This window comes from Sceloporus occidentalis, unplaced genomic scaffold (assembly GCF_023333645.1).
Source record: "Sceloporus occidentalis isolate IW3139 unplaced genomic scaffold, rSceOcc1.0.p SCAF_17, whole genome shotgun sequence".
Lineage (NCBI taxonomy): Eukaryota > Metazoa > Chordata > Lepidosauria > Squamata > Phrynosomatidae > Sceloporus > Sceloporus occidentalis.
The window spans coordinates 15,114,133-15,175,080 of record NW_028316997.1 but is presented as its reverse complement, the minus strand read 5'-3'; the positions used below and the strand labels follow the sequence as shown (position 1 = coordinate 15,175,080).

General features: G+C 40.4%; 2 protein-coding genes across 5 annotated transcripts in view; one reads left to right on the top strand and one right to left on the bottom strand.

The window, feature by feature from the left end:
* Nucleotides 1–559: 559 nt before the first annotated feature.
* Nucleotides 560–32,335, bottom strand: LOC149302879 (chloride anion exchanger-like). The gene is made up of 20 exons (XM_089482085.1): nt 32,205–32,335; nt 18,899–19,038; nt 17,074–17,184; nt 16,546–16,718; nt 16,114–16,278; nt 14,647–14,799; nt 12,932–13,014; nt 12,658–12,805; nt 12,320–12,433; nt 10,849–10,926; nt 10,230–10,325; nt 8,994–9,100; nt 7,458–7,527; nt 7,278–7,370; nt 6,622–6,717; nt 6,089–6,325; nt 5,509–5,563; nt 4,644–4,789; nt 3,407–3,472; nt 560–583 (listed from the first exon to the last, which is right to left on the bottom strand). Exons 1-20 carry the CDS (start codon nt 32,333–32,335, stop codon nt 560–562), a joined length of 2,286 nt encoding a protein of 761 aa, XP_089338211.1.
* A 22,435-nt stretch (nt 32,336–54,770) lies between these two features.
* LOC149302878 (dihydrolipoyl dehydrogenase, mitochondrial-like) overlaps nt 54,771–60,948 on the top strand; it is an 8,575-nt gene continuing 2,397 nt past the window's right edge. The window contains exons 1-8 of one of the 4 annotated variants that reach the window (XM_089482060.1): nt 54,771–54,845; nt 56,275–56,353; nt 56,483–56,562; nt 56,684–56,752; nt 56,988–57,057; nt 58,791–58,891; nt 59,117–59,260; nt 60,305–60,406. In XM_089482060.1, coding sequence (XP_089338186.1) covers nt 54,807–54,845; nt 56,275–56,353; nt 56,483–56,562; nt 56,684–56,752; nt 56,988–57,057; nt 58,791–58,891; nt 59,117–59,260; nt 60,305–60,406 — 684 coding nt within the window. In that variant the 5' untranslated portion in view covers nt 54,771–54,806. Of the gene's footprint in view, nt 54,846–56,274; nt 56,354–56,479; nt 56,563–56,683; nt 56,753–56,987; nt 57,058–58,790; nt 58,892–59,116; nt 59,261–60,304; nt 60,407–60,948 lie in introns of all 4 variants that reach the window. The other 3 variants (XM_089482057.1, XM_089482058.1, XM_089482059.1) reach the window with 3 other exon arrangements.

Sequence of the window (60,948 nt, the reverse complement as noted above, 5' to 3'; positions counted from 1 at the left end):
TTTGTAAAAACGAATGTACATTTATACATGTACTTCATACAGAAACATACATTTTTATTGTTCTTTATGAAGAAAGAAATATCCTATACAGACAAAAAGCCTAATTTTGATATAGTCTTGAAGAGTTACAAGATAATGTATATAACATTACAAAAAACAAAATAAATAAATTCAAAGCTAGCCTTTTTTGTAGGACTATGGACAAACAAAGTCTGTCATTCAAAATGTAAAATGTTTTCCTTAAGAAAAATGCATTCTATGTATTCCTTAAAAACAAACATATTAAATATTTGCTACCTTTTCAATATACATCTTAACCTTTATTTTTCACAATAAGGAATGATAAAAAATGACAAACTGTTTTTACAATATAACAAAATATGTTGAATTACATATATTTAAGATGTGTCTCTTTGAAACCAACTTTTATATTTTTACACATTGTATCCTTTCCACTACTGCAAAACATGTAATAAAAACTATTGAGAACCCTGCAATTTCTGGATATGGTAAATGCATGACTCTATACATTTCTAGGTGATGAAAATAAAATATATCCTTAGAATCTTGTTTCATTCCCAATCTGAAAAAAATAATAAACATATGGTCAAATGCACATAATAGCATTATTCAGTAGAAAAGATAAATATTTAAGTCACAAAAAGTGAATGCTACTATTTTACACACAGGCAAACAATATCCCATTTCTGAGAGTGCTGACCTAGCCCTGACCCAGAGCAGCTTACACCAGACTTACCTTGCCAAAGAGGACCATTTTCCTTGGCTGCATTTCATATCAGAGCTCTGGTATATGATGTCATATTTCCAGGCAAAAATAAATCTATAAGTCCTACTCAGCATCCGCTCACACCAATTTAAGTACGACAAGCTACTGTAACAAGTAGTAAAGGGTTGGGAGTGGCTATCAATTGAAATGAACAGGATCAAGTTGAAACACTTAGTTGTATATCCTTCAGCAAGCATAGCTTATAGATTTCACTTACTCCTGCATTGTAGTATAAAGATTCATATTTATTTCAATCCATAAAAACGATGCATATTAGACCCCATGTAATAATCAACACCATATACCTCCAGTTCAGCTTACACTGATCAATTTTAGTGCCCAAAGTTCTAACCTTCCCTTAGTAGTGTATACTTAAAGCATGTGATATATCATGCTACTATTCAATATTATGTACTTTATTTGAATATACAATTACTAGCTCAATTCTGCATAAGCACGGTTATATGTGAGATAAACTATAAGGCACTATACGTCAATTTAAGTTAATATACAATATACACAACAATCATACAAGTATATATACAGGACCATACATACTAATTAATTAATTTCAGAGTTTTGTGGACCAATTAAGTTCTCTGTTTATTTTTAAATTTACCTAATACATTGCGTTCCAACATCCAGTATGTTTACTATGTCTATCACCCCCTCATGACTGCACAGGCATTGCTTCCAACCCCCATGAGACAGCATGAGCATGAGACAGAGCTATGTCCTGCCTCATGAAAATGAACATCCATGGCATTCAACTTCTCTTTATCAGTCCTCTCACGAGAGAGACTTTAGAGGAAAAACAAAAGGACATCTCGGAATTAGAATGGAATATGGGGGAATTGGTACTGAAAGAGAAATATACATCTAGTTTGCCGCGAGCCTGTAATGGATTTAAACTAAGAAGAGAGAAAAAAATTTCTAGAGTACAATTGGACTATAAAAATCATATGGTATATAATTGCCAATATGCACCCAGATGGAAAACATATTTCCAGTCTTACTATACTTCCTCATCAGATGAATCTGACACTAATACTATTTTCATTTGGATACCCAAAAAAGAGACACAGGAGAAGGAGAAGCTGTAGGGCAATCAAGTGCATCTGTGTCAAAAGACAACGAGGAGCCAGAATAACCCAGTGTACATACAAGAGTACAATTCAGGATGCATGAAGGGAGAGAGAACTAGGTTTGCCGGACAGTACAGAGCAATGTAATAAACTTTCCAATTGTGTTTTTCGATTTACACGAATGGACATTATAGCAAAAAAGGACCTACAGAGATTCCAAGTTTTTTTCCCATTAGATGAACATGGGTAGCAACCAATAAACACACTTCAGTTCTATAAAGTTTTTTTCCCCCTATCATGTTAGTCCTGCAGTTACCATCTTTGAGAATTTTTTTTTTTTTTATGCATGCATTTATATCACCCGAAAGGATAATTTATGGTCCTGTATATATAATGTCTATGTATGATTGCTGTGTATATTTTCTATTAACTTAAATTGATGTGTAGTCTCTTACAGTGTATCTCATCAGGTCTCATCAGGTGTGACAGGTAGTTCACCAGTCAGTGTATGTTGAAGTGGAGCTATGTGGTGTTATAAATGCATCCTACCTGCTATGCATTGTTTTTTATAGATTGAAACCAATAGTAATCTTAGTATTACAATGGAGGAGTACATGGAATCTATGAGATATAGTTCTTAAAGGATATACAAGTGTGCTTCGTGTGTGTCATTTTAGTGTTGCCATTATTGTGGAAACAATTATTATTATTATTAAGAAAGGACTTGTTCCTGTTGGTGCAATTTATACCCACTCCCAACCTTTTACTACTTGTTACAGAAGATAGTCTTGCACTATCCCGGCACAGTCTTAGCAGGCTCTTTTAGGACAGAAATCTGACATATAACTCCAACAATACAGATGAGGGCAAGAATAGTTGCTCTGAGATTTTACATGACATTAAAGCCAGTCTTTGATTCAGATGTGGTGTCTTTTACGTAAATTCATCTGAAATGCAGCCACTTGGGTACATGAAAACTCCGGGCTTCCTCCATACATGGACTGTAGGTTTGTGACAAAAAACAGAGTTTGTGACACAAGTATTTCATTAGGTAAGTCAGATTTGACTGGAGCAAAGCTGTCTTCCCTAATTCTATTTCTTTCCCTAACCATATAAGCCAGGTACTCAATTATGTATGGGATGGACACAAACATGGTGATGTAATATTTTTTAAGGTCCCTTTGGCAAAAAATGTAAGCAAAAGGCATTCATGAGCACCAGCTAAGGGTGGTTTCTGCTATCAGCATTTGCTTCAGATAGCATTTTAGAGTTCATGGTCTCTTTATTTATCTCACTATATAACTGTGTTACTTGAAGTCCGAAACCTACAGAAACAGAGTCTTAAAAATCCTGTGTGTGAGGGATAATAGATCTCAAGCTTGACCAAGGGATATTGTAATTATTCTATTGTACATGTCTTACATATTTTCTATATTGGGTTTTGACACAGTGATCAGATAATTGAGGTAGAGATTATGTGTTTATTTCTAAAGTATGATTGCATTGCTGAAAATAGAAAATAAATACCACTCACTGAATGATTGTTCTTGTAGATAGTTCCATTAGTGGTTGGACTTGACAACAGAATACTGTCTGTTTCCTTTAAAAATAAGTAACAGAATAAACATACATGGGCAAGAAGAACAATTTAATGTGAAACAGCAGGTTTTTGATATATTCAGCTTTTAAACATTTAGGTATTAATACACGGGATGACAAATTTTAAAATGTACCTAGCTTCATGATGCATACTAGATGATTGTTGGCAATGTAAGGATGATCAGTGACATATCCTGGACTAGGCCAACTAGGCCCCTCGGTACAAAAATTGGTCCGGTTACAAGGAAGATATTTGATCTCCCTAACTGACCTATTTATGCACAGCACAGTCTCCATGGACTTCATTAAGGCGCAGTGCACCTGATTTCTGAAGGCGCACAGGATTCCTGTCAGGATTCGGGTGATGGAGCCATGGAGCAGGGCTCAGCACAAGAGACAAGGTTCGTAGTCCAATAGGCAAACAGAGGTCAGTAGCTGGTAATTCACTGTGGGGGCTAGAGGCAGAGACGTAGTCCAGTAAGCAAGCTGGGCCCAATAGATGGTAACTTACAATAGGGGCCAGAGGCAGATAGCATAGTCCAGAAAAGAAGCCAGGGTTAATATAGTAAGAAGAAAATACAAGCACTGACCTGAGGCGTAGCTAACTGGTGATGCTACCCCAGGTCGGGCTGCCCCAAAGGTGAATACACCACTGAAGATGATTAACTGGGTACCTGGGATAATGGCTGGGTGTGTAGGTGAACACGCCTCTCCTTGAACAATGGACATTGCATATGTAATAGCTTGTCACCTCTCTTCCTTGGGCAGAAAACCTAGACTTACTCGGACATGAAATGTAAGGTGGATATACAAAGTCACTCATATTTTAAGCCCTCAACACTTAATAACCATTCTTTTGCAGCCATACCTAGAAACTCTCTGACCCTTAACCTTTGTCTTCGACTGTGTGTTTCCAGTAGGAAAAAGTATGGGGTGGAGTACTTTAGAGGCAATAAAGAGTGTAATTGAGCTTCTGTTTGGTATGCCTGATGGCCACTCAGTTTTTTGTTGGACATGTTGGACATCTTGTCCTAAAAAAATTACCTACAACCTATATCCTTGCACCATAGTAGTGGTTCAAGAAGTTCATTTTTATTCTTTTACATTTTTGTAGTCAGGTCTGCTTTAGTAAGTATCAAATATATTTGCGGAGGGTAGTATTGGTTGGTTACCTTCATTTGGCCTCTCTGTGTTATGTTTTTCAAACCATTTTTTTCAAGAACATGCAGAACAGCATCATGGACAGTGATGAAAAACATAGATGTTTTTATGTCATCATCAAAAAATTTACTCCTTTTCAATTTCTCTAAAACACCACCTATAGAAGAAAAGTCACAATTAACAAAGGCATCACAATGTCAGTGTATAATTAAGAGAAAAAATAAATTCAAATTAATCACGTATAATATTCTTCTTCTTCTGATTATTGTGTTTCCTGTATGCGGTATGGTTTTAGAGGACCATTAGAGGATAACTCTGGTTATTTCTGCTGGCATACTAATGAACATCATCTATGGAATTTAAGGAAGTAGAATTGTTAGATCAAGCATCTGATCCCATCTGATAATGGACAAAGGCTGCCCCTAAGCCCTTGATCACCCCCCCCCCCACCGAGGGCCTTGCAGTATCTGACTGTGATCTTCTCTCAGTCCTGCCTGTAGCACTATCTCTTGTGATTAGCACCGCTTCTCTTCCTATACCTTGAGAAAGGTAGAAAGGTGGTACCCAAACATCATGTGTCTCTTTCTCAACCAATTTATTAATCCCCTTTACACAATTGTACCTGGATTGCAAGGGTGGTTAATATTGTGGTAGCACACAGGTGTGCCTCTAAAATAATGCAAACAAACTTGTGCTTGCCTGCACAAGTGTATTAAATTAGTAATCCACCAGGGTGCATCCACATGCAACTCTGACAAGGACTTGCATTTTAGACCCAAAGTTGTAAGAAAAAGTTTAATGCACACGGCATTATTTTGTACACGTGTTTGACACACATCTTTAGAATATCTTTATATATTTTAGATGATAACTTACCATCAGCATTAGCAATGTATATATCTACTCCAATCTTTATGAATTCCTTCAAAATCTGTAAAAATATTATTATGCATCATTATTGTCAGTTTGTACATTTAATCAATATTTTGCTGGTACATGTACAGTATACAGTATATCTATATCTATCTATATAAATATATATATATATATATATATATATATATACACATACTGTATATTTTTTCTGGACTTTCATATTCAAACTAAATTTTACTGCTAGGTCGAGGATCGAAATGTAAGGTTCCGCATTTCAATTAAAGTATGTATATTTTACACCTTCCTTGAGCCATCTGTATTTCTTTCAAGATGGCGTTGTCCTAAGAGTTAGGAAAAATTTTGGAGACTCTTCATATCTGCTCCATTTGTGCAATAATATACACATAAAATTGAAGCCCTTTGTCAGTTATTCACTATGAGATATTTTATGTGGTATGAACTATTTTTGAAGATTATCCTGCAAATTCCTAATGCAGGTTATTATTCATTTAACTTTGTCCTACTAAGTGAACATTGATGATTTGTTTGATATATATTTACAAGTACCAATAGTACTTACTCCTTTTAGGGCTTTCATTCCAGACATATCAATAAATGACACTGCTCCAAAATCAATAATCAAACTATGTATGTCAACTTTGGGAACACTGAGGATATCTGGTAGATCATCATTCCAGTTGATGTCAATAGGCAAATCAGCTGTGTTTGTAGGCTGATCTAATTCTTCCAACCTGTTGTTGTCTAATTCTTCATCATCAGACTCTTTGTAGTCATATGACGTGCAGATCAATCCTTTCTGGAGAGTGATAATTTAGAACACATTCTGAATATAACTGATAAAGCATCAAAGGAAAATCACTCTTACTGCTTTTTACTTCACTGAATTATTATTTTATCCTAGGTCAACTTAATAGCTAAATAGGTGTTTTGGAATCACAATTTACATCATGCTCTTCAGTCACCCTAAATGAAGATGATCATGTATATGGCTAGCTGAGCATTAAGTTGCAGATAAAAACTGGAGAACAACGTGTTGGCTTACTACCTTGCCCCCTGCATATTGTTCATTGCATTCTTGTATTGGTTACTTACTGATGTCACATGTAGCTCTCCTTTTTTCAACAGCTTCTTAATTTTCCTCAAAGCCTTATTGCGCTTACGAAGCACCCACAGTGGATTAAAGCCAGCCTTAAAAAGAATACTAAATGATAATAACTTTTACATGCTACAAATTTAAGTGGACCTAACATTCCGCCAATGATCACTTAAAAAGAAGAAATCCCTCTTTATGTTGACCAAAAGTTCAGATCTTGGTTTAAATGGACCATCAGATGCCTATTCATATATCGGCTGTTTTATGGTAGTAATGTTTACATGGTGTATTGGCGTAGTCTGTATCTAACTATATGTGTTTTAATGTTTTAATGTGTAATATTTATATGTATTGTTGCTATATAAGCATGCCTTTCATGTGTTTTTTATATCTGTACATTTTTCATACCTTAATAAAAAATACAATTTCACCAATAATATCTTTGAAGATCATATAAATCAGGTTAGTATATAGTTAAGAAAGATAGATATTATTTTAACTGCACTCAAGCCCAACAACTGGCTTGGCCATGTCTTTAAAATGTGAAGGAGTGGACATTTTTGTCCTTGTTGACAAAGCCTTGCTGTTGTGAGTTCTGTTCTGCTGATGCACCAGTTGGCTCACACTTCTTTAGGTTAATAAAAATATTACTTACAGCAGCTATAAGTTTTTCTTTGAAGAACTCCGAATTAGCAAAAAATATTGGTGATGGGCATCTGAAAATCTTCAGTCCACTTGGCTCATGCATCTATGTAGAATAAATGCATATAATTAATCTTATAAGGTAATGTAGCTCCATGGTATTGTCAGGAAGGAAAGTATACAGTACACTTACATTGTTGTAGTCTTTTTTATTTTTATAGATGTCTGTTTTCAAGATGTTGGCTAGCACCACAAATCTGGGACTGTAAAATATCAGTAATACCAGGAAGTCATGTTAAGGTTAATCATTTTATTACAACACAGTGTTTCATGGGATATATAAGAACACAGTCTTCCTTTTATTATTACTTTTACTTTCTCAGACTATTTTTTGGACTAAGTCATCAAATAAGTAAAGTGTAGTGTATAGTTTATATTTTCCATGACAAAGATCATATTTGCAATGGTAGAAGCACTGGAATTACTGACAATGTAATTTCCCTACTCTTGGGGTCTGTAGGTTAAAACATATAAAAAGCATTTTTTTTGTCTTATTTTAATCGTACATTTGCAAGTGATTTTGCTAGATCTAGAACTGTACAGAATATGATGATGACTGGTTCATCTTAAACTTGATGGTATATAATATGTTGACATAACTGGCAATTATTTTGAACAATGATCTGTTGATCATCTGTTAAACAATGTAATACTTTATTTTCGCCAGCAAATGTGAATACAAAGGTCAAATATGCCTCCTGCCAATAAATATTATCATAACATTTTTTGCTGAGGAAGGTGTCACTAGTCCATAGTGTATGCAACAGTTAAATCAGTGAAAATTATTTGAGTAAATTAGCTTCCTTTAGCATTTGTGCTGGACTTGTATATTGCGTATCGTTAAAATAAGTAAATAAACATTAATATTAATAGATACAGCTATGGGTGAGATCCTGCCACATCAGTTGTGGTGGTTAATTGTTAGGGGTTTTGGGGAACAAATCTGAAAATATGGCCTAAATATTTTCTTGAGGACTTATCTATTGCTCTTATGATTTTTTATATTATCATTTTAATTGAAGGGCCAGCTTACCCATAAGGCAGTCTAGACCCTCTCATCTGGCAGTTTAATACAGATGCATCATATCCTTGCATTGTGATTCATCCACTAGACTACGTTCACAAGAGCAGGGCCCACTTATCCATATGTACCAGAATTTACATTAATCAATGTTATTGTCAATTTTTGTGTATTGTCACTTTTCATATCATTGTTAACTTCTACTCTCCCCTATTGTAATAGCATTTGCTAGATTGGACACAGTCAACATTTCCTCTGTGTATGTGTTGTCATGGGCTTCCTGTACCTAAGTGTGAGGTAAAAGAATGTGAAATTACTGGCACAGACCTTTACACAAATCCTTCCTATCCATCATTTGAAGGATGTCATCTCCCAATGCACTACAAGTAATGCAGCTATAAGGGAGGATGCAGTTATGGAAAGGTCAGGGTTGGTGGTGGCGCAAACCTCCAGCCTATGTTGGCAGTTAAATGGCTCAAGGCACATGTACCATGGGCCCCTAAAAGAGGCCTAAGCCCAGGACAGCTACTCATGTTAAAAACAGGCATGCATTCACCTCAAAACATCTGTGTATATTCATTGGTTTCATGTTTTCCATACTATAATATATATTACAACCATAGCTTAATAATACAAAGCTCTACTTACAACTGTACACGGAAAACCACTGTTAGAAGCTCAATTCCTACACCAACTGCAAGCCCAAGATCCAGCCCAAGAATTACTGAAGCTATAAAAGTCAATATCCAAACAAGCTGCAAAAAGATAATAATTTTTATTAAGATATTGGTACTTTATAAGGATGCAAAATAACAGATATTTAAAATAGAATACAGTAATCTCTATCTCCCTCCAATCCCTCGGAACACTAACCCCACAATCTAGCAACATTTGCTGAAACACACAATCACATTATCATCATACTACATATGTAGTGACACCAAAAAGTACATGCTGACATGCTAACACTATACACTAAAACCCCCACATTGACATGCTGACACCAAACACTAACACACACACTGTAACATCATATGCTGGCACACACTCACACACAAATGCATGCTAACTCTATACACCTACATGCATACACTCTAACCTCATATGCTGACACATAATCTCAAGCAATGATGTGTGATCTCATTCAGGTCTAAAATTTGTTGAATTTGTGTTTATTATTTAAGAATCAACCCACAACTTAGCTTTTGGGGGATTTTATGTGAAGCCTACTCAACCAACCTTAGAGAAGGACTTGATCACTTCATAATGGATTAATGAAAAGGAGCAGAGGAGCTCCCTGCCGGCGACCAGTAGAGTCGCTTGTACAGACAGTTAACTCTTGATGGTGGAAATTTGCCTTTGGAGGTTCCAGGAGTTAAAGGTCTGTACGAGCGACTATTGGTCGCCGGCAGGGAGCTCCTCTGGCATGAACCAATGAAGGAGCTTTCTCCCAGCCATCAATAGATTTGCTTGTATGAACCTTTAACTTAAGATGCCGAAACTAGGCTTCCATGAGTTAAAGGGCCGTGTGAGCAATAGAGTCACAGGCAACCAATAGCATGGACCTTAAACTCCTTGTGCAATCCTATGGATTCCCGCTCCTGTTTACCCCTGCGATGCTGTGTAGACAAGGTAGGCTAGCAGGGGAAGGGACCAGGGAGATTAGTTAGGAGATACTGTACTAACGAAGACGAACACAAAGATTCTTCGTGGTGTGCGTCTTTGTGTATGTTTTGCCGCCGCCATGTTCGTTTCTTTGGAATTCAGGCTGAACAAAGAAAACGCACCCTTCGTGTTCGTTTTCATGTTCACCCAAAAATTAATGCACAAGTTTAGTATTACCCAATTTTAAATGTAATTTATAAGAAAAGTTATTATACTTACACAATCATATTTATCTCTCTGGAACAAAACTGGAATTTCATTAAACTTCATCAGCATTCCCTTTAAATTTATTATAATGATGCCTGCTAGAACTGACTAAAATAAAGAATAATGTTAAATATATACTTGCAACCATTTAGAAACAACAAATTTGTCTTTCTTGTATGATGTTTCCTTTGAACCCCTAGACTACAATAAATATGCCCCTATACTAAAATTATGAAGCAGCATTCATTGACTTTTCCTATCTGAATAAAAAGATTGTTGTAAGCCATTAAGAGTTCTGGGAGCATATTGGCATATTGAGTTAAATCTTTCCACTAACAATGTTCGATTCTCTGCTATTTTGGGTCGCCAATCTTGACTAGCATTAAGCAAATGTGAGTACAAGTCTTTGTTTAACTAAACCACCAGTCCCCACAGACTATAAACTCAACTGAGTTGACCCCCCTCATCTGCTACTCCAGTTCCCTAAACTACTTGTACAATACGTTGTAACACAATGCTGCACAATGTACTCTACCTATGTTGTTCAGACATCTAAGTGCTTAATTTATCTTATTATTACAGAAAACAGAGGTTTTTTCTATACATAGTTACTAAAAGTAAGAAAACATACCTTTGGTAGAGGTTCAAGTAGGTATCCAATAGCCAAAGTCACTATCAAAACAAGTATGGCTGATATAATCCCTGCAACCTGTAGTAACATAATTGAATAGATGTATATTTGAATATAATGTAAATGTATGTTTGCAAGAATTGGATTCCATATTGATATACCGTATTGGCTCGGATATAGGCCGCACCCTAAAAGTTTGGTGCTTTTTTAAAGAAAAGGTTTTGTAATAGATATGCTGCCACTCTGTCCCCCCCACCCCCGAGATATGCTGCCACTCTGTCCCCCCCCGAGATATGCTGCCACTCTGTCCCCCCATATGCTGCCACTCGCCCCCCCCCCACCCCCGAGATATGCTGCCACTCTGCCCCCCCCTCGAAATAGGCTGCCACTCTGTCCCCCCCCCCCCCGACTTACCAGAGCAGACTCCCGGGTGTCTTGCGGGACCGGAGGGGGACATCTACGCAATACGCGTATACAACTCCCGGTGCCGGTAAAATGCATCGTGCGGACGTTCACCGGCTGCGGCGATGCACGCAAACAACCTCCGCTGCCGGCACGTCTGCACGATGTGCTCCCCTCGTGGGAATTCCCGGCAAGGGAGATTGTTAAAGCACATCGTGCAGACGTGCCAGCAGCGGAGGTTGTTTACGCGCGCATCGCTGCAGCAGGTGAACGTCTGCGCGATGCGCTTAGACAATCTCCCGTGCCGGCACTCCCCCCGTGGAAAGTGCCGGCAGCGGAGGCTGTCTGAGCGCATCGGAGAGTAGGATGCAGGTCCCCTGCAACGCTGCGGGGGATCTGTATCCTAACCCTGAAGCCTGCCCGGCGCCCGGAACTGCATGTCCCGGGCGTCGGGCGCTAGACCCCGAATATAGGCCGCACCCCCACTTTAAAGACTTAAAGTGGGGGGAAAAAGTGCGGCCTATTTTTGGGCCAATACGGTATCTGTTTACATAAAAAAGTAACACTAATGTTTTCAATAATATGTTACATTTGTTCACAAGGAAAAAGGCAACAGCATCAAAATTAATCCAATAAATTACCTTGGTAGTTTCCATGTCTACAACATGAACAGATCCTACTGCTTAGTGGTGTTAGCATCAAAAAGCACATAGGTGTGCACTTCATTTGGCTCATGTTTTACGAGAAAACAAATGTTTTGTGAGAAAACAAAAATAATACTTTCCTTTCCTTTGACCGAGTTTACAGCTGCAGCCCTAAAAACACTCTCCACGGAATGTTGAAAAATGATACAAACAAGACTTCTGTCTATGGGCGCTTGTAACCATAGATCTCAATGACTCGGGGGAAAAAAACTAACAAATACGAAATAATAGTGTAATATGTCCTGAAGTTCCAAAGTGTTTGACCATATTACACTATTATTTCGTATTTGATATTTTTTGTTTTTCCGAGTCATTGAGATCGATGGTTACAAGCGCCCCTAGAATAATTACTTATGCAAAGGTACCTGTGTCTTTCCTCCTGTACTTTCTTGTACTGAGGACCTTGATAAAGAAGTGCTGGCTGCAAATCCTCTGAATGAGCCACAAAGTATGTTACTAAGCCCAAATGCTATCAATTCCTGCAAAAGACAACATTTACAACATTTCAGAAACATACTCATTTTACCCCACATACACATATAAAATGTTATATTAATTAAAATAAAGTCCCAGATGCTAATACCAGTAATGGCCTTAAATGGCTTATATTAACTTATGTATATATATATATATATATATATATATACAATGACACAACATAGAACACAGATAATCAGCTGTGCTTATGAATGCAATTACTTACCTGATTGCCATTAACATTATAATTATGCTTGATTGAATACACTTTAGCAACAGAAAAGGCCACAGCAAATCCAACAATAGCAATGGAGAAAGAATTGGCAATAGTGGCTTTGAAAACCGATATACTTGGTGCCATGGGAGCTTGATATCTGTACAAATAAACAACAGTTAGCCAGTATTAATAATCATTTAATTATTCCTAAATTACTGGTATATTATTTAGTCCTTTTTTTAAAATAAAAAAAATACAGAGACAAAACAGTATGAATACATACCCTTTTTGAATAGGACCAACAATATTTACTTTGTATTTTTCTTGGAAATTAAACGCATATGACACTCCAGCTGCAATTATAGTCTGCAAAAATGTAAAAAAAACCAAACATGATAAGTGTTTTGTGTTATTTGAATACATCGACTAATTCAGAGGATAGCATTTTTGGGCAACTGTGAATTTTTTCGATTAAGTAGCACTGCTGGTTCTTGTATAATACTTTTATTTATTATTATTTTTATGGTAGCTTTTTAATATGACACAGATATCCCTGAAAATAATTTACACACATTGGGCTGGAGATAAATATATAACAAGCAGATGTGAGCATAGGATTAGTGGCACACACTCGCTGTATCATCCTATATTAACACATATACACACATACAGACACAATCTGACACCACAACCCACCATACAGTAACACACACCCACATTCACTCTAGCACCGTACATTAACACACACTCATTATATCACCATACATTGACTCACGCTCACTCTAACAAAATGTAATAAAAGACGCACACTCCATCAACTACCTTATGCAGATCTTATCTCGATCACAGTGTTAGCCAAAGTACTACAGCTGCAAGATCATACACATTCTATGACCCTGCTAAGTCCCTCACAACTAAATAACAACCTTACATAGATTTCTATGGAAAACAATAGATTAGAAAAATCATTCAAATAAAATTGACCCATTATCTTAAATCTCATTTTTCATTGTAGTGTAGCAAAGATTGCTATTCAGTTGCTTAATAATAAAATAAATGGGATTCTTTTGGCCCAATGAAGATGGAGTAATCAGTTGAAGATTATATGGTTTTTTGTGCTGGTATAAAAAACAAGTAGAGTTAAAGAAAAGTCCTCTAAGGTCTTGTATAACTGTTTTTGGTGGTCAAACAAAATACTTTTGACTTGCGACTTAGTTACCTTTTAATTTCACAACTGAATCCAGTCAATTTTGAATTGTCTGTTTTGCTATAAGCATTACCTTCTGTACTTAAGATAGTTACATATTTCTAAAATACAGAACAAATATAAAGAGGTGACATTTAAACCAAAAATATATATTGGTTTACAATTAACATTTACTACTGCCTGCTTCTGTTATGTCCATTAAATGTGCTCTTCCACTTAGACACTCATAGGGGTCAATTCACAAAAAGAGTGGAATGATTAAGGATTATCTGACCAGACTCGACTGAGCTTTCATGCCCTTGCATGCTAACACTCACAAATAGGAGAGGGATGGCACTTTCTGGCCTGTGGGGTCAGATAAATCCAGTGCATCCAGCACATGTCACCCTGCCCCTCTTGGTAACTAATACATTCACTAGCACAAGCACACTCACCATAACATATAAACACATATACACACTTAGTACAACACACTTACACATACACACATTTACACAAGCTCACATGAGCACTGAAGCAGTGGGGCATTAGGTAATAAACCCATTTATGCTCTCACCCCAACCACCAACATCAGAGGGATATGGGGTAAAATACACTAAAAGATACACCAACCTCTTGTCCTGCCCTAAGGCATGTAAGTAGCAATGCATTCTACATCAACTGAGTTTCATTATCATTGATGTATAGCTTATACTATGTATACAAAGTCCGTAACTAAATAGTTAATTCATATTAATGTTGTCTTGCTCTATGTATTATGATAAAAAATGTTCAGGCAATAGCTTGCTTACCATTATGATTTCAATAGGTATTGGTACTGGAAGCTTTGACTTGAAACGGTCATTTATTTCTTTGAAAATATATACAAAAACCATCACAATAAGAGCTATTATAAGATCAGCGATATTTGTTTTTGTTATCTGTGAAAAGAGGCTCTCCAGTGACTAAAAAAAAGAATATTTTTAACAACAAATAAATATTTATTTAAATCAATATAAAGATTACTTATTCAGGATCAAATTCTAGTAATCAGAAAACAGTAATCATATTAATGATTGTTGTTAGACATGGTAGCGGCAAAACGTACACAAAGACGAAGACACACAACACAAAGAATCTTCATCTTCGTTAATATCTCCAACTAATCTCCTTGGTACGCAGCATTGCAGGGGTTAATGGGAGCAGAAATTGGTAGGATAGCGCAAGGAGTTAAATGTTCGTACAAGCAACTCTATTGGTTGATGCTAGAGGAGGCCCCTGTCGGCAACCAACAGAGTCGCTCTAATGGACCTTTAACTCTTGTTTCCTCCCCTGGCCAAGTTTTAGCATCAGGAGTTAAAGGTCGGTGCAAGCGACTCTATTGGTTGCCGGGAGGGAGCCTCTCTGGCATCAACCAATGAAGGAGCTCCCTGCCGACTACCAATAGAGTCGCTTGTATGCACCTCTACTTCTGGAGTAGGGATTACAATGGTCTCCCCAGGCCTAGTTTCAGCGTCAGGAGTTAAAGGTCTGTACGAACGACTCTACTGGTCGCTCGTACAGAGCTTTAACTCCTTGAGCAGGGAGACCAATGGAGCTCCTTCATTGGTTGATGCCAGTGGAGCTCCCTGACGGCAACCAATAGATTCACTTGCACGCTCCGCCGTCTTTATTGGTTGCTCATATAGACCTTTAACTCCTGGAGCAGAGAGACCAGTGGTCTCCCCAGGCTGAGGTTCACCGCGCCAGGATTTTAAAAGTCTGTACGAGTGACTTTATTGGTCGCCAGCAGGCGGCTCCTCTGACATCAACCAATGAAGAGCAGGTGCACTGCATTGGTTGATGGCAGAGGAGGCCCCTGCCAGCGACCAATAGAGTTGCTTGTACGGACCTTTAAAATCCTGGTGCCAAAGCTGCTGCATACAGTGTTAACCCCGTATTAACACGAAGAATGTCAACGAATATTCGCCTGAACTGAACACAGGAACCAGCAAATATTCGTGGAATACAAAGATTTTCCCCCCCACAAAGACGAACATGAAGATGAACACGAAGAGCTGTCCGGCACCCAAGTCTAATTGTGATGCTATGCATGTGAATTTAACTTAACTAATTAAAACATAAAAAAATCTGAATAATGCTGCTTAACAGCTTAAGTTAAAAAAACAAACAAAAACAAAGTAACATATAGCAAAGGCCTACTATATTCAGATTTATAGATCTATATAGATTTACATGTAAAAATGAAATGTATATTTATAAAAATACATTTTACTTACATAAAACATAGCTAGTGGTCCACTAAATGAAGGGATCGAAATTCCAAAAACATATTTTAACTGGGAAACCACAACTTCGATAGCTGCAGCTGTTGTGAAGCCATTAATTAATGGTTCTGACAAATATATAACAATGAAGCCAATTCTCAGAAGCCCTAAAGCCAACTAAAAACAAGATACATTTATTATTTCATTTGGAATTGTCACAAATAAATATAATTTGTAGAACACTATGAAATCTAGGAGTTGTTTTAAGTTATAAATGAAACAGGGGTAAGTCAAAGTACTAACAGTATAGGTTAGAGAAAATGATTATACAGTTAAATATGTCAATTAGTAATTTCATTGTCTCTTTCACAATCCTCCTTGATAAATAATCACAATAATATGAAGAAAAGAATAAAATACCCAGACTAAACTCAAGATACTGACCTGAATAATCCCAACAAGGAAGGTTAAAGATGCTGCTACTACTATTCTCTCTTTATTAAGTAAGTCTTCTGCAGTGGCATTGACAGCAGTGGAGTTTCCACTGTCCATACTGTTTTCAGGGACAAGATTAGCCACTACAGAGCCAACCATCAGACTCACAACAGGAAAAGGACCTACAAAAGTATTTGTGAAAGTAGTAACAGGGAGAACATAAACAGAATCTACAAACATAACTGAAATCCATTGCTGCATTTAAACATAATATTGCATTATATGTTAAGCAAAAAAAAAATCTTGACATATTTGTCTTTTTGTCATATCGTCTTTTTTTTTTTAATGTTGAACCGTGTGAGAACAACACAGGCACTCTTAAGAGTGTTTGTATAATGGGCAGATTCAGCAAGAATGATGGCAGTATGCTCTAGGGCAGGAAACATATGTGAAACATATTTAATATATATAAATAAGCCTCATATTTGCATGTGCTACTGTTTTCCTACAATAATAGACAGTACGTAATGGACTTACCCGCAGATATATGTTTGGATGTCCCAAGGAAAAAATACACCACAACCGGAAAAAAAGATGTGTACAGTCCATATCCAGGAGATACATTTGCAAGTAGAGCATATGCTAAACCTAGAAAATATAAGGTAGTTGCATAAGTTTACTGTTCATCCAACACTACCGGTATAGGAAATGCAAGAGTTAAAAAAAATGAAAGAATGGTTTCTGACACATGATAGACCATAATAAGGACACAGTCAGAAAATATAGTAAGGAAAAATATCTAGTCCTTTCTCCTCTGAATAGTAGAGATACACACCCTAGTTGTACAGGTCTTAACTTAACTGTGTTGGAACAAAGTGCCTTCCTACAAATGTCAACTCGACTGCACAGTCCATTGCAACTCACCTCCACTATTTGAGTTGAGGTCCATTTAATCACCATTCGGACCACATTCTAGTCAATAGAGAATAGAAAAAAATCTTCAACCACTTGGGGCTATTTTTGCATGGCACTATATTTATCTGCTCTTCTCACCCATTGGCCATTTTAGAATACGCTGCCATAAGGAACAGAGATAATTTTGTTTGTTCCATTCCATGGGCTGAAGATGAGGACTCAAGTGTGCTGCATGGACCCTTAAAAGATTAGTGAAAATGTATTTTTCCCCCAGGTTGAACAATGCTCTCTATCCCACAGGGAAGGGATGGGGGAGGAAAGAGGCACTTAAACATTCCTACCCATGTACCCAAAGGGCTATTTATTAGACATGTGCAAGTGGGCCAAAAATGATTTCGACTCATTTTTTTGGTTCATTTTTGGCTCATTGGTTTTCATGCGACTAATTATGTTCCCTGTCTATTAGGTTCGGAAAAAATCGGAGGGGGGCATTTGGAAACTAAATCCATTGCTCTGTGCCCACATTCTCATCCACTCTCACTCTTATGTGAGAACGTCACCAGAAGTGCCAACACTTTGGTAGACCAGGTTATGTCCACGGAGATGTGGATAAAGATAGAATATAAAAGAAAGAGAGAAGACAGAAAATGGAGAACCAGAAGTGGAAGCGGAAGTGGTTGACAGAGAAGGTAGAGAAACAATTATAAAGTGTGAGAGAGAGTGTGAGAGAGAGTGAGACTGAAAGGGCCTGCACATTTCTGACAAAAATTCTGAGATTTTTACTCTATTTCTGTGGGGTTTTGGTCTCTTTTTTATGGTTTCATATGAATTTGCCATAATTCTGTAGATTTGCAATTTGTACAAATCCGAATGCACAAGTCTAGTATCGATACCTTTCCAAGGGTTTCTAACTATTTCTACCTCCTCTTTGGTTGATAGAAACTCACAATTTGCAAACATCTCATGAATCAGGAAGCTGCTCACTTTTTTCAGTATACATCAAATCAACTCTCCTGCAGTCAAGTGTATATGAGTACAAAAATAAGAATCAGATCAGTGAATTTGCAAGTTTTGTCTAATTTGGGTGAACTTGCTTGTTTATGGGCCCATTTGTATAACATAAATCTTGGCACAAACAGAACAATTTCTGAATGCTTTTGCAGGCATTTGTTTTCATATCATGTTACCATAAAAGGGGGGGGGGGGCTCTACTTACAATGGCTTTCCAAAAGAATTTTCAAAGGCAAGTTATAACATTGGTAGATATTTTAATAATGATGTTTGTCAATTCCATGTCTATTTGAGGCTACTCTCACTATCAATTAAGCTGTATATAACATATAAACCAAATTTAGTTATATTGTTCCATACATAATTAGGTAATATGTAAATATTAGTTTTGTTTTACAATACAATCCATCACATCTAAGAATGTAAAAATACTCACCTTGCAGTACAGCTACAAGACCTGTTGTCACTCCAGAAATTAAATCATTAAGAATCCACTCCCTAAAACGATAAGCAGGTAGCCAAGAAGCAATGGGGAAGAACGTTAAAGCTATTTTCTTTGCCTTCCCTGGGGAACACCTATAGAATGAAGCAAGAATAATTACTGTTTAGCTTTTGTGTAGAAAATAATAACATTTTATAAACACAATAAAAAAATTAGCTACATATGCCATGCCTAGTATAGCTAAATCATGGGTGAAAATATTTGATAATTCCAAAGGTTAAGCTACTTATATGTAAGAAAAAAAAACTATTAGAAAAGGTGCAAGTTGGAGCAGCTGTGTATATTAACTTAAGAGGAAGTCTAATTAGAAATAAAGTAATGATAATATTTACTGTGTAATATAGACCCATATAGATTAACTTTAAATAAAGTATGTTTCTATAAGACTTAAGCCTTTTATTTTTCTATATGGTAGATGTAGACAAGCTGGCCCTAGTGTCAAAACTCTCATCTGCTCACCCAGCCTCACCCACCAAGCTCCATAAGTACTTGAGCATGTCTGTATAGAGGTGTTTTACCTGGATAGGCTTTGATTCATAATCATTCCTTTTGCAAGCTGACCTTTTACTATATTAGATTTATTTCTATACTAATACCAAAGCCTAGCTAGTTTTATTAAGAAGTCCAGGTAGTCATTTTTAACACATTTATGTTAACAAGAAAATGTGCCAGTACTTTCTTTCAAATATATTTTATTAATGTTTGCAATATACAACAATAATAAAATAAGGGGATTAAACAGAGGACAGAAGGGGAAGGGTACTATAGTCTCCATCCATCAAACATAAGCATTATACATATTAATGATAATACACTACAGTCATTAAATGTAATAACACAGAAGAGTACAGAAGAAAAAATAAGGAGTTAAAAGTATCCATAATATCATCCATGGGGGAGGGGAGAGGGGGGACAGGGGAATATATATATATATATATATATATATATATATATAAATATTTACATAGTTACATAGTTACATAAGCTGAAAAAAGACATGCGTCCATCAAGTTCAGCCTTTCCTATATCTGTTAATTTGTTGCTGTTAATCCAAAAGAAGGCTCTTTCCAATTTTGTCCTAACCAGGGAAAATAATTCCTTCTTGACCCCAAAATGGCAGTCAGATTTCTCCTTGGATCAATAAGCTGTTTCCCCAAAATTAAAGATTATATCCCTGAATATTATATTTCTCCAGGTATCCATCCAGTTGCAGTTTAAACGTCTGTACAGACTCCGATAAAACTACCTCTGCAGGCAGAGAATTCCACATCCTTATTGTCCTTACTGTAAAAATTTTGTAGCCCGCCTCTGCACCCTTTCTAGTGCTATGATATCCTTCTTTAGAATAGGTGCCCAAAATTGCACAGCATAATCAAGGTGCGGCCTTACCATGGATTTATACAGAGGCAAAATTATATCTTTATCCCGCGACTTGATGCCCCTTTTTATACACGACGATACCTTACTGGCCTTAGCAACCGCAGACTGACATTGCACATTGTTGCCTAGTTTGTTGTCTATAACAATTCCCAAATCCTTCTCATTTGTCGTTACCCCTAATTCACTACCGTTTAGGGTGTAGGTTGCTTGTGCATTCGCTACCCCGAAGTTCTTAACTTTACATTTATCTACATTGAATTTCATCTGCCATTTGTGTGCCCAGTCCCCCAGTCTATCTAGATCCCTCTGCAGCACTGTAATATCCTGCTCGCCCTGTATAACTTTACCTAGTTTAGTGTCATCTGCAAACACAGAAACATGACTTTCAACGCCTACTGCCAGGTCATTTATAAATATGTTGAATAAAATTGGTCCCAGAACAGAACCCTGAGGGACACCATTACCACTTTTGACCAGCTTGAAAATTTACCATTTATAACAACTCTCTGTTCTCTATCTCTAAGCCAATGTTCTACCCTATATATATATAAATATGTGTCCAGTTTTGGGGGGGGGGGGTTGCCAGTACTTTCTCAAAGGCTTCTTTCTAAACAAAATGATGCATTTCCATTAAATGCAATTTAAGATATACTTAAACCATTGGTGTTGATTCAATATTCAATAAGTAGTCTTTTGCAGAAAATCAAGATTACACATTAAAATTTTAGGCATCACTCCAGCAAACAATATGTAATTGCTTTAATGTGTGCTGTTACTACATTCAAAGGGTAAACAGTAAATCATAAAAAAATATTTTTTTATTCCTATAGTGTAAAACTAGGTCAGATATGTAGTGCAAATCATCAGCTCTTGAGCAATAAATATTTCACAATACTACTGAATCACATATTCATTTACAGATCTCTGGTCAGACTTCACATAGATTATTGTGTACAGTTCTGGAGACATAATCTCCAGAAAGATATAGGCATTCTAGAGATAGTTCAGAGAAGGTCTAATACAATTGTAAATAGTTTGTTGCATAGCAAAATATCAGGAAAGACTAAGGGATTTCAATATGTATCAGTTTGTCAATTCTAATCCTGTCATACCCCTTGAATATAAGAATTGTAATAAGAACTTCATAAATTGTTGAAGCAATATAAATAAAAGATAATAATAATAATAATAATAATAATGTATAGCTTAGAGGAAAGAAGAAAGGAGGAATGTAATAAAGAGATTGAAATACTTAAAAGGATTTAACAAACTACAGGAGAGATGTTGCTCAGAGGAGCAATATTAGAACAAAAGGTCATAATTTAAAACTGGAGGGTCAGAAGTTTATATGTAATTGTTTATGTATAAATGTTTTACTTTACCGAATATAACACTAGACCAAGGACTGATTAAGGTGAAGAACAATGTGCAAACTAGATGAGTCAAATGGTTCTTATCTGCTGTCAAATGTGTTTACCGTGTAAAATAATTGAACTGCTGGTTCAGTTTGCATGGATGTTAACTATGCTTCTAATATTGAGATGTAGTGAGAAAGGGGGTCAAGGAAAAGGAGAGATAAATAAAAGAGAAAAGGTTGGGAAAAATGGAGAGAGAGAAAGTAGAGAGGAGTTATCCAGAAAAGGGAGAAACAGGATAAAAGATGAGATAAAGAATAAGAGGAGGGGTGATCAAGAGAAAGGGGGAAGATAAAGAGAACAAAGAGAGATACGATGAAAGGGAAGATATGAAGAGAAAGGGAGGAGATATAAAAGACAAATAAAGAGAAAGAGAAGAGATATAGAAAAAAAAAGTGATAAAGGAAAAGGGGAGAGATGAAGAGACATGGGAGAGATAGAGAGAAAATAGAAAGATAAAGGGAAAGTGAGGAGAGATAAAAATACAAAGGTGAGCTGAGATAAAGAGAAATGGAAGACATCCCTGTGGGTACAATCGGAGTGCCAAGTAAGTCCTGTGGATGCAATATGGGCAAATCTGGTGGGGGAAATCTAAATGCTGAGGCAAGTCCTTATGTACGTATTATAGAGTTAAAATGGGATGTCTTAAGCAGATAGACTTGGTTGCATATACTGATCAACCATAACATTATGACCACTGACAGGTGGTGGGATAAATTAGGCAGCAAGTGAACATTCCTCCAAAAGGCTAGGTTTTCGTCTGGGTGGTCACCTGCAAACATTCTGGCTTCTTATGCCGGTCTTGGAGTAGAGGCTCTGTTCTCGCATGACAGTCTTTCACACCATGGTGATGTAGGACTCTCTTAATGGTTGATGTAGATATTTGGTACCTAATGACTCAAACCCCTTCACCATCTTCTTTGTTATTTTCTTTGGTTTCAGTTGAACCTCTCGGACCAAAGTTGTCAGAAATTTTATGATGGAAAACAAGTATTCCATATATATGTATTTTACATGAACACAAAATGGAGTCAAAGCCATTTTATTTTACTTAATCATATAATTATTATTTCTTTCTGTCTTTGTTCCCTCTATAATTGAGAACAAAGAAGTATTCATGTATATAGATGCTTCAGTATATATGATCCAATTAGCGTTATCTTCCATGAGAAAGTTAAGGAGTAGACACTACATATCCTTAGGAATGTAAATTGGAATGGGTGATACGTCGAAAAACCACAAAAACCTAATTTACTACCTAGGAGGCAACATCTGGAGATATGGGTGACTACAAAGACCTGATTTACTATCTAGGAGGTAACATCTAAAGATAAGGGTGACCATGGATAAATTCTAAACGCATAGGTAATGGTCTTAAGTTATTTCTTAGACCAGAGCGTCTCTCGGAGGTAAATTAAGAAATTACAACAGTGTAAATATGAGTAGAAGTCCTAATTATAATGGGTAAAACCCACCGTTATGATTTGATAATTCCAATCAAGAGGTGGAGGCTATGATAATAAGCTCTGTCTTTAAAAGCTTATGTCTTTAATAATTGAAAAAAACACCTAAACCCTGAAACAGACAGACCCTGACGGACTCATTCACCAAATGTAACCCAGAGAATTGGAATCTTAAGATCCTGGCACCATAATTTTACTCTTAGAGTTACTAACCTTTTAGAAAGTTATATTTCTTCCCACTTAATTTCTTGCCACTGAACCTGGATTAATTTCTACAAGGACCAGTTGGACCACAGCAACAAGTGGTAGTCATTATAATTGTTTTATTATTCTGAATAGAGGTGAATTTTGTCTTCTTCATATAGATTTCCCTTTTTCTGGCATTTTTATTTGGCATCATTGTATATGACGGCTTGTGAGACTGCAGCTTATAACCCGTGATGATGACAATAATGTAAAAGGTATTTTTACCTGTAGATGAAGTTTGACATCATTTGCATCTATTAGGAACTTCACTAATACTCTTATTTTGTCATATTAGTAGAACTAATATATAAAGAGACATAGTGATACATTTTAATACTGCCCTGATTATTATCATTTTGGTTGCTGAGTGGAATGGAAATTGTGTGTGTTAGACTCATAAAGTAATAATTCATATTGATAACTAATCGATAATATACTGTATTTGGAACTGATTCAATTTGACATGTTTTAAGAATTTTGTGTTTTATATCATGCACTGTGTGATTCATATATATATATTTTATAAATTGTGTTTACAATAAATAATATTTTTGATTGACTATCGTGGTGAAATATATCTAATTTGAATTATAATTTTCGGCGATCTGAAAGAATTTAGGATCGGAGATAAAATATAGGGTATCTCTTTAAATTAATATTGTGGATGTGGTACTACAATATTTGATAGTGTCGTTATTTTGCGTGTGTGATAAAATATTGGTTTTGCCTATTTTGTCTCATTAATATCCCTAACAAAGTATGTTCAGCCCTGGGAGTTAATTTGTGCCTCCATGATGTAGTGTCTGCATGGTCCTATGCTTTTTATTAGACTTGTGCATTCGTCTTTGGGCGAACATGAAAACGAACACGAAGAGTGCGTTTTCGTGTTCGTTCCGAAGACACGCCGAAGAGAAGACAGCGGCGGTAAAACGTAGGCGAAGACGAAGACACACACCACAAAGATCTTCGTGATCGTCTTCGTCTACCAGTCCCCCCCCCCTTCTAACTTACCTTGGCATCGCGGCAGTTCACAGAAGTGGAAATCTGCAGGTTCGCCGTCACAGGTTACTGGGCAGTGCGAATGAGCCTATTGGTGGCCTACAGGGACCTCCCCTGGCATCAACCAATTGGTTGATGCCAGATATGTAATATTATTGCTTTCAAGAAAAACCCCCAGGCTCCTTTTGGACTCTTTTATTGAGTTTACCATTACCACTTTCTCTGGCAGAGAGTTCCATAATCTCACCGCTCTTTCTGTAAAGAACCCCCGTCTGTGCTGGTGTAGAAACCTTCTTTCCTCCAGCCGTAGAGGATATCCCCTTGTTATAGATACAGTCCTGGGTATAAATAGGTCCTGGGAGTGATCTCTGTACTGCCCCCTTATATATTTATACATAGTTATTAAGTCCCCCCTAAACGGTCTTTTTTCCAAACTAAATAACCCTAATTCTGATAATCTTTCTGGGTACTGTAGTCCTCCAATTCCCCTTATTACTCTGGTTGCCCGTCTTTGAACCCTCTCCAGCTCCACTATATCTTTCTTGTACACTGGTGCCCAGTACTGTACACAGTATTCCATGTGTGGTCTGACTAGTGACTTGTACAGTGGTAGAATAATTTCCTTGTTGTGGGCATCTATGCCCCTTTTGATGCACCCCATGATTTTATTTGCCTTAGCAGCAGCTGCCTGACACTGGTCGCTACAGGTAAATTTACTGTTAACTAAAACTCCTAAGTCCTTTTCCATGTCAGTCGTCCCCAGTGTTTTCCCATTTAATACATATTCCCAGCCTGGATTTTTCTTCCCCATGTGCATAACCTTACATTTATCTGTGTTGAACCTCATCTGCCACATCCCAGCCCAAGCCTCCAACCTATGCAGATCCATTTGTAATCGTGCACTGTCCTCTATTGTGTTAACCACGTTACAGAGCTTAGTATCGTCTGCAAAGATTGATACTTTACTATACAATCCCTTTACAAGGCCATTAATAAATATATTAAAAAGAATAGGACCCAAAACTGACCCCTGTGGTACCCCACTAGTAACAGTCACCCACTCAGAGTATGTACCATTAATAACCACCCTCTGTTTCCTATCACTGAGCCAGTTACTAACTCACATACACACATTCTCCCCCAGCCCAAGCATTCTCATTTTATGTACCAGCCTTTTATGTGGCACCGTATCAAATGCTTTGGAAAAATCAAGATATACGACATCCAGCGATTCACCCCGATCCAGTCTTGAGCTCACCTCCTCATAAAAGCTGATCAGGTTAGTTTGACAGGACCGATCCCTTGTAAACCCATGCTGATATGGAGTCATACATTTATTTTCATTGAGATACTCCAAAATAGCATCTCTTAGGAAACTCTTAAACAGTTTACATACAACAGAAGTTAAACTAACAGGCCTATAATTCCCCGGGTCACTTTTTGTCCTCTTTTTCAATATTGGCACAACATTTGCTATGCGCCAGTCCTGGGGAACAGACCCTGTCACTATAGAGTCCTTGAATATTAGAAATAGGGGTCTGTCTATTACATTACCTAACGCCCTTAGAACGCGGGGGTGAATGCTATCTGGACCTGGTGATTTGTCTATTTTGATTTTTTTTAGGCAGCACTGCAATTCTTCCTGGGTTAGACAGGCAACATGTATTGGGGCATTTATCTCATCCTGCTGTATATTACCTGGCATTTCATTTTCCTCTGTGAATACAGCAGAGAAGAATATATTTAATAGCTTAGCTTTTTCCTGATCCCCGTCTATAACTCCCTCTCCCTCATTACTTTTTAAGGGGCCAACGCTTTCATTTTTAACCTTTTTACTATTTATATAGTTAAATAACATTTTGGGGTTTGTTTTACTCTCTTTGGCAATGGGTCTTTCTGTCTCCACTTTTGCTGCTTTTATCTGATTTTTACATATTTTATTTTTTTCCCGATAGCTTTTTAGTGCTTCCTCACTGCCTTCCTGTTTTAGTAGCTTAAATGCCTTTTGTTGCCATTTATTGCCCCTTTACATTTTTATTTATCCACATTGGTTTTCTCTTGTTCCTGACTCTTTTATTCCCATACGGTATGTACCTTTCACAGTGAGAATTTAAGATATTCTTAAAAATCTCCCATTGAGTGTCTGTACTCTTGTTTTTGAGGACATTTTCCCAATTTACAGTGTCAACGGCTTCTCTTAGTTGATCAAACTTTGCCTTCCTAAAGTTCATAGTTCTTGTGGCTCCTCTAAGAGTTCCCTTATTGAAGGACAAGTTATAATGCATCATATTGTGATCACTATTTCCTAGATGACCCCTGACCTGCACATTAGTTACTCTGTCAGGTCTGTTGGTTAATATTAAGTCCAGTAGGGCGCCCCCTCTGGTTGGGTCCTGTACCATTTGGGACAGATAATTATCCTTACTTATAGTCAGAAACCGGTTTCCTTTATGAGATTCACAGGTCTCGGTTTCCCAGTTCATGTCGGGATAGTTAAAGTCCCCCATAATAACCACCTCATTGTGATTTGCTGCCTTGTTTATTTGCTTTAATAATTGATCTTCTGCTGCTTCCATTATATTTGGTGGCTTATAGCAAACCCCGATCAGTATTTTATTATTTTTCTTTCCATATATTTCTACCCATAATGACTCCACATTATCATTTCTCTCACATATATTCTCCCTTTAGGCTGGACTTTACATAAAGGCAAACTCCTCCCCCTTTTCATTTTTTTTATCCTTCCTGAATAGACTATAACCCTGTATGTTAACCGCCCAGTCATAGCTATCATCCAACCATGTCTCTGTTATACCCACTATGTCATAATTTTCTTCAGACATTATTAACTCCAGTTCGTTAGTTTTATTGGTCAGACTTCTGGCATTAGTAAGCATACAATTTAGAGGTGTATGTTTTTTTTTCCTATGAAGCCTATCCCTATTAACTATTCTAACCCCTCCCTCCGCTCCACCCCCAGGTACATTTATAAGCCCCAGCTCTCTATCTACACTATCTTCCCCTTCTATATTGTAGTTTCCCTCCCCCCTTTCCCTAGTTTAAACACTCCTCCACCCTTCTGGCCATCTTCTCCCCGAGCACAGCTGCACCCTCCCCATTGAGGTGCAGCCCGTCCCTACCGTAGAGCCTGTATCCGACAGAGAAGTCGGCCCAGTTCTCCATGAACCCAAACCCCTCCTTCCTACACCAGCTTCTGAGCCACTTGTTTAGCTCCCTAATCTCCCGCTGCCTCTCTGGTGTGGCACGTGGTACAGGTAATATTTCAGAAAATACTACCTTGGAGGTCCTTGCCTTAAGCTTGCTACCTAAGTCTCTGAAATCATTTTTAAGGACACTCCGCCTACCTCTTACTTTGTCATTGGTGCTAATGTGCACCATGACTGCTGGGTCTTCTCCAGCCCCTCCCAGTAATCTGTCAACCCGATCCGCGATGTGCTGAACTCGAGCGTCAGGCAGACAACACACTGTTCAGCGAACAACACACTGTTCGGCGACAACACACTGTTTGGCGAGTCTATAATGTAGTCTTGTCTTTAAGGAAAAAATCAATACGAGTGTATGTGTTATGTGGCGTCGAATGGAAGGTGTATTCTCGTTCGGTTGTATGTTGACATCTCCAAACATCATGGAGATCAAATTCAGTCAGTAGTTGTTGTAGCTTAGAATGGCGGCTAGGTGTGTGTCTCCTAACACAAGGTGATGTGGACGTAGAAGTGGAGTTCAAGGTCCTATCAATGACCATGTTAAAATCGCCACATATAATAAGTCTACCGTTCCGCACCTTCACGCATCTCCCCAGGCTCTGATTTTTTACTGTTTTGTGTAGTCTTGTCATTAAATTGTATTAGTTATATATAACTAAGTACTGAGTTACAAAAAAGCCTCACTTTTTATTCCAGTGTATTTCTGTTAATAAAGGCACAACAAATAATAATTTTAATTTCATCCACAAGGTATCCCATGGTGGTAGATCTTTACACCAAGTACAACAAAGCTGTCAAGTCCCTATGTGATATCAGTTAAACTGAACTAAATGGGATTGGCTCTAAAGCGACATTAATTTAAATATACTCAGATAACTGTAAATATTTGAAGCATATCATTGGTATATATGTATCAGTGATATATTCTAGATTGGCAACCAGCCCTTAGTATAAATAAGTTACTGTCACGTCCTACCCAGGCTGCGGAGCTGCATATCTCGTTCTTGCTTCAGTTTCCCTGTTTTGCTTCGATCTATTCCTGGATTTCCTTTTGCTCTGTTCTGATCTTCCATTCCTTGCTTCTGCTTCTGCTCTTTGCTTCTGCTCTATTTCCTTTATAAGGTGTGCTCCACCCGTGTGTTCTGTTTGACTCAGTCTGCAGTCTAAAAGTATGTCTCAGTGCTATGTGTTTGGATTTCATGTTTGGTTTGTTTTGTACCTTTGTCAGCAGGGATTAGCGTTAGGACCCACCGTCATTGGAGTACTTTTGCGTAGTGGTGGGCTAAGCATACTATAGCCATAAGATGTGAAGGAATCTCCAATAGTTATCAACCAGTCCTAGGCTAGTTTCTGTATTTATGTGTGTCAGTCTGTCCTGTATCCCAGGCAGCAGGGTGTCCTGTCTTGTTCCCTGTTGTGCCCTGTGTTATGTATATCTTGTCTGGTTATGTTTCGTGCTTGGTCTCCCTGTCCCTTGCTTGTTATGTGTCTGCTATATTTCTCTGCTTAGCTTCCACACTCCCAGCCTGCAGCATCCTGCACATGAGTCTTGTGTAATGTCTCATGCCTGTTCCAGGGAGCCTGCAGGATTTAACTTCGTTCTGGACTACATCCGCTGCTATATCTGGGCGCTGGTGTGTGGCTGCACAACCCTAGATGCTCATCACCCGTGTGAGTGCAGTTGTCCCGCACCAGGCCCTGTCCTGAGACTCCGCTACAGCATACTGAACTCCTGAACTCCATCTTTGGGCGCGCTGGGTCATTACAGTCGTCCGTATGGACCCAGTTTCCTGACATATGGCCGCAGGCTATTACTCATGGCGGGGGTTCGCGGAGTGGAGTCTGCAGCATTCAAGCCCAGCCAGAGGGCTACTTGTCTACCCCACCAAAAGGGGTTTCCTGTCGTGTGCACCCCACCAAGAAGGGTTTCCTGTACCCCACCAAAAGGGGTTCCCTGTCGTGTGCACCCCACCAAGAGGGGGTTTCCTGTCGTGTGTGTCCTTTCCAGAGGGTTTCCTGTTGAGAGTGCCCTTTCCATAGGGCTTCCTACCGAGCGTGCCCTTTCCAGAGGGTTTCCTGATGTGTGTGCCCTTTCCATACGGCTACCTACCGAGCGTGCCCTTTCCAGAGGGTTTCCTGATGTGTGCGTCCTTTCCATACGGCTTCCTACCGAGAGTGCCCTTTCCAGAGGGCTTCCTACCGAGCGTGCCCCACCAAGGGGGGTTTCCTGAGTTGCGGCCAGCCCCACTAGTGGACTCCCAGTATGAGTGCCTGCATCCGGGCTACCCTGGTTGAGTGCTCTGCAAGTGGGCATCCTGCCGTGTACCCTGAAAGGGGGTTTCCTGAGTTGCGGCCAGCACCCCACTAGTGGACTCCCAGTATGAGTGCCTGCATCCGGGCTGCCCTGGTTGAGTGCTCTGCAAGTGGGCAACCTGCCGTGTACCCTGAAAGAGGGTTTCCTGAGTTGCGGCCAGTCCCACTAGTGGACTCCCAGTATGAGTGCCTGCATCCGGGCTACCCTGGTTGAGTGCTCTGCAAGTGGGCAACCTGCCGTGTGCCCTGCAAGTGGGCAACCTGCCGTGTACCCTGAAAGAGGGTTTCCTGAGTTGCGGCCAGCCCCACTAGTGGACTCCCAGTATGAGCGCCTGCATCCGGGCTACCCTGGTTGAGTGCTCTGCAAGTGGGCAACCTGCCGTGTGCCCTGCAAGTGGGCAACCTGTCGTCTGCCCAGCAAGTGGGTTACCTGTCGTGTCTGCCCACCAAGTGGGTTACCTGTCATGTCTGCCCAGCAAGTGGGCTGATCTACTTTGCCTTCGCCTGGACCTAAAAGTCCGCTAGAGACAACTTCCTCATTCCTGTTCAGATATGCTGATTCCTGTTTCGGAGGAGTGCGCAAGAAGCGGCTTCCTCATTCCTGATCAGATATTCTGATTCCTGTTTTGGAGGAGATTGGTCTGCTAAGCGGCAGTGCTGGTCATCGAAGGACTTCTAAGTTTTTCAGTCTCCTGAGTATGCAGGTTCCTGGGCTGCCTTGTTAACGAAGTTCTTCCATCAGAGAGCGGGCCTTCCTTCTGTTGATGTTCCTGTTCGCGTCCGGAGGCCGCTCATTCGGAGGGGGATACTGTCACGTCCTACCCAGGCTGCGGAGCTGCATATCTCGTTCTTGCTTCAGTTCCCCTGTTTTGCTTCGATCTATTCCTGGATTTCCTTTTGCTCTGTTCTGATCTTCCATTCCTTGCTTCTGCTTCTGCTCTTTGCTTCTGCTCTATTTCCTTTATAAGGTGTGCCCCTCCCGTGTGTTCTGTTTGTCTCAGTCTGCAGTCTAAAGGTATGTCTCTGCTTAGCTTCCACACTCCCAGCCTGCAGCATCCTGCACATGAGTCTTGTGTAATGTCTCATGCCTGTTCCAGGGATTTAACTTCGTTCTGGACTACATCCGCTGCTATATCTGGGCGCTGGTGTGTGGCTGCACAACCCTAGATGCTCATCACCCGTGTGAGTGCAGTCGTCCCGCACCAGGCCCTGTCCTGAGACTCCGCTACTGCATACTGAACTCCTGAACTCCATCTTTGGGCGCGCTGGGTCATTACAGTCGTCCGTATGGACCCAGTTTCCTGACAGTTACACCCTTAACAACCAATGAAGTGCCAGGCATATCACGGAAAAACAGTCAGTTAAGGACCAATGACTTGCCTAGCGTTAAATAAACTTCACTGTCGATGTTAAGACATTCAGCAACGCCAAAATCTGCCCTGTGTGGCCCCTCCACGAGGCATCAACATCTACATATACAATATGTCAGCTGATCTTGATTTAAAAGAGATTTCGCCTCTCGCAACATGTCAAGGCCCAAACCCTGAAAACTCTGAGCTTCCACTGCAGGTTGAATACAAGTACTGCATTCAACCAAGCAAGTCAATAGAGCCCAGCAGAAAAATAAATAAATAAGTAAAAAATGTGGTAAAATTTAAAAACAATAATGCAGTGATCTCACCATCAGGGAAACCATCCAGTTCCAACAAAATGTTAAAAAGTCCAAAAATAGAGAAAAGAAAACATTTACTTTTATGAGCAACTGCTATAATTAGTGTTGTACTTCACAAAAATCCTGGCACAGAAAGAGTTAACATACTAGCAAAAAACGATAAAAACATTGAGTATTTCTAAACTCAGGACAAAAAGTACAAATAATAGTACAAATAGTACAAACAATAGTTTTCAAATACATTTTTCAAATAGTGAGGAAAAGAGGATTTCATAGGAAATCAGATGGTGATGAAAAAATGGTATCTTAAGAAAGCCCTTATGTCCTGGAAAAAAAAAATATATAACGTGTGGGTACACTAAACGAGAGAGAAGAAACTAACAGCGCTATGGAATTTGATGGCGCTATATAAAACAATAAATAATAATAATAACAGCTAAACACGAGCACCGCATGAATGATACAAAATGGTACAGAAAAAAACAGCCCAGTCCTTAAGGAGTTAAGCAGCTTTAATTTTCTACTCACCCACATATCCGCTTTAGGTGATCCAATGCAGTTGTATGATGCCTGTCCACTATTTCATGGTCAGCACCAAAGGAATCTTCTGAATATATGGGTCGTGCCACCAAATACTTATTCTCCACTGGTTCAGCCATGGCATCAATATAGGCCTATTAGAAGAGGGACACTTTATTTAACTTGCCTCTTTTGAAATTATATGAAACCTATTTTCTCCACTTTGATCAATTACTGAAGTAAAATAAAAATCTCCAATGTTTGGATTTTTTCGGTAAACACGCATTGGTGAAAGGTCCGTAAAGTTATCTATATGTGTGTAAGTGCATTTAAAGAACATAATGTATTACTTTATCATATTCTTGTCAATTTCTTCATCATTTCTTTGAAACTGATTAGAATAACTACTGTTCAATGTCCAATTGCAACATCACAAAATCACTGAGCTTCTTATCGAAATCTGCAAGTAAACCTCAGTATAAGGTACCGTAGCAAGGTACATATAACGGAGTGGAACCTGTTAAAGGTTCCTCTACTTTTCTAAATGTAACACTTTTAAAAAAAATTTATTTGATGATTTTTTTATTTTCTTTTATTCATAATGTTGCCAGGTATACCTAGTTGTCATAAAAACTTTAGAAACTTTTTTGTAATTAGAAGTTTCAATAAAACAATACAATTACATCTCAAATGCTAAGGTTTAATTGCTTACTTCCCTAGGGAGTGTGCTTAATATTTAGTCTAAGGCGAACACTTTTATCTCATTTATGTTCAAAAACACATAATATCTAGTATTGTTAAATGCCCAAACCTTCCTGAGTAACAATTCTTTAGCTTCCGTTAATTTTGCTTCATTAATATTTTTTTAGGGAATTCTTCTCATATGGCACATACGTGGGTACTGTTAGTTGCCATAGAGTCTGAGGAGCTTCTTTATAATTTTTGTTGAAATAAATGGCAGATCTGCTAGGTTTTTTAGCTTCCCATGTTAGGAAGCTAATTTAATGCATTGTCTACGTGGAAGAGTATCTTTAAGCATCTTTAAGCAACCCCCATCTGCTAATGAAAAAATACACTGCAGTACACTCACATTATAAAATTATGAAGCATGTCTTCAGTCCAACTTAACTACTGTTTAACTATAAGTGCTACAGAAATTCTATCACTGGGTATTGTAGTTCTATATAACAAACCATTTTATGGATAAATAAGATACGAGATGTAATAGGGGATCAATACTATACTAATAAAATACAATATATATATATATTTATTTATTTATTTTATTTCACTAATGGCATTGTGTTTCTGGTTAATTTATACATTTTTCCTAGAGTGAAAATAAACCCCAGATGTAAATATTTTTAAATCTTACCTTTTATCACATCCCAAGCATAAATATCCTGTGATGGTTTCTAAACCAGGTACCACAAAGCAATGTGTTTTCTTGAACTAATTGGAATTTTGTATGTTCCCATTGAAGTTGTAATATGCATAAGTAATGATTAACCCGCATTAACTATTTAATATATAATAAGATGTTGCATGCCCTGACCTTTGAAACTACAATCAATACAAGTGATTTGATAAGAGTGTGACGTTATATTTTAACTGTGTCTCATAAAATAACTCCTTGTGATGTATAAAACACATTATCAATACTATCCTGGTAGAGGAATTTATATCAGGATGTGGTCGCTTAAGAGACAAACATTTATAACATTGATATTCATTAAATATATAATCCCCTAGAGACCAAATCATCGTAATTAGACATTGCCTAAACAATATGCATTTAACTTCTACGTTTTGTATTGCGTTTTAATATAACAGGTATATTTTTGATCATGTAGTAATTTCTACACTGATGTAAGTTATTGTTTGTTGTGCCTTTATATTCAGTATTATCCATCACTAGCTCCAAGGGCAGGCAAGTCCAGTTCTGTTTAGTTTGGGCCATTGATCTTTGCATTAGGTGAAAATGTTTCCTCTGGTAAGAAGAAACATCTCGAATTCTTATGATACAGAACCTTTTTAGATGGAAGGTATCTTAGTGTCCATAGAGCAAGACTGCAACGTTAAACCTTTCTCTGCAAAGATAATTCTTTTACTATTGTACATCTAAGAACAATAATTCAAACCCTTCTAGTCAGATAGTATGGAGAAATTGTCCATAAGTAATTGGTTACCAAAATACCATTTTACCGTATTTGCTTGATTATAAGATGACCCTGATTATAAGACAACCTCCGCTACAGCCCGGTACTTCTGCCTGGGCTTCTCTGGTGGAGCACTGGAAGGTCATGTCACGCCGGTGCTCTGTTATAGAAGTCCTAGGGGAAGTGTTGGGCAGCAGCGGGGGATGTCAGAAAGAAGTATCCAGGTCCCCTCTATTCAGGTCTGATTATAAGATGACCTTGAATATAAGACAAGGGGTATTTTTCAGAACATTTGCACTGAAAAAAACCTTGTCTTATATTCGAGCAAATACGGTATATGTTGTGAGCATCTAAAATATCCAATCTTCCAAAGTTAAAACAGGATATCCTTGTGATATTTGCTATGAGACCTCCAAACAGGATTTCTAATTTCTATTGTACACACATGTATATGGAAGGGTAAATCACAAATCCAACACAGTCCATGAACTTTTTTCATAAAAAATAAAATTTGCAGAGTCATGTTGACTTGTTAAAAGCCAATTTCATTGACGTCGTTAGTAATTTATGACAGGTTATTACTCAAAGTAATTGTTCCTGAACCGTTATTTTGAGAGAATGAAAAAATTATAATACTGCTCTAGAAAGCTAAAGATTACTTATGTATGGCTAGAAGTGAGGCATGGTACAGATAAATTGTTATAAAATGTATGTCTTCAATATGGGGAAATGTTTGGAAATAACGAGCCATTGCATATTCCTGTGAAGGTGACATAAGATTTACTAATATTAATGGTCACATAAATATTATACCAAACTCACAGCCATGTTAACTGTATGTACTCACAAGCAAATCGATATTAGACTTGTGCACGGTGAGCAAAATCTAAATTTTTGTTTAATTTCTGCCACATTTTTGGCCATTTGTGATTCAGAACAATCGGAGCACATTCTCAAAGGGAAAGGGGTCCCTGGCACCTTCTGGTACTGGGCGTAAGGAAGGGCATGGAGGGGCAGGGTAGGGCACATCCAGCCACAGGACTGATCCCCCCAAATTAGGAAAAAAGAATGGACCCCCAGAGTATAGCATTGAGGGCAGAGCATGATATAGGCAAATCGCTGGCAGACAGACACATCCAACCACAAGACTGACCCCTAATATTACAAACAAATTGGAATTGATCCCACGGATTAAGGTAGGGCATTGATGCACAAAGGCAGGGCAGGGTATAGGCCAGGCATTGGTAGACAGACACATATTAGAAAAAAGCAAGTAAGGAAGGACTTACTAAAGAAGTAAGCAAGCCTAGTACTGGTCGACAAATCCAGCTACATGACTGAATCCCCTTAACATTAGAAAAATGTATTGATTTCCCAGAGTAAGGAGGGGCACTGAGGCACAGAGCACACCAGACACTAGCAGACTAGAAGACTAGCAGCTAGTTGGTCCAGGACTGAATTTTCCCAGTTATGAAAAAAATTAAAGAACTGACCAATGTCAATTCATCAGCAGTAGTAGGGTATTGGGCCTTAGCAGGCAAGATGATAGGTACGTGCAGTCTCTTGGTGCAGGAACAAATTTTCCCAATATTTGAGAAATTAAAAGAGCCGATCCCCCAGAATAACAAACAATATAGAGCAGCAGCACTAAAATGTCACTTACTTTGAATATTGAATGCTGTGTAACCTCATTTGGATAGATTCAACAAAGCCATCTACTGCACTACCTGTGAGGAGAGCTGTGTTCTCTGGGGCTTGAGTAAGTTGCCTGTCACAGAGAAAACCCTCTTGCTTTGAACACTGGTGGGTGAGCATGAAAGGAACTGCTGAGTCACTAAAGAGATGCCTGGCCAGACAGCAGCTTTCTGGTCCCTATAACATAGAATGCCAGCACCAGGGGTAATGGCAGTTCCTCCAGATACGCTTTCACCATTTCATGCTACTCTGACTTTGGGGAGCTTAGGTGATACTTGTACCCACCAAGGTATCAAGGGCCGCTGCCCAAATCAGAGATTCTTTGGTGGGTCTAGGGCTGCTGCTCTGCATGAGTTCAAGGGATTGGGAATTGGACATGTAGGTGGCACTACTACCACTGGTGTTGGGAAGTTCTTTCATCTCTCTTTCATTTAATTTTCATGCTGCATCTCAGGCTCCCTACGGGCAAGCATGTCCCTTCAAGTTTAAACATGTTTAAGGGACAGAACGGGGCAAGGAGATCTAGACAATAGATACAACACATGATAATATATTGGATATGCAAGTGGGAAGAGGTTATAAAAGAATAACCCTGTTTTGTGTTTGCAATTCTTGATATCCAGGAGAACAGAGTATTTATGTGTATTGTGTATTAAACAATAAAGATAATTTTCACAGGTGCATTTATTGACAACCCTTATCTCGTCCCTACATTAACTTCATTCACTACCACGCAGTCCTCACCTCCTGTTTCTCACCCCCTTATCCACCTAGATTGGCCCTTCATTCCTCTTGTATCTGTATGTCAGTTGCTGTAACGTCCACCGCTTGCTGATAGGAATTATCTTCACTCTGTGCTGCTCGTTTCCCGTTTCCAACCTCTAGTGGCCGCTCTTGTCACTCTGAACCACTCAGAGTGGTTATCATGTCCAGCTGCAGTTTATTACCCGATCAAGCTAGCCTATATAAACCTGCCCAGCCCTTCAGTCTGGGCCTGTTTGGTTCCTGATCGGCTCCTGTTTGGTTCCTGATCGGCTCCTGTTTGGTTCCTGATCGGCTCCTGTTTGGTTCCTGATCTGCTCCTGTTTGGTTCCTGATCTGCTCCTGTTTGGTTCCTGATCTGCTCCTATTTGGTTCCTGATCTGCTCCTGTTTTGGTTCCTGTATTGTTCCCGAGTTGCGGCCAGCGCCCTGCAAGTGGGCAACCTGCCGGGTGCGCCCCATCCCGTGGGCAACCTGCCGTGTGCGCCCCATCCCGTGGGCAACCTGCCGAGTGCGCCCCATCCCGTGGGCTTCTAGCCGAGGGCGCCCCATCCCGAGGGCTTCTAGCCGAGCGCGCCCCATCCCGAGGGCTTCTAGCCGAGTGCGCCCCATCCCCAGGGCTTCTAGCCGAGGGCGCCCCATCCCGAGGGCTTCTAGCCGAGCGCGCCCCATCCCGAGGGCTTCTAGCCGAGCGCGCCCCATCCCGAGGGCTTCTAGCCGAGCGCGCCCCATCCCGAGGGCTTCTAGCCGAGCGCGCCCCATCCCGAGGGCTTCTAGCCGAGCGCGCCCCATCCCGAGGGCTTCCAGCCAAGAGACTTTTCTTGTTTATATGTTGTTGTAGCATCATCTGCAATACAACTATTATCAGCATCTCCTGTCTGATTTATTTCCTGCGCCTGTCTGTACCAACCCCAAGCCATCATGCATCGTGGGGTACAGACAGAGCCCCTCGTATCCCCTGCACCTGGGCTCCTATCAGACCTGCTCACCCGGTCCGTGACAGTTGCTGTATTGTACTTGTCGTTATCTGTAACATTTTCATCTTTGTACAGCGCTGCAGAATCTGTAGGTGCTTTATAAATAAAGTAGAATAATAATAAAATTGTAGTGTCACTTTCATAAAAGGAATTTGAGGGTATAAAAAATACAGAATTGCAACATATCGGACTATGAAAAAAATAAAATGTTCTTCCTTGTTCCTGCATCCTTGTCATGTTTATTTTTCTTTATATAATGTGTGTCCTAAGATTTCAAACAAATCCAAAAAGCAGAACTGCCCCTATTTTAGTTTTGTTAGCTTCACATGAAAAAGTTATATTTTTCAAAAATATATTGCTGTTTACTGTTATTTCTAGTTTTTACATTATGTGTTCAGAAAGCTGCATATTATTTAGCTTAGTGTGGTGTTTTAGCTGGAAATGTAGCCTAAGGTTGTCTCAAGACTCCTTACAATGGTAGCCTCCAGGTCTGCAGGTGATGGAAGTTTTTTGCAACTAAATAAAATTATTCTTTAGAAAGATTTTCTTTAATGCTAAACGGCTTTACTATATACAGTTGTATTCCCTATTAATCATGTAAAAGTTTGCTTCATTAAAACTGTTTGGAGAAATGCGTTGTTGTTATGTGATATTGCCTTGCCATCAGGCACAAAAGTAGACTTCAAATGAAGATGCTATAGCTGGCAGTGGTCAGGGTGAGCAATCTCTGTCTATAGTAACACCAAGTTTTCGGTATAAAAGGGGAAATCCAGAAGCATAAACTACATCAGGCCAGGGTTGTGGCAGGCTGATATCAAACATAGGAGACAAGATAGGTAAGGAATCTAGATACACAATGTCACATGTGTAGGGTGACCACATCAGCCATGTTTTCCAAGACACAGATAATGTTTACATTTTGCTGACCAGCCCAGATAAAGTCCTGCCCCATGTATAGACCCATGGAAGGGAACCAATTAGCCTGATATACATCCCCCATACTGCAGGGCAGCACTTTATTTGGGCCTGTTGGCAAAATGTAAAAATTATATGTGTCGTGAAAACCATGGCTCATGTGGTCACTCTCCACGTCTGCCTTTACCGAATGTGCATTTGCCACAGATGTTTTCTGTCCTGAGACATCAACAAGGGGTTGAGCCCCAAGATGAGTGAACATGAATGCTGATGATCCCAAGAGTTAGAAGTGTCAGGTGTAGGCAGGTAGAGTTTGGCACTGAATGTATAGACCAGGCACCAACACAGACAGGAAAAACACGCGGAAGGAACTGGATGCCAAGGGTAATGTAGGATGGATGGTCAGACACAGCTGGGTCTGGTACACTATACTGGTAGGTATTCTGGTACACAGAGCAGGTAATCTACTTGGATTGTGCCAAGGCGTTTGACACAGTTCCGCACAATAGGTTAGTATTAGACTTGTGCATTCGTCTTCGGGCGAACATGAAAACGAGCACGAAGAGGCCGTTTTTTTGTTCGTTCCGAAGGAACGTAGAACAGAATACAGTGCCGGCAAACCGTAGGCGAAGACGAAGACTCACAATCACGAAGATTCGAAGATTCTTCGTGATCGTCTTCGTTTTTGCCGCGCAACCGCCAAAATTTCAAACAGGAGTGAGCTGATCCTCGTCTGTCCAATCAGCTCACTCTTGTGACGTAACGCTAAGGGTCTCGTCCAATGCCTGTGCTGCTGTTTTTTTAATTCTGAAGGCGCCTTTATAAGACCAGAGCTTGCCTGAGAGATCCATTCATTTTTCGCTGTGACTGCTTTGGCAACACTGCTGTGCTGCATCCGAGCGTTACAGAGAGAGATTGTTCTGTTCTGTGTGAGACTGGTAAGCCTTAGCCTGCCATTTCTCACTGTGTACTTCATCCTCACTTCAGTGCTACTTAATTAATATATTTAATACTAATAATTTGATTAATTTAATTGTTTTAAAATTAATTTGTCATCAACTTTAGTGTAAGTGCTGTTGAGTTGACAGTGCACCCAGTGCCTCAGTGGCACTGGGGTGCCCTTGCCCTGGGCTGGCACTAGTGCCTATTGCCTGTCCTGCTTAAATAAATTAAATAGAATTTATAAATTACAATTTAATAGAATCTATAATTTAATAGTTCATTATAATATTATATATATATATATATATATTTGTCAGTCATATATATATATATATACTATAGTATACTAGTGTAGAGTGTACTGTAGACATTCATCTACTAGTGTCTAATTTAAAATCAGTAATATTAATTAATATAATTAATAATTGAATTCATTATAAAATTATATATATATTTGTCAGTTATAGTTAGTAATAGTATACTAGTGTAGAGTGTACTGTAGACATTCAGAACATCTACTAGTGTCTAATCTAAAATCAGTAATATCAATAATTCTCTAATTCTTTCTTATCTTAATAGTTAATTAAATTAGCTATAAATAAAAGTAATAATATTAATTAATTACTACTAGCGTATAGTTCAGCTAATCTTATTAGTACTGGTGCTGCAGCTCTATAGTTTGTGCTTTGTTTTAGCAACAGTAAGAGACCAAGTCAATTTTTCTTAATTAATCTTTCATTTTATTTCATTTGTTTTGCTCACCTCAGTCCATCAGTGAAGTGAACTTGTTGGGCTAGTGAGTGCAGCCGCATAAGTGCTGTGTTTTTTTTTGATCAGCAAGCAGTGACGTTAACTGTTTTGCAAAGATTTTCTCATTTATTTTACATTTTATTTCAATTTTATTAAAAGTACCCTTAGTGTTTTGCTCACCTCAGTCCATCAGTGAAGTGAACTTGTTGGGCTAGTGAGTGCAGCAAGCAGTGAAGATAACTGTTTTGCTGTGACATTTTATTTTATTTCTAATTCTTTTCAAGAAAAATTGACTGTGACGAGCTGTACTAAGCAAAGCTTCAAGCTACTAGCTGTAGTACTAAAATAATTCTAATCTTCTTTAATCTTAATCTATAATATATTATAAATAATAATATTCTAATTCATAATCTATAATATAAGTAATTCTAATTCTAAATTCTAATTCATAATCTATATTCTTCTATCTATAATACATAATATATAAGTAAATTAGTTCTAATCTATTAATATTATATAACTTAATATTAATTAATAAATCATATACTGAATCTGATTTAACCTCACTTTAGCTTAGTGGGTTTGAGAGCGTCTGCCTAGAGGTAGACTTATAGTAAGGAAATATAGCTTTAGGCTAGCATAGTGGTAGGCTAAGCTCTTAGGCCCGTGTAAATTCAAATTAAAAATAAAATACTGCTAGTTATTAAATAGTTAATCTTGAGTTAATAATTTCAATAACTTTAGGATTTTGGCAGATTGCACACAGCACAGTGCAGTAGTGCATAGTTTTACTTTTTAAGCAGTAGCACTGAAGAGAACTTCCTCTAATTTTTTTGTCTTTAATTCGTTTTTCCTTTTTTTTATTTTTATTTTTTTATTTTTTTTTTTATAGTTTTTTAAACACTACACTACACTACACTACACTACACACACAACACAAAATTTGAAATGGATCCTCCTTTTGGGACTAAGGAGGGACAAGCTCCATCTACCACCACCACCACCACCACCAGCACCACCACCAGCACCACCACCAGCTCTAAGATGCAGCCTTTGCGTCAGTCTAGTCGGCCAAGTAGGCCAAGCTCTCGCTTATCATTTGGGGAAGCATTGCTTGAAGGATCATCAAGTAAAGGAAAGGCACCAAAAGCAGGCAGTAGTAGTGCGGCTAGGCCCACAAGCTCTATGGTTTTTTACGGAAAGCCTAAAGCACCAGAAGCACGTTCAAAGTTAAAGGGTAGCACAAGTAGTACCAGCCCAGTGACTAAAAAGAAGTGCCTTTTGCCCCAAGCAGCATCTTCCCCATCCACCAGCAGCATGCAAGGTACCAAGCAGAGCCAAATTAGCAGCAAGACTCAGAGGGGTCCCAAACCAAAGTGATCTCATTCCTTTGTAGGGAAAACCACCACCACCACCACCCCCGCCTCTACCACCACTAGTGCTGCGCCTACTGTTCCCACTGGTACCGCCACGCCATGTCCTCCTAGTACCTCTAGCAAGCCACCAAGTCCTTACAAAATTTTTGTAAAGACAGTTAGAGAGAGGGCTACACATAGTGGAACTCCACCTAGCGAGGTAGCAGAGGAGCCTGAGACTGAGAGGCCAAGTGCAGAGTCTATTCTTCCTGCTCGCACTACTACTAGTCACGAGTCTCACGACGATATCAGTCTTAGCTCCAGCCTAGCAGGAATTCCATTCGATCTGGCTAATGAAGAGCTAGACTATGAGCCAGAGGAAGTAGAGGAGATGAGTGGTCAGGAATCAGATTCCTCAGGGAGCAGTGTCCAAATGACTAGTGCACAATTTTCCCCTGAGCCTCCACCTTCTCCGCTACGATCATCACCATCACCACCACCAGCAGCAGCAGCAAAACCTAGCAAATCTAAAGCAATTAGCAGTCCCACTATGGCCAGTACTGTTACCACCAGTCCCACCACCACTAGTTCTGCCTCTGTTCATCCACCCCGAGCAGTAAGAGCAGCACCCAAGGCACACTCCAAGGCTATGCGCGCCCCAATTTGGGAGCACTTTGAAAATGTTGAAGAAGGGCGCTATGGAAAGTGCAAACATTGTGGGAAGCTAATAAGCAGAGGGAAAGTGTCTGGCCATTTTACCAGTGCTAGCATGAAGCATCACCTCAGCACTCAACACAACGCTGTGCTATTGGGGAAAGATGCAGAGGTAAAACTTAGTGCAGGCAGCATAGCTGGTGGCCGTGGAAAAACCCCAACAGCTTCTTCTTCTGAGCCAATAGCAGCAGCAGCAGCAGCAGCAACTAGTGCTGGCAGCCAGAGACCAAGGCAGGTTGGAGCACTGCATGCCCAGCCCACCCTGGAAGAATTTGGGGCATTCCACTCCAAGAGAACGATGCCCAAACAGCAGGCCAATAAAGTAACGCGACTTATTGGTCAGTTCATTGCTGTTGGAGGGGCATCCTTCTCCATGATTGAAGGGGAGCCTTTCAAACAATTGATGGCGGCTGTGGCTCCACAATACACAGTTCCGTCACGTTCCACTTTCAGCAGGAACATTGTCCCCTCGCTGTATCGGTCCTGTGTTGCAGCAGTGAAAGAGGAGCTTTCCAAGGCTGCTGGTCAGTGTGTTCATTTCACTACAGATTTGTGGAGTGCACCTAGCGCCCAGCATGCCTTTCTTTCTTTGACAGCACACTGGTGGCAGCCCGGTGTGTCTAAGGAAGTTGCTGCAGCAGGCTACCGATCATTCCTTCTCCATGCAGAAGTGATGGATGAAAAGCACACTTCCCAAAATATTCTGCATGCGATTAGGAAAATGTTTAGCCTTTGGGTGGGAGCAGAGGCGGGCACCAATGTTGAAGTTGGTTTTGTGGTAACTGACGGAGGTGCCAATATGGTGAAAGCGCTGCGAGATGGTCATATTGTTGGTGTGCGCTGTGCAGCCCACATCATCCATCTTGTAGTGAAGGCAGCAATGTCAGAAGGAACTAATGTGGCAGCAGTAGTTCTGTCCCGCTGCAGAAAGATCGCTGGGCACTTTCACCATAGTGTTAAGGCTAGCCAACTTTTGAGGGAAGAGCAAGAGAGGTCAGGTCTTCCCGTACACTGCCTACGTCAGGATGTCAGTACACGGTGGAACTCCACGTTAGACATGCTAGAGAGGATTTTGGAGCAGCAGAGGGCAATCCATAATCTTGCCTCAGAGCACAATATTGGGATTACCTCTCCATTGAATAGGGAGGATTGGACAGTGATCGCCCAGCTAGTGGCAGTCCTTAAACCATTCAGGGATGCCACAGAAAATTTAAGCTCAAACACTGCCAGTCTGGCCCAGGTAATCCCAGTGTTCTCCCATCTAGGCAGCAAGATGGATGTGTTCCTTGGAAACCGTGAGGCTGTTCAAGGTGGCACTCTACATCCTGACGTAGCAGCCATAGTCAGGAAGCTGAAGGATCTGCTAAAAGTACACCTTCGCAAGCGAATGGAAGAGAGTCCCGAAATGATGCTAGCGTGCCTTTGTGATCCAAGAATTAAGGGAAAGCTAGCTTTGAAATTCAATGTTCTCAGTAGCTACCGGGAGCAATTGGTCAACAAGGTGCGTGACTGGCAGCGTAAAATGGGAATGCTGTCCGAGGAGGGTGAGGTGCAGGAGGAGGAAGAGATGATGTGGTCTGCTACCCCTAGCAGCAGCATCAGCAGCAGTGCCACAAGCAGCACAACACAGCTGAGTGGAGCAGCTGCGTTTTGGGAAGAGGCACTTGGCAGTATAGTTGGACCATCTGACAGAGCTAGCAGCAGAAAGGAGAGTAGTGCTGCTGAAATGGTCAAACTTTACCTCTGTGAAGTTCCTTCTGCTCCTAATGTTGATCCTCTTAGCTACTGGGATGAAAAGAAGAGTGTGTGGCCTGCACTCTCATGGGTTGCGCAGCAGCTTCTATCATGTCCGCCAACCACTGTTCAAAGTGAGCGCGTGTTTTCTATGACTGGAAACATACTGAGTCCACAGCGCTCACGCATGGCACCTCATCTGATGGAGCAGATTGCCTTTCTTAAATTCAATCTGCCCAAATTGGGTTACCCAGCTCTTAGCTTGGAAAGTTAAATTTTTTCTCTCTAATGTTTAAGGTAGTTTCTCCCCCTGGTTGCACTTGCTGCGGTGTGGCAATGCCTGCTACCTCCGCTGGTGTAGCCAATTTACGCTAGGGCCTAGTGTCTGAGCTCTGTAAGTCCGCTCCCAAACGCCTAGGACTGACAGTCTTTGGATGCTTTGCCCTGGGGTGAAACAGGTGAGTGGGTCGTCAATTGCCCACTCATTCACCTTTTTCCGTTTCCAACGCTGCTGCTGGTGGTGGTGCCAGTATCTTTTGCCAGTTCGCTTCCTGGCTGAAATCATGCCTCAGATGTCCCTAATGGAAAGGGTAGTTTCTCCCCCCTGGTTGCACTTGCTGCGGTGTGGCAACGCCTGCTACCTCCGCCGGTGTAGCTAGCTTATGCTAGGGCCTTGTGTCTGAGTTCTGTAGGTCTGCTCCCAAACGCCAAGGACTGACAGTGCTTGGATGCTTTGCCCTGGGGTGAAACAGGTGAGCGGGTCGTCAATTGCCCACTCATTCGCCTTTCCCAATTCTGCTGCTGCTGGTGGTGGTGCCAGTGTCTCTCTTCAATGCCAGTTCGCTTCCTGGCTAGTGTCATGCCTCGAATGTCCCTGATGGTAAGGGTAGTTTCTCCCCCCTGGTTGCACTTGTTGCGGTGTGGCAACGCCTGCTACCTCCGCCGGTGTAGCCAGCTTACGCTAGGGCCTTGTGTCTGAGTTCTGGAAGTCCGCTCCCAAACGCCAAGGACTGACAGTTTTTGGATGCTTTGCCCTGGGGTGAAACAGGTGAGCGGGTCGTCAATTGCCCACTCATTCGCCTTTTCCAATGCTGCTGCTGCTGCTGCTGGTGGTGGTGCCAGTGTCTCTTCTCTGCCAGTTCGCTTCCTGGCTAGTGTCATGCCTCAAATGTCCCTTATGGTAAGGGCAGTTTCTCCCCCCTGGTTGCACTTGCTGCGGTGTGGCAACGCCTGCTACCTCCGCCAATGTAGCCAGCTTACGCTAGGGCCTTGTGTCTGAGCTCTGGAAGTCCGCTCCCAAACGCCAAGGACTGACAGTGTTTGGATGCTTTGCTCTGGGGTGAAACAGGTGAGTGGGTCGCCAATTGCCCACTCATTCGCCTTTCCCAATTCTGCTGCTGCTGCTGCTGGTGGTGGTGCCAGTGTCTCTTCGATGCCAGTTCGCTTCCTGGCTAGTGTCATGAATCAAATGTCCCTAATGGTAAGGGCAGTTTCTCCCCCCTGGCTGCCTCTGTCTGCGGTGTGGCAACGCCTGCTACCTCCGCCGGAGTGGCCAGCTTACGCTAGGGCCTTGTGTCTGAGCTCTGGAAGTCTGCTGCCAAACGTTTAAGACTGACAGTGTTTGGGTGCTTTGCCCTGGGGTGAAACAGGTGAGTGGGTCGCCAATTGCCCACTCATTCGCCTTTCCCATTTTTCAATGCTGCTGCTGGTGGTGGTGGTGGTGCCAGCATCTCTTCTCTGCCAGTTCGCTTCCTGGCTAGAGTCATGCCCAAAATGTCCCTAGTGGTAAGGGCAGTTTCTCCCCTCTGGCTGCGTCTGTTTGCGGTGTGGCAACGCCTGCTACCTCCGCCGGAGTGGCCAGCTTACGCTAGGGCCTTGTGTCTGAGCTCTGGAAGTCTGCTGCCAAACGTCTAAGACTGACAGTGTTTGGGTGCTTTGCCCTGGGGTGAAACAGGTGAGCGGGTCGCCAATTGCCCTCTCATTCGCCTTTCCAATTTTTCAATGCTGCTGGTGGTGGTGGTGGTGGTGCCAGCATCTCTTCTCTGCCAGTTCGCTTCCTGGCTAGAGTCATGCCCAAAATGTCCCTAATTGTAAGGGCAGTTTCTCCTCCCTGGCTGCCTCTGTCTGCGGTGTGGCAACGCCTGCTACCTCCGCCGGAGTGGCCAGCTTACGCTAGGGCCTTGTGTCTGAGCTCTGGAAGTCTGCTGCCAAACGTCTAAGACTGACAGTGTTTGGGTGCTTTGCCCTGGGGTGAAACAGGTGAGCGGGTCGCCAATTGCCCTCTCATTCGCCTTTCCAATTTTTCAATGCTGCTGGTGGTGGTGGTGGTGGTGGTGGTGGTGCCAGCATCTCTTCTCTGCCAGTTCGCTTCCTGGCTAGAGTCATGCCCAAAATGTCCCTAATTGTAAGGGCAGTTTCTCCCCCCTGGCTGCCTCTGTCTGCGGTGTGGCAACGCCTGCTACCTCCGCCGGAGTGGCCAGCTTACGCTAGGGCCTTGTGTCTGAGCTCTGGAAGTCTGCTGCCAAACGTCTAAGACTGACAGTGTTTGGGTGCTTTGCCCTGGGGTGAAACAGGTGAGTGGGTCGCCAATTGCCCACTCATTCGCCTTTTCAATGCTGCTGCTGGTGGTGGTGCCAGCATCTCTTCTCTGCCAGTTCGCTTCCTGGCTAGAGTCATGCCCAAAATGTCCCTAATGGTAAGGGCAGTTTCTCCCCCCTGGCTGCCTCTGTTTGCGGTGTGGCAACGCCTGCTACCTCCGCCGGAGTGGCCAGCTTACGCTAGGGCCTTGTGTCTGAGCTCTGGAAGTCTGCTGCCAAACGTCTAAGACTGACAGTGTTTGGGTGCTTTGCCCTGGGGTGAAACAGGTGAGTGGGTCGCCAATTGCCCACTCATTCGCCTTTTCAATGCTGCTGCTGGTGGTGGTGCCAGCATCTCTTCTCTGCCAGTTCGCTTCCTGGCTAGTGTCATGCCTCAAATGTCCCTAATTGTAAGGGCAGTTTCTCCCCCCTGGCTGCCTCTGTCTGCGGTGTGGCAACGCCTGCTACCTCCGCCGGAGTGGCCAGCTTACGCTAGGGCCTTGTGTCTGAGCTCTGGAAGTCTGCTGCCAAACGTCTAAGACTGACAGTGTTTGGGTGCTTTGCCCTGGGGTGAAACAGGTGAGCGGGTCGCCAATTGCCCTCTCATTCGCCTTTCCAATTTTTCAATGCTGCTGGTGGTGGTGGTGGTGGTGGTGGTGCCAGCATCTCTTCTCTGCCAGTTCGCTTCCTGGCTAGAGTCATGCCCAAAATGTCCCTAATTGTAAGGGCAGTTTCTCCCCCCTGGCTGCCTCTGTCTGCGGTGTGGCAACGCCTGCTACCTCCGCCGGAGTGGCCAGCTTACGCTAGGGCCTTGTGTCTGAGCTCTGGAAGTCTGCTGCCAAACGTCTAAGACTGACAGTGTTTGGGTGCTTTGCCCTGGGGTGAAACAGGTGAGTGGGTCGCCAATTGCCCACTCATTCGCCTTTTCAATGCTGCTGCTGGTGGTGGTGCCAGCATCTCTTCTCTGCCAGTTCGCTTCCTGGCTAGAGTCATGCCCAAGATGTCCCTAATGGTAAGGGCAGTTTCTCCCCCCTGGCTGCCTCTGTTTGCGGTGTGGCAACGCCTGCTACCTCCGCCGGAGTGGCCAGCTTACGCTAGGGCCTTGTGTCTGAGCTCTGGAAGTCTGCTGCCAAACGTCTAAGACTGACAGTGTTTGGGTGCTTTGCCCTGGGGTGAAACAGGTGAGCGGGTCGCCAATTGCCCACTCATTTGCCTTTCCCATTTCCTTTTCCATTTCATTATTTTCCTTCTGATACACAACCAACCAAACATAACACACACAATAACACATATAACACATATAACACACAGTGACATCACACATAACACACATACACACACACTTACAATGCACAAAACACAAGGACCTTTTCCTTGTTATTTGCCCTGGCCTTCACTCACTAATAGCATTACATTAACACTATAACTCACACTTCACCCTATAACATTTTTCCATCCACATACCTGCCAACAGACCCAACTTTTTCAGGGACAGTCCTGCTTTTTTCCAGTCCTGTCCCATCTAATTTAGCTAAACTAGGTATGCAAAATGCAAATACACATAGGTAGTTATAGCTCGGTAGGTAACGCTACTATAAACATTTAATAAATATAATCAAGTACTAAATAATAAATCTAACTTTAAAATACATTTAAATAAACCCCTATTTTTTTTAAAAAAAAAACATTAAAATTAAATTATTATTATTTAGACATAATCCATCTTTAACCAAACCAGTGCACTGCTACTAATCTTAAACATAACCGTACATTAACCCTAAGCTATTTTTTAGTTCTTGTCCAACATTTTTCCATCAGCATACCTGCCAACACACCCAAGATTTTGGTGGACAGTCCTGCTATTTTCCAGTCCTGTCCAATAAGTAAGTTGGGTTGTTGCAAAGTATGCCATTGTAAATAGGTAGCAAATGTTAGGCATGTAAAGTGGTCCAAAATCAATTTAAAAATGTAAAATATTCCCTATTCTTTTATTAAACATCTATGGACAGTACACCTCGGTATGTGTGTGCAACTCTATTGGTCGTTTCGGCAGGGGGCTCGCCTGCCATCAACGAATGAAGTGCATTCTGCAGTTCTGCAATTCACTCGTTGATGCCAGACCAGCCCCCTGCCGAAACGACCAATAGAGCTGCACACACGTACCTTCACGGCAGCTGCTGCTGCTGTGATGTGTTATTAACCCCGTATTAACCCCTGCTAGGCAACCAGGAGGAAAACGAAGATTAAACGAGCACGAAGAATGTCCGCGAATATTCGCCCGAAGAGAAGACAGGAACGGGCGAATATTCGCGGAATACGAAGATTTTTTTTCCCCGAAGACGAGCACGAAGACGAACACGAAGAGCCCCCTGGTGCCCAAGTCTAGTTAGTATTCAAACTGCAAATTCTTGTTCTTGGGTTGAACATTGGCTTAGTGATAGAGTACAGAGAGTTGTCATAAATGGTACATTTTCAAGCTGGACAAAAGTGGTAATTGGTGCTCCTCAGGGTTCTGTCCTGGGACCAATTTTATTCAACATATGACCTTGCAATAGCCGTTGAAAGTCATGTTTCCATGTTTGCAGATGACACTAAACTCTGTAAAGTAATGCAATGTGAGCAGGATATTACTTTGCTGCAGATGGATTTAGATAGACTGGGAGACTGGGCACACACATGGCAGATAATATTTAATGTAGATAAATGCAAAGTTATGCACTTCGGGGTAAGGAATGCACAAGCAACTTACACCCTAAACGGTAGTGAATTAGGGATAACAACAAATGAGAAGGATTTGGGAATGGTTATAGACAACAAACGGGGAAAGAATGTGCAATGCCAGTCAGCAGTTGCTAAGGCCAGTAAGGTATTGTCATGTATAAGGAGGGGCATCAATTCGCAGGATAAAAATATAATCTTGTTCCTTTATAAATCAATGGTAAGGCCACACCTTGAATATGCTGTGCAATTTTGGGCACCTATTCTAAGAAGGATATTATAGCACTGGAAAAGGTACAGAGGCAGGCTACAAAATTAATAAAAGGAATGGAACACTTTAGTTATGAAGAAAGGTTAATGCATTTAAATCTGTTTAGTTTAGAGAAACGGCGCCTCAGAGGGGATGTGATAGCATAATATAAATAAATTCGGGGCCAATACAAACCATTGTGTGAAAATCTATTCATAAACAGGACTATGCATAGGACATGTGGTCATGCGTTTAGACTGGAAGAAAGGAGATTTAGACTAAAGCAGAGGAAAGGGTTTTTTACAGTAAGGGCAATAAGGATGTGGAGTTCTCTGCCTGCAGAGGTAGTTTTATCAAAGTCTGTACAGACATTTAAATAACAATTGGATGTATACTTGCAAAAACATAATATTCAGGCATATACCGTATTGGCTCGAATATAGACCGCACCCGAATATAGGCCGCACCCTAAAAGTTAGGTGCTTTGTGAAAGAAAAAGTTTTGTAATAGATATGCTGCCCCTCTGCCCTCCCCCCGAGATATGCTGCCACTCTATCCCCCCCCGAGATATTCTTCCACCCTGTCCCCCCCTCGAGATATGCTCTCACACTCCCAACCCCCCCCCCGACTTACCAGAGCAGACTCCCGGGTGTCTTGCGGGGCCGGCGGGGGACATCTACGTAATACGCGTATACAACTTCCGGTGCCGGCACTCAGCGGAAGTGCCGGCACCGGAAGTTGTATACGCGTATTGCGTAGATGTCTCCCGCCGGCCCCACAAGACACCCGGGAGTCTGCTCTGGTAAGTCTTGGGGGCAGAGGTAAAACGCATCGTGCGGACGTTCACCGGCTGCGGCGATGCGAGCGTAACACAACCTCCGCTGCCGGCACGTCTGCACGATGTGCTTTAACAATCTCCCTTGCCAGGACTCCCCTCATGGGAAGTGCTGCAGGGGAGGCTGTCTCAGCATCTTGGAGAGTATAATGCATGTCCCCTGCACCGCTGTGGGGGATCTGCATCCTAACCCTGCTGCCTGCCCAGCACCTGGAACTGCATGTCCCGGGCGTCGGGCGATTTGAATTGCGCATTTAAAGACTTAAAGTGGGGGGAAAAAGTGCGGCCTATATTGGGGCAAATACGGTAATTTTGGGGAAACAGCTTATTGATCCAAGGAGAGATCTGACTGCCATTCTGGGTTCAAGACGGAATTTTTCCCTAGTTTGTGCAAAATTGGAAAGAGCCACAACTGTGTTTGTTTGCCTTCTTTTTGCCTGGATCAACAGCAAGAAATAAACAGATATGGAAAAGGCTGAACTTGATGGACGCATGTCTTTTTTTCAGCCTATCTAACTATGTAACTATATAGTCAGAACAGCCCCGGAGGGAAAGAATTGGACAGAGGGGCCAAATGAATGTAGTGCGGACGAGGTACTCATGGTCAAGCCTGTTTAGGGGGTTAAGGCATGACTAAGCAGAAATTTTGGTGCTGAAAGCTTAAGCATTGGTGGCACGTGCAGGGCCAGAGGGGAGGGGGTAATTACCCTCCCTGGGGGGTATATAAGGAAGGGTCGTGGCCTATAGGGGCAATCATTTTAAAGAAAATGCAGGAGTTAACTATCTAGGTATGGTTACTTGTGGTGCACAGAGGTGTAAGTGCAGGACACTCCAGGGGCATGCACCCCTGTGAATCGTATGGTCATGTGACTGCCGCGCTAGGGGACGCCGGCAGTTCCAGCAGGGATACAGGAGGTTACACCCATACCAGCTGGTTACTTATTTGGTTATTAAGTGGTTATTAAATAGTTACAATTGGTTATGTTTGCTTTCATTTTACAATAAATTATATATATTGTGTCAAATTGGTTGTGTTAATAATATTTGACACTTTGTAACATATTAATAAAGGTTGAGTGTCGCGGTGCTGAAGTTATTTTAAGTCCGCACCGCGGACAAATAATTCCATATTTGTTTTATTTGTAAAAGAGGTACCGAAACTGGACGCTACTTCATTCAAGAGTTTAAGAGACGTGTATGTGGGTTAGCATGAGTGTGTATAAGTGTCTGTATTAGATTGAGTTTCTGTGTTATATGTGGCAGAGGATGGAGGGACATTTGGCCTTACCTGCTCCTTAAGCCAGAGGGAACCTGCCCTCCTTTGAGTTTGGGTATCTGTCATGCAAGAGTCAAATAGCGCTGTTTTGTGATAACAGAATTATTATTTTTGAGGACTAAAAAGGTAAGCCAGCCAATTAACAAAGTGGCATAAAATGTAAGCATTATTATCTCAAAGTGGGAGGTGTTAATGTAACTTTACAAATCTCTGGTCAGTTCTTACATATAGTATTGTTTATTTGTTTTGAAGATTGCTTGTCTAGTGCCTGGCTGTATTATTAAATGAATATGTTAAGCATATCAAAAATTGTGATTTTAGGTTACATGATGAAGGGAATTCAATACAGGTATTGTATATATCAGTTAAATTTCACTTTTTCCCCCTTGCAACTGCATGGGCACAAAAATCAGACAACTGAGGGGCAATATGCTAAGGCTCCTGAGTTGTAGCTTATTCTAAATATAACTGCTTTTAGGTAAACTACACAGTACTTTAATATGCATTCTTCTTTAGTAGGGCTGTATGGGGCACTTTCATATATACATATTGTAGAATGTGGTAACAGCGGAAAATGATATGGTGACCCCTAGTGTTAATTATTAATATAACAATCAGACAAAATAGAATACGGTAATTACATTGAGTATAATATAAACTACATTTAAGGAATTTGTATTGAACAATTGTATTTAGTCTTGGATTAAATACATTTTTCACTTTGCATTAATAAGTCACACACGCCAATTTAAATATCCATCCTCTAAATGTTAACTGCCACCTGTTTTCATAGTTGAATAACCTGCAAGTCATTGCATCTAGTGATTTCAATAAAAACATGTTCTCTCTGTTGTTCATGCCAATGAGAATGTCTCTGTCATACCTATTCTATACACACCACTTCTGCATCTGTGTAGTCTATTGTACAGAGAACTATTTTGCTTTTGAGATGCTATATACTTTTTATATTGTCTTCAGATTTATTATTACTGCCTTATTATTTAATATTACTGTACGCACAAAACAATCCTTTCAGGCTATAATGATAAGAACCAAGACTGGTTCCTGAACATTACTGACCACAGCCAACTTCTATTCTGAACTGGTGTAATGTCTTTAGTCTACCTTCCACTAAAGTGGGCAATCAATGCCTATGCATTGTGTGCTAGATGCTGTTGTGTGTAGGGGCTGCTGGACATTGTTTCGTGATGAAAGGGGAAGAGGTTGTGAAATAGTATTGTGTGGGAATGGGGTTTGTAGTGTTTTGTGTGGTATGTGCCTCTGGTATGAATGGATACACACACTAAGGGCCAGAGAATAAGAGAGCCCCAAATGGAGTTCATCAATAGAAACTTCCAAAAAGAAGTATACACCCAGACAATCTCCTTGAGGCGAGGGAGGTAACGACCTGTGTGGCCAATGCCATATACAGGATCAGTAACCATAAACTGGAACAAGCAGGTGAAGATTTTAAACAAGGTTAAACGCTCCAGGCGAGTGCCTTCAATCTTCAGGCAGAGGAATGCAATTTGTCTCCACCCATTGCCACCAAGGTTATGCCCACTTATTTCTGCTATGACTCATCAAAGACTAACTGAGGCTAGCTGTTGAACTAGTCCTGGTGCCTTATAGCACACACCCTTCCTGCTTCTGGCAGCCATCTCTGGAAAGTTCTTGAGCATGCTGGTGCCACATTTATCCTTGTCACTCATAAGAGAGCCCTGGCATTAAAAGTCCACAGGTTAAATGAACAGTTTTTTTTTTTCTCGGTTTTTTCCTTACCAATATTCAAAGAAGCCTTAAACATTGAGCCAAGTTATTATAGACCCGTGAACCTGTCATATGTGATGGGGAAATAACATCGTCAGTAAGAATCAACCCGGTTTTCTAAAGGAGATAATGTGTCAAACTAACTTAATTGGATCCTATGAAGAGGTAAGCAATAGCATTGACCAGGGTCTTTCCGATGTGATTTATGCTTATGCATTTGAATACTGAGCAGTCCCTCACTAAACTAAGGCATAATAGACTCTCTGCATAAGTTCTAGCTCATCTGTCTTACACACCCTTGCAACTGGAAGGGTCCCTCAATAGACTTTCTTTATACTTAGGGTATAGGGTTGACGTAGGTCTGTCTCATCACAACCATGTTGTGTCTTTAGAAAATAAACTGGGCAGATACAGATCCAACTGGGCAGTAAACTAAATAGAATATCAAAATATGCCCAACACATATTTCTTTGTAGCCATTGCTATGGTTTGGTCAGAGAATCATCTGTATCCTCTGTCCTATTTCCACTGTTGTTAACCCTATAATGACCAATGACATCCCAGGCATGTCACTGGAAAAAAGGGTCAGATAAGGACCCATGACATACCTGGGATAATATCATATCCCTCTATCATTAGAAATGAGATGATAAAATCAGCCACATTCTGGTGACCTGTTAATTAATACTTTATGTAAAGAATAAGAGGTCATTCATTCAGACTTGAACATTTTTTACCTAAAGCAGTGAAAAGGGTTCTGACAGTAAGAACAATATAGATGTGGAATTCTCTACCCATAGACATTGTGTTATCAAATTCAATAGATGGGTATATGACTTTTAGCAAAGAATTATATACGGGGGTGTAATTGGTTATAAGGACAGGGCATTATGCTCTGCAGAAAAATCTCTGCATAGATGACTGACCGAAAATAAAAAGTTACAAAAAGATCTCCAAAAACAAATATGGCTGCCGAAAACTCATACAGCAGTAACGTCCCTTACGGGTTATGTTGTTTTCATTGGGAGCCAAAAAAGCCCTCAAAGTCCAATCGCCTTTACTAATGCCATGTGCGATTGGGACTACATTTCCCGTGATCCTTTGTGCTTGCCTCGCCCCCTTGACGCATGCGCAGCGCAGGTAGACCTTGGCGTTGAGGAGAGACTACAACCCACGGAGGCAAAATGCAAAGCTGGAACCGAGTATACTGCGTCCTAAGTAAGGTAAAGAAAACCCTAACGCTCAACGAGCAAAGTGTGGCTGCTAAAGAAAGGCTGAGCCGAGTTGGCTACAGGCGCGGCATGGATCTTTGGAGCTGCCTTGAAGGTGTCAGTGCAAATGACAGCTGAGGCCTACACTGGGCTCTCTCATTACTCTCCGCTCCTGCCGACAACGAATAAACTCTTGACCTTCAGAATATCCCCCATATCGTGCTGAGCTCACGGCTTGTGTAGGGCGCTAACCCTACGATGTCAAAGTTTTCAGAGGTGGTGATTGCGGACAGTAACCTTATTCGCTGCGTGTCCGAAAACAGTCACGTTGGTGGTGACCTCACAGGTTCATACTGGTAGTAATATTGATTGTGTAGATTGTCTCCAGATCTCACCTTTCTTTCCTTGCCTAGGCAAGGTAACACACATACGCACACATGCATGCATGCATGCATACATACATACATATATACGCACGTGTTACTGTGACAAGGGCAATTAATGTCTCCTCCTATGGATTTGGTGCAAAGCAGCCAACCAGAATTGGCTATATACATATAGTGTAGTAGATAAGTGGGACAGCCTCCTGGCAGAAGTTGTAGAGGCTGCATGTATCCTGATTGTAAGACGAGACTAAGGACTGATTATGCTCTGGGTATTTAAATCAGGGAAAACGGGTAGACGGGGCAAATGGTTTTGGTCCGCACGGAGGGGTTTTTCTTTGCTGTGCTGCAACGTAGACCTACAGTGCCTCAGGTTTGCAACTCTTCATTCATCGCTGATGCAGAGCAAGTAAAGTATTCATGATAGAAAAAGAAAGCGTTAAGAACCAACATCAGCTACTATAGAATTGATGAATGACTTTGCTATCTATAGCTTTGGGTCTCTGGATCAGGTTGTATTTTATTGAAGGCTGGGTCCCAAAGTATTTTGCTATGGACACTTTCGTTTTCTGTATGCCCTTGGCAAATATTTTGGAGGCTCCGAGTACGGAAAGGTTGAGTCTGGCTTGGTTGCTGTGTTTTTGGCGTAGCAGCTGCGGTGTAAGAGATAAGACGTCTTCGGGATACTTCGCAAAGTCTTGACATTGGCAGAAGGGTTTTGTTACAAAGCTTGGAATGGTTATTCTTGAATTGTTGACATGCATTATCAATAACATAAGTTATAGTGGGTAAAGCTTGTAAGCTTGCGAGCAGGGCTCTCTCCACCAAATGTATCGGTTTGTCTTAGTCTGTCAATTCTTGTCTTGTCATATCCCTTGAATTTATGTATTGTATTAAGCGCTGCGTAAACTGTTGGCGCTATATAAATAAAGGATAATAATAATAATAATAAAGGTGATGGAAAACCCTTCCACTTAAAATTAAGGAGGTAGTAGAAGCATTATTAAATATTAAAATGTATTATAAATAAATACATTTTTTCTGTTTTACACGTGTAGAAAAACCAATTCAGCCGAGTCCAGCATGGGTTGCAGAGATTATGTTCAGTGCCATTAAGAACCTACTCAGACAAACCACGTAAGTTTGTTTTTTATTGTTTTTTTTTAGTCTATAAAACTGTAAATGCAAGATTTGGAAAAAGTGGGCCGTTCTCTTTAAATAAGTACGTTAAGTAATGTACATTTATTTCTGTCTTGTCTCGAGAAGTTGAGGCTGACGTCACGGTCATTGGCTCTGGACCTGGTGGCTACGTTGCTGCTATTAAAGCTGCCCAGCTGGGCTTCCAGGTAAGTTCCATGGGGGAATATGGAGTGTGATTTGGATGTTCTTTTCGTGTGCGTGTGTTTGAACTGATCGCTTTAAAATGAATGGAATCTAAAATTGTGATTTTCTATTCGTGTTTTTCAGACAGTCTGTGTCGAAAAAAATGAAACCCTTGGTGGCACCTGTTTGAATGTTGGCTGCATTCCTTCTAAGGTATATTTATTTGAATCGTTTGCCATGCATAGACCAGATTTTCTTACATTTCAGACATATATTTTCAACAAAACAGCAAATCTTTTTCTTCATAACTGAATAAACTGTGAAATGTGCGAAATTTTGTTTTAATATTGGGGGGGGGGGGTGTAAGAACTAAACCAAAAAAGCATATTAAAGTTTTGGTGAGCTGTTCTGATTATTTAATTCCATTTTTATCTGTATTTTTTGTCAGGCCTTGCTGAACAACTCTCATCTGTACCATTTAGCCCACGGAAAAGATTTTGCAAGCAGAGGAATTGAAGGTGAAGTCCCATTTAAGTCATTAAAATCCAACTTTACGTTAATTGAATTTAGACTCTTACTATGTTATGATCTTATGTTTTTTAAAATGTGTTTAACGTGCTCCTGCAGTTATTGAAATAGCCCATTTGTGCCATCACAACATTTTATGCTGCCCTGTAGAAAGCTAGTTTTAACCGTTTAAGGACGGAAGACGTAATTTTGCGTCCTCTGTTATGGTCAGCAATCGCCGCTAATTGCAGCTGTGATTGGCAGCAACACTACTGCCTCTGGATGCCATGAGACTCAATCAGATGTGCAATATCCAATAGGAAGCATTTCCTTGCATGTGATTGCCTTTGGTGATCTCTGATCATGAGGTAGAGAGAATGCTGTAATAGTGAGTTCAGGATTATTGAATGTTATTTTTGCTGATGGATTTCTTTTTTTAAACTAAATCTTAATGTGTATGCATCTCCAGTTCCATGTTTCTAAAATCAGGACAAATACCTAAATATGTGTTTATATGTACATGTTTTGTATGTGTGTGTGTGTGTGTGTGTGTGTGTGCGTACGTGTATATAATGTAATTTGCACTGGCCATGTATAGTTTTTATATGGAAAACGGTAAAATTGGTTTTTAGTTTCTTTTATTTATATATGTATGGTTTAAAAAAAAAACAAAAAAAACCCCTTGTTGTCTTGAGAAAAAACAAAACAATGTATAGTAAAACTAAGTGAGAAAGGAGGAACCTGTGTGCTCTGTGAGTACTTAAATGTTTTAATGTATTTTTTTTCCTGACACATTTAACTGACATAAGGTTTTCAGCTGTTCTACGCAATCTTCTTCCTCCATGATCTGAAATTTCTCGCCACTGATTAGCTGCTAAGGATGTCAGTCAGTGGCACTAAAGTACTTCTATGGGAGTATTCCTGTCACTGACTGCTCAAGCAGTGAATCAGTGGCAGTAAGACAATGGGGGCACTTTTGTGCACTAAACATACCCCTCCATGCAGCGTTCAGCAGCGCTAAACGCTGGATCTGATAGGAGGTGAGTACATTGTGTGCGGGGCAATACATTTTGCCAAATACATCTCCTGTAGGGCATTTAGCTAGGTTGTGGGGGGAAAAGGGGCAAATGCATTTGTGGGGAATTTTGCAGAATCGTCATGCATTTGCAGAATGGACTACATGAAAATTTCAAGGGACCACGTACATATAATGCATTTAAGGGCATATGATGGCTGAAGTGTCCCTTTAAATCCTACACTTTAATGCATCTGATACCCGAGCGGTCCCTTTAAATTTGCATGATGCTCCCCTTACAATTGAATTAGGTGTTTCTTCAGAGTCTTGTTTGTCTACCCCCCCCCCCCCCCCCCGCAGTTTTCCATGTGGGAGATGTGTTCAGCAGCTCCACTAGTGCCTCGACAAATGAGATGGGAACATTGACTTTGCCTGTCAGGCTGCCTCCTTTCTTGCATTGATCTTAAGGTATTAGTTCAACTACAGAAGAGAGATTTTCAAAGTTAAAGGGGCATTTCAGCCATCATATAAACTTTAATGCATATGAGTCGATATATCATTTTTGTGGGTAACATAAACGTGAAGAAATTATTGTTGGACAAGGTGTAGGGCAATCTACCCTCAGTCAAGAAGAGGTAAAGTTGAGTTTAATCCTAATGTTTATTTTATAAACATAGTTTAATAATACTAGAAATTAATTTTAATACCATTTTTTGTTCCCCTTCTTAGTGACTGGTATAAATTTGAACCTTGACAAGATGATGGAGCAGAAAAGTGGAGCTGTGAAGTCCCTTACGAGTGGTATTGCTCACTTATTTAAACAGAACAAGGTTAGATGCATTGTTCTGGTTTTTGTTTTTTTTTTGCACATGAACATATATATATTAATTTATACATAATCTGCACCTGTAGACCTTTTGTTTTGGCATGTCCACAGAAACCCCATTTATAATATATATAAACTGAAATAATAAATATACAATATACAAAAAAATATACAATGATTTTTATTTGTATGCAATGTATTTTCTGAAGTTCTAAGCTTCTTGTTACAGGTAGTACATGTTCAAGGTTTGGGAAAGATCACAGGTAAAAACCAAGTAACCGCATCTAAAGCTGATGGAAGCACACAAGTCATCAACACAAAGAACATTCTCGTAGCTACAGGCTCAGAAGTTGCTCCTTTCCCAGGAATTGAGGTATTATAATTTAGTCTTTTTAAATAACCCAGACCCAGTGTTAATATTCTCAAAAAGCATTGTGTGATATTCATGAAAATCAAATGGAACTCTTAAGCTACTTTACACACGCTGCCTACTATGACAATGCCAACTACCTAATTATAGAATAAAATCATTCTTTTTACTGTTATTTTTTCCATCATACAATTAAACATATAGTAAAAATTACAAACAAAACAATTTTCTGAAAAGCGCCCACACCTTAGTAAATGTTTCCCAAAGATGTGGTTGCGTATACATGTAGATTGCCCACGGAGCTCATGTAGGCAACAGTACACAATATAACACGTAAGAAGGTTAAACTCCATAATCATGCTAAAAAATAAAATTGGTAGAAAGTAACATATGTCCATGCATATACCTACCTTTGGCTGTCTATTTTATATTGGGCAATAAATAAATGTATTTTAAAAATATATGGTCTCCCCTGCGTTACCAAAAGGGTTCCTCCACAATTGATACATGTGGTTGGCTCCCGGGGTCTACTTTGCCAACCACGTATTGCAGTCCTGTCCTCAGAATTTCATTTTGCATTTCAATGCATGCATTTTGCTTGGGCTCCAGTGCAATTTACTGCATGCATTGTTTAGTTATTGGAGTTAGGAAATGAGACCTCTGTCTCTGTTTCCTCAACCTCTGGCTGCCTTTACTGAAACAAGGCAGCCAAAATATGTGTTCAGATTGCATACACGTGATTTACTTTTTAAATAGGAAATATTAATAATATACTAATATTCTGATATATATATATATATATATATATATATATATATATATATATATTAAATTAAATGAAACAAAGCCTGTAATTTTAAGTTAGCATTGTTTTCACTGAACAATTTGTGAACTGTTATATTAGCTCTATAGTAATTTGTAATTGTGCTGTTTATTAGTTAACCCAAATAGCAGGTCTGTGACTAGATACTAATTAAGATTTGATTTATAGTTTCTGTTTTTGAAATACGAGCTTGCAATTTATAAGTCAATTCTGATCCATTACAGATTGATGAAGATACCGTTGTTTCTTCTACTGGCGCTCTGTCTCTGAAGAAAGTGCCGGAGAAGATGGTAGTCATTGGTGCTGGTGTAATTGGAGTGGAACTGGTAAATATTAAACAAGACATTTTGTTTCCAGTATGTGTGTAATCTGGCTACAGTGCCTACAAATTGGAACAATAAAATATTTTTTTCTCACTCTAGGTTTTTATAGGCATGCATAACAGTATATGAACCTTAACACAATGCTCCACACAAAGATGATATATATACAGGGCCGGCCCAAGACACTGTGCTGCCCGGGTCCGAAAATTAAATGCTAACCCCTACCACCATGCTCTCACTCACTCTCTCCGTCTTTCTACCTTCTCTACTGACTGCTTCCGTGTCTCCATTGTGTTCTTTTGTCTTCTTTCCTTGTCTGCTTCTCCTCATATCTTCTTTGTCTGCTTCTCCGTGGACCTAGCCCCCCCCCCCGATCCTATATTGTCCCCTCCAGGTAACTCACATACACGCTGGCACGCATTTTTACACAAACACACATACTCCCTCTCTCGCACACTTATATGTATACATCCATGTTCATACAAACCAAATCATGCCCATGCTCTCACACAAACCCTGGTAACTCAGATACACATTGCCCCTTA

Excerpts from the sequence above, each read along its gene's own strand:
- LOC149302879 (XM_089482085.1), bottom strand. The coding sequence starts at position 32,335 with ATGGCTGAACCAGTGGAGAATAAGTATTTGGTGGCACGACCCATATAT. Across the intron at positions 14,800-16,113 it reads GACCACTAGCTATGTTTTAT|TCACTGGAGAGCCTCTTTTC; the intron begins GTAAGTAAAATG and ends TCTTTTTTTTAG. Across the intron at positions 7,371-7,457 it reads ATAAAAAAGACTACAACAAT|ATGCATGAGCCAAGTGGACT; the intron begins GTAAGTGTACTG and ends TATTCTACATAG.